The sequence below is a fragment of the Stegodyphus dumicola genome, chromosome 9 (genome assembly GCF_044657685.1).
Source record: "Stegodyphus dumicola isolate Sdum_Otavi_A_Nest chromosome 9, ASM4465768v1".
Classification (NCBI taxonomy): Eukaryota; Metazoa; Arthropoda; class Arachnida; order Araneae; family Eresidae; genus Stegodyphus; species Stegodyphus dumicola.
This window is the reverse complement of record NC_140776.1, coordinates 55712623-55784711: the sequence shown is the minus strand read 5'-3', so window position 1 is coordinate 55784711 and position 72089 is coordinate 55712623. Positions and strand designations below refer to the sequence as shown.

Sequence of the window (72089 nt, the reverse complement as noted above, 5' to 3'; positions counted from 1 at the left end):
TAATGATAGTTAGCACATATCATTATTAAAAGTTAAAACGTTTAAGTTATTTCTCTAATTTTTCCTCAATTATGAGTCACTTGCTGGTTAAGCATTCGCAGGTCATGGACAAAGCCATTGGTAATTTCACAGTTTCATCAATAAGAATGTTGCTCAGGATATATTACGACATTGGGCTCACAAAAAAAGAGTAAAACGATATCAATATTCAAGTGTTTATCCAGGATTAAAATCCGCGCCTACAATTATAGAACCTGTTTTCATGAAGCACTACATAGAACGGGCGACAAGTATTGCATCATATAGTATTCTTTAAAATTACTGCATCCTGTGTTATTATTTAAATAGATATTATAAATAAAATGTATAAAATGTCTTATAAATACCTGCTAAATATTATTTAGATCTTCGAGAAAGCACTCTTGTACATAAATATAAACAAAAGTATAAAAAACAAAAACAAAAAAATTAATTTACTTAGCTGCACTTTTAAAACACTTTAATTATCCTAATTTTAAGCACATTTTCTTTATCGGTTAATGAAAATTCTATAAATTCGATTTTAAAATTTGATATTTTTTGTACCTTATTATAATTTTTAAAAAAATTGTATACTTCTCCTATTCTGAAATCTTAATGTCTTTGTTCTGATTATTTTCTTTTGGATAGCGGCTCACTTTTCATTATTAGGCCAAAGGACGTTAGGCTACTAATTTCGTTTTGGCATTTTGCGTTGATTCGCTTTTTTAATTTTGGTTTTAGTTTCATCTTTTGATATATATACAAATATATACTGAATAATTGTCTCTATAAGGACATACTAATGTGCACAATCAAACTAGGGACAATAATATAATAGCAACAACTATGTTATTAATATAGAGATGTTGCGAGCAGTTTAGTGTCTTAACTTTATGTTTACAATCCCAAATTGCATATTTTATTAATTAGTGTTAAGCAAATTTCCAATTCGGCAATAAAAAAGCAGGCATAAAAGTTATAATTAGTGATACTTTATGTAATTTTAGAATTACCAACAGTACCTTTTATTGATTATAAACATGATCGTAAGAAATTTTAGTAGAATAGAATGCACCCTAAAGTGTTGTTAACCGTGTTAATTAATAGTCACATCTATGTTAGTGTTGTTTAATGCAAAATTTTGCAGAACATTTATAAGAAAGTTGATAGTCTAATATTTTAAATTGTCATTTTTATATTATACTGTGACTTGTCAACTTAATTGCAGAGAAGATGTAATTTTTCAAAACTAGTTAATAATACCATCTGTTAAATGTCATACTTTTGTGTAGAATAATTTAATCTCGGTACGTTTAACAGCGTATTAGAAATAGATTCCTTAAAATGATCCTCTTATTAACTAAAAATATTCAGAATACTATTATCATTATCTAAAATTATTCAGCAAATTATTATTATTAATTATAGCCAAAAATAAATAAAATGCCAAATTTAATCCTTATAAAACTTTATCTTCATACATTCTCAAAATATTTATCTGCGGCTACTCAGAAAAATTATTCAGAATATAAAGGAAGGAAATTTTCAGTTTTTAATAAACATTTAGTGAAATTTTGGTTTATTTGAATTTATTACATTGATTTTTCAGTTAATATTATAAAGAAAGAATATGGGAAAGTAACTAAATATAATTTAAAAAAATCTGAAAGCTTTTATATTTAACATTACGCCCAAAGGGACTGTTTTTAAAGTTTTGTGTGTTACCTTTATTTCCCGTATTTGCCGGCGATAAGACACACCGGCCTATAAGACGCACCCCCCTTTTTTATGCACATTTTTGAAAGATAAAACTTTTATTACTGATCATTATAATGAATTTACAGTATTTTAAACAGAAAGTAATACAAATACAAAGTAATACTTTCTGCAAATACGCAATCTATCTGGGAAATAACACCTTTCAATCTCCTTCGTCAACACCCAGACACTCATCTCCAGAGCTAAATGAACACTTGAAACCTCTTCTAAATCAGCATCTGAGTTCTCATACAACAAACTGGCCACTGTACCATCCAGTGCATTAATAATGCCACACTTCTTAAATGATTTAACTACTGTCTCTGTTTCACAGCATCCCATAAAGCTTTGACCCAGTCACAAACGACCTATCATACGCAATAAGTAACGACGTATAAGACGCACCCCGTTTTTCAGACCTATTTCCAAAGAAAAAAAAGTGCGTCTTATACGCCGGGAAATAAGGTATTAAATACCAGAATCTTTGCAATTAAAACACAAAATTCAATTAAACAGCAATATCACAAAATATTTAAAAATTTACTTAGAATTTCTGATATAGAGTCTCGGGGGGTGGAGATAAAAATTATATTTTTTTTTTTTTTTTCGTACAGAGTTACCATTGCTCGCTTTCAAATCGTTGAGTTTGTTAATCAAAAATTACTTAAAGTTTTATAAAATATTAAATATATAACAAAACAAATTCCAAAATTGGGCTTTGAGATGTCCGTATTCAAGTAGAGGCCTACGTTATTCAAAATTCGATGTCTCTAGGTACGGTTGTTTTCTTACAGTGCGAGACATATACATGCATTCATGCAGATTCTTCATTATTTAATTTATCTAAATATAAAGCAGGGCTCTAATATTTGCTGGCAACAATTTGAAAAATAGAATTCCGTTTTATAGTGGACGACTCAAAATGCCAAAACGAAATTAATAGCCCAGCTGGTCAATTTGCCCTTTTGGGCTAAGAAAGTAAATCACAATTAAAATTGCCGATTTATCTTATGAATGCAGTATATTTAAGTAGGAATTATAAATGATGCTCTTTGATTAGTTTCATTAACAAGTCTTTCAAGAAAATTAAATTTTTTGGATAAATTTTTGGAAAGGAATTCAGGCGCGCATATTCATTTCAATGGACAAAAATGTTTTGTGTGTGTGTCAATTAAGGAAATAAACTTTAGGGAGAGATCTGGATGCAAAAACAGATGCTTTATTCTGAATATAACACAAATAAATCAAAAGATCAACATTTTATCTTAAACAATTGATATTATTTAAATAACTGTCGATACTGACTATTTTTTTACTATGCAGTAGAAAAACATCGAAGGTTTATTCCCCCCCCCTTCCAGTTTGAATAGGAGACACTGCCTCAATATTTAAATATTTTCCCAATAATATCCTATCATATTACTACATATTTTCCAAAATACTTCAAACTTTATGTGTATTCTTTTAATTTAGAGCAACAATTTCACCATTAACAATTAAAAAAATTAATAATTAAACTTTTCTTATGTAAAAAATTAACTGTTCCTTATGAAGATTTTAAAAAAAATTATATTCTAGTCTTTACCTACTGCAGTTATTTTTATGACTAAAATTTATCTATTGCAGTGATTAAATTTTTTTCTTTCACAAAATAGCTAAAAGTGTTTTAGTAACCTTGAATTAGACCTCCTATTTTCACAACATTTTCAGCTTAATTAGGGCTCAGGGAAATTTTATTTTAATGATGAGCATGTACAAATTTTCTTTTCTTTTTCATATTTTAAATCCGAATTCACTTATAATACTGAGTAAAAATTGAACACTCAATGATTACGTGAAAGCGCCACACTAGCATAGAAGTATACAGCTATTGCAGAATAATCATTTTCATAGGAAAGAAATCGCTAACGACCTAATTGCTTAGTTAGTGTAAAAGCAACACAAAACTATTGTTTTGGGAAAGAAATTCTTCGTTGAAGTAAATTATCCTGAAGAACTTTAGAAAATCGTTTTGCTTTGGCTTTGGATATTGGAACATTAAGGGGAAAATATGCATAGTTCAACGATTTAAAGTTTGTCGCAGAGCAAGTACAGGAAATAAATCATCTGTACATTTCGAAACAACGTATTAAAAATAACATTATGAATACTCTATAATGCGAGTTAATAAACAATTCTCGAAACATTGATTAGTTTTATATGTTATAGACCAGAGGTGGTACCATGAGAGGCCACATTTTAGGCAGTGATAAAAGGAGGCCGCATAAGTTGATACACCTATAAATGCGACTTTTGTGACATTATTATAGTTTTTGTATAGTTTCATCATGTTATTGCATTATATAGAAATAATGGAAAAAACATCAAGTCATTTACTAAAATAAAAATTTAGAATACAAAATAGTTTTGTATTCACATAATACTAAATAACTTATCATAACGTTAATCTTTAATAATTTTGTAATAAACAACTACATATATTTAAATATTGTTTCAAATAAAAATAATAAAGTAGAAGTATTTTTCAATAAAATTTTTTACCTTACAATGAAAAACAATGGAAAAGTTAATATTAAGTTATAAAAAACCAACATAGCGACAGTATGTAAAATAATGTTAAACTCTGATGGGAAATTTAATTTAGTGGGATATTTGCATTTGTTTCTTGCCTGAAATTAATTGAATACATGGATCAAGCTTCGTAACGCGCAGCCTTACTAGATCCTCTAAATGAGCATCTGTAATTTGCTTACATAGTTTTAATGTTTGTTATAAGAAAAAAAGTTGACTCGCAGCCGTAAGTACTTCTAAGTCAGGAAAGTGAACAGCGAGCATGCTCTCGTAGGCATGGATATTCAACATCCTTTTCCCAGATTTCTGTGGGATTTTTTTAGCGCCAAAAAGAGATTTGAGGGTACTATCTTCCCGCAACTCAAATAACTCCATTTGTAGTTCCGTAGGAGTTTGGATATACTTACTAAATGTAGTTCAAATGACAGTTTCATAGCAGAAGTGTTCTCGTCAAAATCTGAAAAACTTTCAGTATTATATTCTTCTGTTAAAAATTCCAAGACACCTACATATTCATCGAATAGTTTATTTTTACATTTTTGCTAGTTCCAGGAAGTGTTCTACAAATAAATCCGAGCAAGAAAGCAATGTTTTGAAAAATGTTAATTTTTTTAAAAAAAGCTTGGATCTTTTCCCACATTTCGTATATATGCTTCGTTTTACCTTTCAGGCAAACATTTAATTTTTTTTTGTCATAATATCAGATAAAAATGCAATGTTTTTGCAAATTTCTTCTATCTTATAGATCATATAAGTTTCCACATTCTTGATAAAAGTTTGAAATCTTTCGTCGTAAAGTCAAAACTTTTATCAAAAACGTGGCCTGCTGGTAGCCAGCGAACCTTGCCAGTAGTATGGTAGAACAATACTGTAAGTTTCCTTGCCTAAATTTAGCATCTACCGAAATTCACGATGAAGCACTGCATTTACGCGAATATAGTTGACAATCAAAATACACTCATAGACAAAAGGAAAAAATAAAGACGCACCAAGAAGGAGTTATCCGAATGGGACGAAAATCGGTAGAAGTGATGTACATGTACAGAAAAACAAATTGGCCAAGGTAATGTTCGGCAAGCACTAAGGCAAGCAGTAGAAACATGTGTAGTGTGGGGGCGGGCATTATCTTGCTGAAATGTAAGCCCAGGGTGGCGTGACATGAAGGGCAACACAACGGGCCTTAGAACTTCGTCGACGTACAGCTGTGCTGTAAGGTTGCGACGGATGGCAACCAAAGCTATGAAATGAAATGGCACCCCAGACCATCACTCCTGGTTGTCGGCCTGTCTGCTGGAAGACAGTCAGGTTGGTGTCCCACAGCTGTCCGGGACGTCTCCAGGCTCGCCTTGGCTAGTCATCGGGGATCAGTTCAAAGCGGTACTCATCACTGAAGACTATTCTACTCCAGTCAGTGACATTCCAATGCGAATGAGCCCGACACCACTGCAAACGAGCTTGACGTTGTACAGAGGTCAATGGTAGTCGGCGCAAAGGGCGCCGTGACCTCAGCCCCCTTTCTGTGAGCCGTCTATGAACAGTCCTTGCGGTCACTGAAGCATTAGTTGCACGTACAATGAATGATAAATCTGGGGCTGTGAGTGCCGCTCTGACGATTGCTCGGTCTTCACGTTCTGTCGTTTCTCTAGGCCTACCGCTTCCTTCTTCACGCTGTGTGTGGCCTATGCGGCCTGAAAATGCCTATGCGGTGAAGGTGAGCGGCAAGGCAATCATGTCCTGTAGAGAGACGAAAAGCCGCAACTGCATTGCGTCTTGGACTATCGGGAATAAGAGAAGAACTTTTCAGTCTCCAACCTTTTTAGGCTTTACGAGTCTTAAGATCTTGTAAGATATTAGACTCAAATAAATGTTTTAAAAAGAGTTTAATCTTCGAATAAGAAATGACTCTAGGATATTGTAGGAAAATAGCTTTCTTTTTTCTTTCTTTTTTTTTTTTTTTTTTTTTTTTTTTTGGCAAGGATGTCCGTTTGTTCATTTCCCCAACGGCCACAATGGCCAAGTACCCACTGGAGAACGATTTGTTTCCACTATAAAATATTATAATAACCATCAAGATTTCAAGTTATCCTGGTTCAAGAAACATTAATTCAAATCACACATAACACCAAGGTAAATGAACATTACGAATCAGGTTTCAAAACTTCCAAGTTTATTCACGTCTAACACACATTCAACTGGCACTGCCGGATCCAAGAGTTGGGTTGAGTTGAGTGTGTGTGTGTGCGGCAAAGCCTAGCTATCTGCCTAAGGGGAGGGATGCCTTTGTGTAGGACTTTCTAAGGGAAACTGGCTCGTATACACTCCAGATCCAAGAACAATAAAAATATTTTATGATATATAACAGTATTACCGGGAATATACTCTTGTTTGTTATTCCGACATAGGTTATAAAACTCCTATTTTCTAAATACAGGTTATAATAAAATTAACAATTTTGAGTATATAATTTGATTTCAGAGATATTCTAAACTGATAAACCATTTATACTCTTCTATCTTTCCCTAATTTAAATATATACATTTAAAACTAAAATTTTAAATAAGTTAAAAAAACTGCGAATTTTTTCAACAATATAGCAACTTCGTACCTTGGACAAATTGTCCGTAGTATTTTTTTTTTTTGATTAATTTATATCTCTCATTCTACTTAAACTATACAAACAAAAATATTTACACAAACTTACAGCAATATATTTACATCTTTGTTTTAAGCACTCAGTTGGATCAATTCCCAGTCTTTCTCGATTTGTTGTTGTTTCCAAGTACATTACGTACGTTGTATCTCAGTAAAAAATTTACTGATAGTGAGCGGAAGTATTCCACCACTGAAAAAGAGTGTGCCGCAATTCTGTATGGAATAAACAAATTGAAAGTGTATATAGATGGGCAGACTAAATTTTCCATTCAAACGGACCATAATCCCCTAGTATGGCTAAAAAATAATGCAGGTAGAAATGGTCGATTGTTACGCTGGGCCTTAGCCTTACAATCTTATAATTTTACGATACATCATAAAAAGGGAAGTGACAACTTAAATGTAGACTGCTTAAGTAGAAACTCTGTACATGCTAGTTAAATAGACTAGTTATAATTCCTTTTAAATTGTCTTGTTATTTGGTTATATATATATTGTATTCTTTTTTTTTCTTTTTTTAATTTCATACTGCATAGTAAATTGTTAGCTTTATTCTTAAAGACAAAAATTTTTGTTTTGGTTTTTCATATATTGTATGTGTATCTTTAAATGTGTTCTTTTTATGATGGCCTGGTTATGAGAGTGGAGAACCTTTGTAATTGTGTGGTTTAAAATTAACTGGTAAAATGTTGAACAATCTATTGAAACCATAAACTGTGAACTGTGAAGGTTTACTTCTCCTGTGTCCGGAGAAACAAAAACTGGAGGCGGAAGTAGCGAACGCCTGCCTGAACTTGTATTTTATCCCGTAGGAACTTTAAAAAAAAGTTTTGTTTCCTCTGTGTCCGAGGAAAACAAAATCTGGAGGCGGAAGGAGTTAGTCTGTAAAGAACGCTCCTGAACTCTCGAGAAAAACCTATGATGCTCTCGACTAGAGAGAACTTCGTTAGCGATCTCCTCACACTACGAGGACTGTAATTCATTTTAACACCTATTTTAAAGAACTGTGAATGGCAACGACTTAACTGTGTAATACGCATGCGGAAAGAGAAGAGACTTTCTGGTCAGACGCCTGTCAGAAAAAGAGAGAGTGCTGGGAAGCTCCGCCGGCGAGCTGAGGTGTGGAGACTAAATTTGTCCAGTGATGACGAGTGCTATCTTCGTTAACGTCTCTGATCGTGTCACCAACTCGGATATGTACTCAAGTTTTTCTAAATGTATTAATTAAATGTTGTGTCTGTGGTATGTGCTGTAATTAAAGTGATGCATCACCAATACCAGTTTTGATTTCGTTCCCACTGAAGGATCCACGACGTCACAGATTGTTTGCTAAAATCTAGATTTTTGATGAATTTAAGAGCACTTACATTATCAATATAAAGAACTGGAAGTTGTTGATTTTAGCTTTCAGTAATCTCGTTAAAAGCTGATTTCATCATTTTATATGGTAAATCAGTGTGGCTAATAATGCAAGAAGTAATAGTCCTCCAAGTAAGATAATAAAATTTCTCAGTAACAAATATAACAATAATTTAAGGTTATATTATTAGGCTATCTCTGCTTTCGACAGGCTGCATATTTAACCTCGGCTGCACCTGACTATTGGAGCATAGCACTCGAGCCAAACTCCCCAACTAAACTCAACATCTATTCCCTTACCATCAGTTTACAAAAAAGAATACATTCAAGAATCATTTAAATTTACATGAAGAGAAACACAAATACAAATTGAATATTGCAGTGATCTTTAAACTGTGTTCTGTGGAACCCCGGGGTTCCATGATCACAACTCCAGAGTTCTGCTAGTCATTATTTTAAAATATATTTTTTAAGATTGGGGTGGGGTTCTCCGAAGGATAACTTATGCTTTTAACAGCTCTGTTGGTCGATAAAGTTTGAAGACCACTGGAATATTTCATCAAACTACAAAGCATCAAAATTATTCACAATCACTTGATACACAAAAACAAATTAAATTTTTAAGATTCTAAAAACGAAATTCTATGAAACTATTCAAATATCAATACTCAAAAATATTCAAGCACAATTACAAGTATCATTACTTACAGACATAAAATTAACAGTTTTTGTACCTTATATTAAACTTACGTTATCAAAGAATTAAATTTCCAAATTATAAACAAATTTTACTGAGCGTTCTATATTTCCTTAATATTTTTGCCGATTTATGCTTTTTAGAAGTTTCAATAAAAAGAAAATCATTTTTCCAGAAAATTTAGAACTGTACCTAGGACAAGAATTTTCTTGTTCTGGATATCCGGAACAATTTTAATTGAAATAATAATAATAATAACCGTTAAAGAAAGTTTTTAATTTTTCAGCGCACCTATCGTATTTCAACCAGATAAAATAATCTGTTGACATTCTTCAAAATACTAGGTAAATAATTAGTTTGAACACTGAAACGATTAAAGTATCCTTTTATAGCATTAAATACAAATAACACTTACAAGGTCACACTTTCATATTATGCATAATACTCACGATAATTAAGGATAAGCCTACTTAGTGTTTTTTTGGGTAATTTGTAAATATGAAATATATTTATGAATTTAATTATTAATAATGCAATAAGATACTTAAATTTTTTAACTCATGTTTGACAGGTAGTTATTACGAGAGATTCATTTTCCGAATTCTAATGCGAAAAACCTAACATATTTTAAAATATTTAAATTACCATTTATATATTGTTATGAAATGCCCAGCTGAAGTAAGATAGCTTTCCCGCAAATCGGGTTTACGTTGCCAGAAAATGGGATAGGAAGCCGGGATTGTCATATTTGGCGCGAAATCACCCATTGCGCGATATTTCACTACAAAATTAGCGATATACCATAGACGAATGGAGAACATTCCAGAATGAATTCTTACTGATTTGATCCAGAATGTTCTGTTATACATGTTACATATTACAATAATATTAACATGGTACATGTTGCACACATTAAACAGTACAGATTACAATTACTGAGAAACTTAATAGTACTTAATTTCGTTATGTTCAGACTTGCAGAATTGCATTTACCTATTACCATATTCTGACTTGCATGACTATTATATGTTCTATACCCTATTCAAACTTGCTTGATGCATATACATTCATATTGCATGGTACATATTCTCACACGTTACATACTATATATTGCATTTACTCAGAAATTGTTTTTACTTATGTTTAAGGTACGTTGCATACGCAAGGTTTAATATTTTAATATTAATTAAACATAATTATGCATTCATTATTGTTTACAGACTTGCATGGTACATAGTACACACATTACATAATATTGATTACATTTACTAAGAAATTAATTAATAGTTTATGATATTAATTAATACTTGCATGGTGCATATTACTTGCTTATTATAGTACAGTTTACATTTATTGAGTGATTGATGAATACTTGTCTTTAAAGTATTTAATACGTTCAGACTTGCAAATCCAGGCTTGTATGATACATAAACATTCATATTGCATGATATATATTTTTACACATTACATACTATATATTGCGTTTACCTGGAAATTGAATATAACTTATGTTTAAGGTACGTTGCATCCGTTGAGTTCATATTTACGTAATCATACTTAATTAGGTACTTAGGTTAACATTATGCATTCATTATTATTTACAGACTTGCGTGATAGATAGTACATACATTACATAAGACTGATTATATTTACTAAGAAGTTCATTAATAGTTAATAATATTAATTGATACTTGCATGGTACATATAACACACATTTCATAGTACATTAAACATTTAGTGAGAGATTGCATAGTGCTTAAGTTTAAGTGCTGAGAGTGTTAGCATGGTACATATTACACACAATTACTGAGACATGGTACATATTACACATAATTACTGAGACATGGTACATATTACACACATTTACAGATTACAATTACTTAGTGTATTAGCATGGTACATCATATAATAATATTAGCATGGTACATATTACTACAATATTAGCATGGTACATATTACACACATTAAATAGTACAGTTTACAATTACTGAAGGATACATTAAGCAGTTTCTTACAATTCTGTGCCAAGTTTTACATAGTGCATATTACAAACCTGCATTTCACATACTACACACATTATTATATAATGCAGGTTATATTAATTTGCATGTAATATACATGCAGAAAAGGTCACTATGTTGAAATATTGTAACATTACTAATTGCACAAGGAAAGGTAATCTGCAGATTGGGTTGCAGTCTGTATATAAATAGTCTGATGTGAAAAATAGGCACAGTACATGCACAAATTTGTGATTCCTATGTAGTAGTCACTATGCTGCTTGACACCATAAGTTACATTAAGCAGTTTGACACAATTCTGTGCCAAGTGTCATTAGCTTTGACATGACGGCAGTGATTTGGCGTATTGTTGGCTTATGCTTAACGAGGAACTTGCAGAAGGCCTGCCTATCCGTTATAGGAATGGCAATATGGTGGTCCTCTGTAAGGGGACATGCAGTGATGTAATGGTCTGCTGTGCCCTCTTCGCCACAGATGCATTCGTCAGTGTTGGTGATAGCGTGTCGATGATAGTACTGTGGGAAGGGGCCATGACCGGATATGTAACGTACCAAGAGGGGACTGGCGATAAGTCTTTGTAAATCTACTTTTGGCTTGAAGTAAAAAGTTCTTCTGCCGGTTAAGCTGTTCGTCCACTCCTGCTGCCATTTATTGCAAACAATTTGCCGTAAGGTCTTTTTTAGATATGAGGTAGGCCATGGGATCTGTACTGTAGTAATGTTGTTCCCAGTGGCGGCGTCTTTTGCCAGGCCGTCTGCAAGTTCATTGCCATAAATACCTGTGTGCGCTTTAATCCATTTTATGACGTAATGATTGTGAGCATTTTCACGTAGACGTTTTTGAATGCCTGCTATTTGCGGGGAGGTATGTTCTGAATTGGCAATTGCTTGCATAGAAGACAGGCTATCTGTATGTATTAAGGCTTTGGAGATTTTATTATTCGTTAGACAGCGTATGGCCTTGTGAATGGCGAGTGCTTCACTCTGGAAAACGCTGTTTTCAGTGCTGAGCTGCATCTGCCATTGGTGAAGGGGTTGTTGTTGTTCACTGAGCACGACAAAGGCGCTGCCTACCTTTTCGTCAATACGAGAACCATCTGTGTAGATGGAGATGTAGCCGGATTGTGCCACATATGCTGGTTTCTTCGTGAGGTGAATTCCAATACCCTTGATTGCTGGGTGTATATGAAGTTGTGAGGTCTTATTCTCAAACTGTTCTTGAGAGAAGGTAACGTAATCATAAGTAAGTGAAAGTCTTAACTGATGAACCTGTTGTGTCACCGCTTCTTCTTCTATGCGTAGATGAAGTGGTAGCACTCCTGCCAAGATGTTTAGTGCATCAGTAGATGTTGTCCTGAAGGCTCTTGCAATTGAGAGTAGGAAGGGCCTCTGTAGCCGATCCTTAAGGGACATATCTAGTGATCTGAGGTACCCAATATCGACAGTGGCCTATGTGATTAAGAAGTGGAAGGTGAGCGGTGATTGTCGGAATGTGCCCCGAATCGGCAGACCAACGAAACTGGGGGATAGAGAACGACGAGTGCTGTTCAGAGAAATTCGGAAGCACCGCACCCAACCGATAGCCCTCATCCGCGAGGAGTTTCAACAGGCATCCGGGAGTATCGTTTCAATGAATACCATCCCTAAGGAAGCACATCTGCTTGGTTTTCATGGTCGTGCTGCTGCCCATAAGCCTTTGATCACAAAGTCCAACCGCGCTGCTCGGTTAATGTGGTGCAAAGCACATCGAAATTGGACCGTAGATCAGTGCAAACGGGTTCTTTGGAGTGACGAATCAAGGTTCACCCTTTACCGTTCGGATGGCAGAGTCTGGGTTTGGCGTCTACCTGGAGAACATCTCCTGCCAGAATGCATTGTGCCAACAGTCAAGTTCGGCAAAGGTGGAATTATGGTGTGGGGGTGTTTCTCCTGGTATTGGCTGGACCCTTGGTCCCCATTCATGCTAAGCTCAACTCCGATGCCTACTGCACTATTTTGGATGAAAATGTGCTTCCTACGTCGTGGCAGTTTTACGGGTTGGACCCCTGTTACTTTCAGGACCACAATGTCAGTTGTCATCTTTCGACGTTAACCAAGGCTTGGTATGGTGCCAATGGAGTTCATCGAATGAACTGGCCTGCCCAGAGTCCATACCTGAACCCTATCGAGAACCTCTGGGACGAGTTGCATCGCCGAATTCAGGGGTGCACTACCTGTGCAAAATCGGTGAAGAACTTCTATGTCTTCTCCAAGCCGACTGGAAGAAAATACCACTAGCTGTCATACAAAGACTTGTGGAAAGTATGCCCTGGAGGGTCCACTCTGCAATTACCTCTCGTGCAGGCTCTACCAACTATTGATTTTGAAGTTAGTTTATCTTTTCTATTACAGGTGTCCAAATACTTATTGGTAGTCAGTGTAGCAGTGTATCGCGAGTTAGTGCATCGCGAGAGTGCATCGACGAATGTCTCGTCAGTGTATTATCAGTGCATCATTGACTGTGTCATTAAGTTTTATATCATTGAGTGTGTCGTTGACTGTACTCAGCTCCAAGAGGAATCTACAAGTCGGGAGCTGTACTTTAGTGTTTTGCCGTGAAGCTGTCCTGAAAGCCTGAAAACTGTATTGCTGACTGTTTCAGCGTATTTATCGCAGTTTTTCTACGGATGTAAACGTGATTTTGAAATTTCCTGGGTAACAATGGCTAAATAATTTATGTTTTAATTCTTCATCAAGTGCTGTAGCCAATCGCTCCAAATCCACTATTTGGGAAAGCCCATAGAAACGCAACAATATTTTATCATATTTAAATATATTTATTTATATTTAATACATATATATATAAATTTAAAATTTATGGTTTAAATGTATTTATTTGAATTTAAATATTTATTTAGATATGTTATCATGCCATTTATATCTATAGTTTATTTAAATAATTTCTCCATTATCTTCTGAGGTCTTCCTGAGATTTAATTCATGGATTGCCCATTTTTTGTATTAAATTGTATCTTGCGACAGATGTTTACGAAAGACAGACAATGATAATTTATGTCATCCTGATTTTGGAGAAAAAATTTAATGTTTACAAAACATTCGTGAACACATAATACTCAGACTGACACATGAATTTCAGATGCCAATTTCATCCGATATGCTCCAACAGATGTCACAGACGACAATAAGCAAAATATTATGTATATAAAAGGAACAGTCCCAGACGTTTTGACCATGATTGTCTTTTGAACACCAAGTAGCATTTAAAGTAATTTATAATTTATATAACGTAAATTTTGTGCATCAGCATTGCTAGCTTCAGTAAATGACTGGATAACTTAAGTATTTGTTTCTTATATATTTTTAACTTCTAATGAAGTTTCGAATTTCTTGAAAATATGTAATATATGCTTTTGATATATTCTGTTTATTTGCGCTTCTTTGTAGACCAGTTTGTTATGATTATTAAAACATTTTATGTAAGAATTAAGTTGCACACAATGAGTAACCATGTAATATAGGTTTCTATTTATGCGCTGAATATCAATAAAGAGATTTTAACTTTTATACCAGATTAATCAATAGAGAAATTTCGTTATCTCCTACTTACCGTACTGTTTTCATATGCTTTTTATTTATCTAACGTACTTATCTTACTGAACATTACAGTCCAACCTAGTTATAGGCGCAGCCAGAAGTTTTGCCCCATTCTCAGTACCCACTTTCCCCCCCCAAAAAAATCCGTAAAACATCAAAACGACTTACAAGAAAGAAAAAGTAAAAGATGTATATTTATTTTCTAAATCAAAGTTTAGTTCTACCATTCTAAATGGATATTTTACTTGTTTCTTGTGCAGCAAAATCACCGCTGATATTTTGGTAGTTTAATTCATTAACTCAACTTATGTTCTGTAGATAGGATTCCAATAAGGTTTTTTTAAAGGCAATCTATCTATTTTTAAGTCTTTTTTCAGTCAATTTGTATTTAAAAATTTATATTTCTAAAAACGAATTTACTGAAGTACCTAGTAACACTCACAGCAAACAGTAACATTCACAGTAATTATAAGGAAACTTTGCAGTAATTATTTAAAATGGTATTCTGGAGACTGTATTTTAGAATAAACTGCAACAATTCGAAATGGCCATCCTTCTACCTCTCTGATTCTTCTTCTCAAACAGCAACAGAAATAAAAGTCTGAAATATATTTGTAGTGTCTAGGTGGGTTTACTTCTATCTAGATACAGGACTAGCAGGAAACTACACAGAAGAAGGATTCAAACCCTTCAATAAACTCCTTAAAATTTACACTGCGTCAACTCGACACTCACAAACTTCGCCTCTACTTGGGCGGTAACTGAAAAGCAGGTAATTGAAAATCATAATTGAAAATCAAACGTTGAAATGTTTAACAAGTGCTAAACTAAGCTATGGGGCTCAGCGAGATCCCGAACTTCAACCCCTTTCTAGAACTAGTGGCAGCAGATAATTGTAATTAAGCCACTCGAACCAGCAATCAGCAAACGTACCTACGGCAGAGACGGCAGCTATAGCCCAACTCCCTAACTTCCCTTCTAAAACCTCGGGATTTAAACTTTCCTCCTCAAAATAGAATTTGTATTCTTCCACGCGCGCTACCAAATTTAGCTATTCTGGCACTGACAATTAGGGGAATGAAGGCTTAAAGGGAAGTCTGAACTAAAATTTAAATTATTAGTTAAAATAAATATAAATACCTACATATTTCTCTTGGTTAAGAATTCGTTTTCATTTATGTCATTGTGATCATAATTTAATTGATGTTCTTATTTTTCTTTGAAACGTTTCTATGAAATAAGAAAAGGGTGGACAAGAACATGAATCTGTTGAAATATTTCAATGATTTAAGTATTCTTTGCAATGTAAAAACAAATTTCTTCTCAATTCAGCTTTGTGTGCCAATATTCAGCATCTTGTGATAGATCACCCACCCCTACCATTGACCAAGTGGCTAAGATGGCTGAATATAAGTAGTTCGACCTGGAATCAAAGCCCAAAGAACAGCCTAGAAGCATTAGTATTTCCACTAATTACTGTGTATGCAACATGGATGGAAAATAGTTCTCAGTTTGTATAAACGCATCCCTTCTGTTTAGTGGCAGCTAATCAAATCATGACGAAAGACGACTGCCAAGTTTCATTTTGCAATAATAACATTAACGAATTTATACTACTTTTGCTTTAGGTAAATCACAAATAGTACGCATGCAACAGTCAATAATAATTAATGGATTCATATAAAGGGCAATTAATAATATAATATAATAACATAATACACTTAAAACTAAATATTTAAACTATTGTAGGTCAGCTTTTATAGTGACCGAACTCCATAACGACGACAACATCATATCGTGTTGCTAATGCAGAGGGATTAATAAATGCAAACTGACTACGAGAGGCCATCTAGTATCAGAGTTAATACCTCCCCTTAACCCCCTTAGGCAAAGATACAGTAAGAGTCAAATGCACTAGCGATATACCATAGTTTAACTGGTAATGTCTTTCCGTACTATCTATACCTTAAAAAATTATAAGAAAACCCAAAGGAAAGCTTGAGCTGCAAAGGAAGGCTGCTGGGAAAATGAGCATCTAAAGGATGTAAAGTTCACCTGTTAAGGTACATTGTGCAAGCCCACCGTACACCCTGCATCTAGCATGTATTAAAAATAATGATTTAAGATATAATGAGGTTACAATAAAGAAACTTTAAACACAATTTGAAATTCATAAGTTAAACTGAGAACGTTTGCTTTGATGTAACAAAAATAATAGATAAACATAATAAGAACTGGGGCACTATTTTACAATGGTACTTAATAAGTGATGCTAATAATACTCAGTAAGTGTCCAAGGGGTCAAATCGTTTAAGAATAACATCAAAAAACACTTTCAGTAAGAATCTGAAAGCTCAGGGGCTTGGGAATACAGAACATAATTTTGACAAAAAAACAACGTAATTGTAAAAAAGGTGGTTAAAATCGTATGCTGGAGCAGATTATTACAGTTTATAAAATTCCAAAGTGGAATCATTTTGTGCATATTCAGAGGATGTAAAAGTTCTTTAAATTTATGCAGCATGAAGAACTTCTACTTTACAAAGATCTAGACCGTAACAATAGTGAACTTAACCATAACGTTTCTCGCGAGAAGCCGCTAGCAAAATTTTACCACACGGGGCAAACCTATCCTGCCTCCTTCTAGGTACGCCACTGAGCCACCTTAATGTGTTCGTAAATTTTACATTAATTTGAACGTGATTAATATCGTGTACTACAAAACCATAAGCCTCAATAGCGTAGTAGGTAGTGCGTCAGTTTCATAATCACTAGAAAACATGTTTTGCAAAACAGTTTGAACATCACGTACGGTTTATTGAATATTAGATGGAAAAGTAGACAAAAGTAAAATTGCAGAGGTATTTGTTATTAATGTATATTTGGTGAAAGCAAACTGAGCTTCAATTCTTGAAGCACTGAGTTTAATTTAACGTTCGGTTGGCTGATAAATTACAGTACACGACAACATGAATTCCTTTCTTTTGATGGCGCTTGAAATAACAGGTAGATTTAAATGTTTCGTCGACATTTGTTGATCAGTTAACATAAATAGCTTCCTTTCGGTAAGTATGAAGTTTTTTACTACAAAATTTGTTATTCTTTACTTTATACGTTTCAGTCTAAAAAACACCATTTTGCATTCTTCTTTATATATCTTGTTTTCATGTATTTTACATATATATCTAGAGCATAATGCTAAGCTGGGAAATAACCAAGATTTAAAATTTGACTTGCAGTTTCCTCTAAATGTAAAGCATATTAGCAATATCACAAAACTCGTAACCTTTAAAACTCTCTAGTAAAATATTTTGTCTTCTCGTTACGATTATTTAACTAAATAGTGTAGTTTTTTTTTTATAAATTCCCAGGTGATAAGAAAGTAATGGCATAAAAATAAAATCTTATTTGAATCCTATATGGAATAATATACTGCAACCACAGAGATGAAATGGTAACACTAAGATGAAATCTTAAATATGTTATGCAAGATTCCTTATCTCATCGTTACAAGTGTTTCATCTAGATGCCATAGAAAGCACGGCAGAAATAAAATAGTTCTTAAGTTCTGCCAAAACAATTCCAGCATATCCTCAGAAATCAACTGGTCACATTTCAGCGCTTCAGAGATGACTATTGTGTCACCAATGGAGAGTCGCCAAAGGTGCTTATATCAAAATCTTATAATATCAATATAAAAAAAATTTACTTAAATAATTTTTTTACCATTTCACGTCAACAATGATTGCGCTGTGTCATTTCATACAGGAATAAATAAGATTTTTTTTCTACCAATACTTTTGTATCACCCCATAGAACGCAACTAAAAACAAGGCCATACTTAGTAATTCAGTTTAAATATTGTCCATTTCTCGGAGATAATAATTGGTAAATCAATATAATTTGCAATATTTTCTTATATAACTCAAATTATCTCTCTCTCAATAAAAATTACACAGTACGAATTTCTTCTAAAAGAGAAATTTTTACCATTTTTATTGCTTAGATAATTTAAAAATCAAATTATTCATGACTACTTTCAGATGTCAGCACTTTGGATACTCATATTGGCCAGCGCGTTTGTCGTCGCTGCTTTCGATGATGACAACACAGTGCCTCTCGATCCTAAGGACATGGAAGGTGAGTAAATTAAGAAAAAAAAGTTAGTTGAATATGTACCCTTTCTGCAAAAGTATATAAGGGGTCTTTATTTTCACAACCGTTGGTCGTAGACATGTACTACTTCAAATTATGTTTTCATAGAATTCGTTCCTGAATAAAGAAAAGGTTCATTTTAGGGCATTTTAAAATTGTAAATACTAAGTCATTAAAAATGAAAGAAACGTATAGTTATATTTAATAAGAGTTTAGAATCATGCAAAAAGTAATACACAATACGTTTGGAATCTGAACGACAAAAACCGCTGGAGGTATTTAATTTTAGATCTTGAGATTACATTCTGTAATCATATACAAATTAAGAAGTTTAATATTTAAATTATTAAGTAACTCAGAATATGAGGTTTGAAAAAAGGCATCTAACGTTGACACATCAATTAACGAGTATTGATAGGCTGACTAGAGAGAAACGTTTTAATTAATATATATTGTTTCGAGAATTTTCTAGCAGTCTCATTAAATTCGGCTTCTAGAGTTTAGAGTTCGGCTTCTATAGTTTAGAGTTGGGCTTCGGTATTGACGGATAAGCAATTCATAATATTATTTGCATAAATTTAAAGAGAAGAAGATTCCTAAACTATTTTTTTTTCTTTCTGAAGGATATAAGCTTACGATCCTACAGTAATAGAACTTTATACTAATAGTATTAATACATTTTCTGAATTTAAAAACTTATAAAGCACTTGTGTAAAATATCTTTCAGTGTATAATGTAACGATAATATAAACTTAAGAATGCTGCACATTAAAAAATAACAAATAATAATAGTAATATCACGGAATGAAATGAAAGTGAAGAAAATCAATCTCGAATTATTCTAACTTATTTTTTCTCATTAAAGATTTTTGATTTTATTTTATTGATCATTTTACGAAAGCTGACGGCAAAATCCCAAATTGTGAAATTAAATATCTTGATCAATTGTTATCTCACGGGAGACGAATATTCTCTTTTTTATTTTTATATTCAATCTAAACGTTTACTATAAAGGTCGGAGTGCTGTATAAAAGTTAGATTTTATAATTTTTACAAAACTGATTTTTTAATTTAAAAATGCCATTAACATGAGTCATCTGCTTTTGAAGTGTTTTTGGAATTGGAAGTTTATCTCTAAGACCAGTAGTTACTGTAATAAAGTCCATATAATACTTATATGCACGTGATGTAGTATATTTCGTGTTCTCAGAAACGTTTTTTATAGATATAGAAATTTCCATAGATATTCTCATGGATAGCATAATATTCTCTTTTTGATATGTTTAGACATTAACTGCTGCGAAACTAACCGACTTGTTCAAACCTTTAACTGCCATAATTATGAATAGCATTCGAAGCTGAACGATCTGATGCCCTTACTAAAATGGTAGCTTATTCTATAAATACTAAGCTAATAATTATTAAAAATAATCAGCTAATTTTTAAATGTAATTTTCGAAATAAATCATACCTTTTGTTTTCTGCCAGGCAAGATTTACTTATATCAGCAGCCATTTATCTAAAAATAATATATTACCTTTGTAAAAATAAATACAGTATTAATAACTTCCAAGTATTTTATCTCATTTTAACTAATTAATTAATTATATTAATAAATGAAGAAACCAGTATTAATCATTGTAATATGAACAAACTTGGGGCTTGTTTCAGTGTGCAAGTTTACTCATATTACGTTAGTTCTTGATATTTTTATTGATTTCTTTAGCATATGAATAGATACTGTTATTCGAAATGCGCATTTTAGATGCTAATTTTGAAGTTAGAAACGTCTGTAAGTTTTACCACTTGTCGTGATGCATTATATTAATGCGATATTTGTCATTCATGTGTTTTCAAAAATAACCTAGATCTGAAAAAGTTGTTTTCGTCAAGTGAAAAATCGTTTAAGTTACAGCAGTATATTGCTTGTCAGATGAAAAAATTAGGGCAATGTAAAAACAAATTTGCACTTTCTAAAACTTCTTACGTTTATGAGGTTTACTTTACATACATAGCGAATTATTTTATGTTTTGAATCCGTACTGTCACTTCTCTCCTTCCGTTTTCCAGCCAAAATAGTTCGCTTGCAAAGTAGTTCGCGTGTATTTAAGTGAGGATTCCATATCTTCTTCGGCTACTTTCCTCCGAGCAATAAGGATTCATAAGGCAACTATGTACTTCAAAGCAACTGGGTAGGCTAGTTAAATTAATCGCGGCAGGTGTGCACTATAGGAAATGCATGGCACTCCTCATGTTAGATGTAACGAAAACATCTACTTCGTCTGGCATAAAGGGTTGATCTACAAACTGATCAAGATGATCCTTAGTCAAGAAAATCTTCCTTAACGATTGAACTTTTTGTGTCAGTCAAGGAAATGTCTAGTCAGCCTTTAAAACAATCACTGCAGGAGTTACTCAGGGTTCTTGTCTTGCGCTCATTCTCTACCTGTTTTACATAATTGATTTTCTCAGAGATAAACTGGGTCATAACTCTACGTTAGCTTGCTATACCGACGATCGAGGTGGTAGCAGTGAAATATATCCAACTCATTAATGCCATCTCCAAACTCCAGGATTTAATTAAGGAATGGTGAAAAAAAATGGAGTTTCAATATAAGTAGCTAAATTCTAAGTTTCTACTGATAAAGAGGCGCAAGATTCGCAAAATAGCATCTAACAACCTCTACTTATTCGAGAAATTGTGAACTGTGCAAATAATGTAAGTTGTCTAGTATTATTCACCAGATTCTCATAAGTACTTATCATATAAAGTACGTCATAGGAAAAACCAGTGGTACCGCCAAGCCTACTTTTTCTGTACGCCTCGGAAATTACTCTGAATTGTCTCAACAAAACGAAGGATATACCTATGCATTATAAGGCCAATTCTATGCTATGCATCTGCAGCCTTGGCGTCGGCCTCAAAGGCAGACTTCAACAAACGTCAGGTAATACAGAAAAAGATTCTGAGAATAACTGTACCTGATTATAAACAAACTGATCTGTGGGGTTTGGAAATCGAGTTTACAGTGGACCACATTTCTATACTTATGAAGCGTTTCTTCAAAACTGGACTTCGCTCTAATGTTGCAAATTTTTCAGAAGTATATATTCAGTAGTGCTCTTTCTATACTTAAAGCTGTAAAATCATTCCAGAAGATAATTTAATCAGACCACTTGCTACTCACATGTTTAGAGATCACAACTTCGTAGCCTAGCTTTGACTAACTTGCAGTTTACTTGTTTGCTTGCGCGGCGTGACTTTTGTCTCTCATCGCTTTGGATTAAATTGGCAAACAGGCCAGTACAGGAGAAAATGGTCTCTTCACTTTACTCTCACTTTCTTAACCGTTCTTGGAGTTTCATATGCTAGCTCATCAAAGTCACATGCCCTCAGCAGCTTAATTTTCTTATCTAGCTTACTATGGCGCCTTCTGGGGTCACATAAGTAACTTCGTACTAAGATAGAAAGTGGTTCTGCCTCTTCAAGCCCACATTGCTAGTTTTGCTATTCTAAGATAGAGTTTCTGTCTTTCTCTGTTGCATTACACTTGCCGACAGTTTAAATTCACGCAGATGAAGTTCAAAGCCAACTTCGCGATGAATTACTCTGCGTAGCCTTCAGCTATTAGTATTAAATTAGATTTTTTATTTTTTAAATTTCTACTTTGAGTTTCTTGGCATAAATGCTGGCAGAGTTGTAAGCACCAGTACTGCCTTCTAATCATATTATTAAGTTTAAAATAAAGGGTCTTTTAACCTTTCCCAAATTCGCGTCATACTTACTTTTAAACTTAGCGATAAGTTGCTTAACGTCTGCCAAATGGTTTGGTGATAGCATAAAACAATAGTAAAAGATTTCAAACCTTACACGTTTATTTTTAAATAACGTGGAACTGAAAATTTTTAATATAAGACAATTTTGTAAACATTTTGCAACATTAGAGGATTTGTAAACAGTCACTTTGTAGAGACATTATGTTATTTCGAAGCAGGAGATATGAAAAATAAGCAATGTCCTCATTGGGACTCGAACCTTGCACCTCTCGAATACGAACCGAGCTTGTTGACCATTACACTACGAAGGCATACTAAGAAGGCGGGAGAAATACCTTATAATTTTAAGTGTGTTCTCGTATTTTTAAGTACAGACTGGTACTAAAGACAAGCCAAACTAGATTAAGGAATTATTTTAATAACTATGTTCCCCACCGCTCCTCTGGAGAGCCCCTACCGAATAAATCGGAACTTGGAAATTACATAAAGCATCTAAATCCTAAAAAGGCCCCAAGGCTCGATGTCATCGACAACTCTATCATACACATGATAAATAAAATAGCGTCTGGCTTTATTACCACTTTTGTCCAAGTCTGTTGGAAAGTGTGGCACTTCCCACTCAGTACTAAAACGGCAGAAGTTGTGTTGGTTCACAAGAAAGATAAGAATCCAGAGCTACCTATATCCTGTAGGATGTTTGCTTCCAGCTTTGGGAAAATTGTTGGAAAGAGTAGTACTGGGCAGACTCCAGTTCTTTCTAGCAAGTTCCAATAAGCTGTATCCTGCACAATTCGGCTTTCTTAGAGGGAAAACCACCGATCACGCAATCTCTCGGCTAATCTAAGTGGTTCGATACAACAGAGCCAACAATCTACACTCGCTAATCATTAGATTCGATATCCAAGGCGCCTTTGACTCTCTGTGGTGGCCAGATTTCATAAACACCCTGGTCACCATGGGCTGTCCTGGCACTTTGATTGATATAATTCGGAGCTAGCTACAAGATCGCACAGTCCAAGTCACCCTAGACTCTGGAGTCATTACAAGGAAGCTTTCTAAAAGATGTCCTCAAGGTTCATGTTTAGGACCTATTCTTTGGACTGTAGTTGCAATACTCGAAGAACTTAGCGGCGCACAAAGCTGCAACGTCATAGCTTACGCGGACGAAATTCTCCTTGTTGTAAAGGGAAAGTCGAAACTGGAGTCAACTGCCCAATATTTCATCGATTTATTCAGTAATTGGAGGAGGATTCATAAAATCGGAATTTCAGCTTCCAAAACGCAGGTCATCTTAATTGGTGCGGCAAGACCTCTCAAAAGAAAACCTGAAATTAAATTACAGGGGACCTCAATGAAAATAGTCGACCATATGAGGTATTTAGGCCTTGTAATTGATTCACGGCTCTCCTTGGTTCTCCATCTAAAATATACCAAAAACAAAGTAGTAATCCTGAATAACAACATGAAGAGAATGGCTGCAGCAAAATGGGATGTCTCCCCGAAATTGCTCAAAGTATGGTACAACACAGTAACAGTGCGGATTGCTCTCTACGGCTCAAGTATTTGGGCTTCTTAGCTCACTCAGCATGAACGAAGAGTACTTATTTCAATTCAGCGCCCTCATCTGCTGCTAATTAGCAAGTGATACCGTACCACACCCACCACAGCTCTGCAAGTGCTCACTGGCATTCCGCCTCTTGACTTGGTTGCAGAGCGGGAGTGTACACTCACCTGTGTTTTGCGCCTAGAGCAAGATAAGACTCTATGGAACAAAACATGTCTACATACTAATTATGAAGGGAAAACACACAAATATCTTTGCCACCCTTCAAGTAATAATCTCGATTATAATATTAGCACAAAATTTTCAACAACATCTAATTGTGGAATCACGATACATACTGACGGCTCCAGGACGGAAACCGGAAGTGGCCTGTGTGTTATGAAAGATGGCGTCCCCATACACAAATGGCGACGAAGGCTGCATCAAAACAATTCAGTCTTCCAATCAGAGTTAACGGCCTTAAAATAGGTGATTAACCTCTCCAGCCGCTTTTATGCACTTGTACGAATTTTGAGCGATTCGAACTCAAGTCTGGAAGCCATTGGCGGTACCACGTGCAGGAACCCACTCGTTTTTGCAATACAAAAACAACTGCTTTAAATTTCGCCAGACTTAAGGCCCCAGTCGCGCCGCTGGAACACAGCGCACACTGGCATCATCGGTAACGAAATTGCAGACAAACTTGCTAAGGAAGCAGCAATGAGTATTTACCTACCAGAACATCCACAATTTTTCCCAAATTCCTAGTTCAAGAAGACTACATATGCAAAGGTAATTTCCAAATGGCAAACCAGATGGAATGAATCAAACACCGGAAGACGTACTCTTCGTTTCCTACCGCACGTTTCCACAGATGGACTTCGTTTTCACCAGCGTTAACTACCTTCCTCACTGGCCGCGGCCCATTCCCGGCGTATCTGCAGCGTTTTGGAATCTCTGAAAGCGATACATGCGAGTGTGGACAGCAAGGAAATCTTGACGACTACGCATTCTCCATCGAGTTTACAAAGAGATACCACTTGTCCAAGCCTTCAGAATCATACTGGAAAGAGTGGGCATTGCACTTAATAAGGCATAAAGGTGCACTCAGTAAATTAATCAATGTATTTCAGTACTGAAGTAAACGCTACTGTTAATATACACTTGTATGAGCATATATTCTGAATAGTTCATTCAGGTTTCATCCTGCAATTGTAATTTACTGTTGTAAAATTATTATTGTATTTTTGTAAAATTCTTTTTCATTATACCGTGTTTAGTAGTATTGGTAATGTTGATTACCTACAACCATCAGTACTTATATTCTGCTTATGTACTTTTTTATACTAGGCATACCAAATGTGTACATTGTTATACTATATATTGTTCATATACTATACAATTATGTTCAAACATGTCTGTATTTAGATACTTAAGTTCATACTTAAGTTTTCTGTTTTCTGTTATAACCTAAAGTGTTACTGAAGCTACTCATTTTATTTGTTAATAACTGCGGCAGGTATCCCCATGGAAAGGCCATAGATAATGCATGCAATATATGTACAGTAACCGTGTTATGTTATAGGAAGTCAGTATTCAGATACTTGGTTTAAGTCTTCTTATGTACTGTCTTATACTATGTATACCAAAAGGTGTATATAGTTACACTATATACTGGTCTTTCACTATGAAATTATGTTTAAACATGTCGGTACTTAGATATTCAGTGCAAGTCTTCTACTATCTGTTATAATCTAAAGTATTACTGAGGGCTATTCATATTAATTTGTTAATAACTGTGGCATTATCCCCATGGAAAGGCCATTGATAATGTGTATAACCTATCTGCAGTATCCACATTATGTGATAGCTATGCATAATAGCATAACGGTTTAGTAACGTCTGATCATTGTGCATTATTCTCAGGAATAATTGCACGGAAATATCCACAAAGGCACGATAGTATTTTCCTAGAACTTTGGACTCTGCATTTCTACTTTTGCTAAGACTATGGACTCATTTAGTGATTCAAACACGAAGGCATATTATTGTCTAAAGTAATCCCCCCCGAATAACCGTAGCATTCCTATGCAAGGTGAATAAGCAACAGTAACCTATCCTGTCCATGAAACTCTTCAGCGACAACCGAATAAATTTTACGTCTGATGGTCCTACCCTGAGATTCTTCCACCGAACAGGCATCATTTCGCATGGATTTCTAGGAGGGAAGCCTGCTCCGTGTCTTACAGTACAGACTGGTCGGTTAAACATCACTTAGCAATGATATTGAGATATTTTCTTTGTGTATTTTAAAAGCATTTTTTATTTTTAATGCTTTTCTAGTAAAATGTTTTTCTTTCTAAAGTGTATTACTAATATTATACGAAAGTGTTGTATGGACATGTAATCCAAATGAATTATTTTTAACATATAATTGTCTAATAATATTTTTAGCTATTCAAGACAAGCTAGCAAAAATGGACTTTCTAGAACAAGTTTTTACAGAAGTATTTGATCTCAAGAAGAGTGATGCAAGGTAAGCAATTTGAAGCTTCTGTGTTATTTCAGAAATCAGGCAGGATATCTAGTGAATACTTTCTGACAATATTCATGCAGAGTCGAAGAAAATGTTTTATTTAATTATCGTCACTTATCAGTACGTCGTGCCCTTATAGGGCTTTTACTTTGACAAACGTTAGTCACGAACATAAACTTCCAGCTACAAAAATGATATAAATGATTCAAATATCTACGCTGTGGCACTTTTAAACTTAAAAATTCGCTTTCATAAAAATTACTTAAACTGAATTTTATACAGTCCCCGATCCATGTGGTTGAGTACAGTAAAAGTTTATATTCATAATAAAAAAGGAACACAGAAAAGTTGGAAAGTTTATATTCATAATAAAAAAGACCACAAAACGTTTGATTCCCCCGTTCTGTATCTTTTGCAGTCTTTTGATCCTTGTGAAGGACAGAACTTCAATTTAGACAATCACACAGGAAATCTTTGTGTGATTGAAAGAATTTCATATTTCTGTGAAGAAATTTAAAATTATGGACCCATTTTTAGCAAAAGGTCCTAAAGGAGCCTAAAGAAAAGGCAAAAGAAATTAACAAAGAGGTTGAGGTCTTGAACTTCAGATTGCGTGACCTGTAGGTTGGAAAATTTTACGAAAGCAGCTTAAAGTCAATCCATGAAAACTACTATCCTTATAGCACATAAACAAACTTCATAAAGCAAAACAAACTTTCTGTCATTACAGACGCAGTCGTTTTATTTATTAAGTCACATGCCACATAATGATCGTCTATATCAGCTTAGAAAAGTTAGTTAATTCACGTGTTCTTGGCTACTGGAACTTTATGGGAGTGTCTAGCGACTATTCTCTGGTCTCCTTAACCCATTAACCGCCAAAACTACAAGGAATATTTCTTTTCTCATGAAAATAATAACAAATATTAAATTAAGCATTTATAACATAAATTTACATTGAAAATTAAAAAAATGCTCGTACCTGTGGAAAAAGCGAGTGTTGCGTTCGCGCAACGTCAGCGGAATAAGACTACGGATGTTTAGTGAGTACGATTGTACTCGTGTGACGTTTCTTTTGAGTGGAGCGCAGGATTACTTTTTAGCTGCATAACGTTTTATAAATCTACAAATCACTTCACTTGTAATTAATTTAATATTATAATATACATTGTATTTCTTTTAAAAATGCAGATTATTTCATTTGAAAGATTCAAACATGAAAAGCTTGATTACAATCATGATGTAAAGCTACATTACATACTTTGCATCTATAAACAGTCTGGCTATGGTACACTCTTTACAACAAAGTCTTTTGTTGTCAACGGACTTTACGAAAAATTGTCTCATCATCTCCATGCAATGGTTTTTGAATGCTGAATTTACTAGGTCTTCCTGTTGCTGATATATTTCTGGCTAATTCTACTCTCAATAGGAGTTTACAAAAGAAATAATGCATTCTCGCGTCTGAAATCTAAAACAGACTTTATATTTCCAGTAGTAAAAAGTGGTGATATTTAGTAAGTTTATATACGGTCTCACCTCATATAATTTATCAGTATTGTCAAATGCAAATTCTGCTTAATATTCCAGTACTGCAAACGTGATATCAATTCTCATACAACAGGAACAGAAATGTCCTGATCAAAAGATCCTTATCAAAAGACCAATACATTTTTTCTTGAGGTAAAGAATGATATCCTGTAAGCAATAATATTCCAAAAATTTTCTCATATAGGCTTCAGATGCAATAAATTCTAAGCATTTTTTTTTCCTGAGCGTATATATTTCTCTGTTCAACGACAAGAGAATAAATGTCTAAACCAAAAAGAAAATCGAAAATATGTGCACTAGTTTTACCTTGTGTTTTGTCTTTTATAATTTCTCTTCTATCTCTTTCTTCATGTTCTTCCTGAGACATAACTAACGGTTCCTTTTTTATCCACTTCAAGATTTCAGTCTTCTGCTTTTTAAACTTTTTAGTATGACTATAACTGCTTTTAGAAGGCTGAAACTTACTTTTTATGTGAATTTCAACTTCCCCAGCAGTATCATTTGGTAAAATATCATTATCATTATTTAAAACATTGCCATTCCTTTCTTCTTCGTCAGTAGCCTCTGCAATTTCTGGGGAACAACAACAATATCAGTTTCATTCTGGTCATTATTAACATTATCATCATCTGTTTCTTCATCAAAAAATCTTTGAAGAGCTTTTTCTAATGTAAGATACCTAGTTCTAGGCATTTTTAAACAACCAGAACATGAACCAGAACATCGAAAGTAATAAGTGAAAAAGGAGATTGACTACCCGTTTCCTGCTGAGGTTGCGTCAACGCAACACCTGTTTTCCCATTCTTCGCAACACAAATATAAACATCTGACTGATTTAATGTTCTGATAAACTGTGACCTTGACTAAAAATAGATCACTCATAGGGACGGCGATTCTTTCGTTAAATATTTTCAGCAAAAATACCCGGTCGAAAATTTTGCTTAAATTTTGCATAACTTATGAGATTTATTATTATAAACAAAATGATTATTGAAGGCAAATATTTTTTTACAGAAATAATCTTCATAATATTCCCTACACAAAATCATCTGCTGGTATAAAATATCTTAGGTAGTTATATTTATATACGCATTTATTTTGACCGTTGCGTCAACGCAACACCAGCGGCTAATGTGTTAAAGCTACAAAATAGAAGTCCAAAGAAGGATTAAAATACACTTTTATTGACTCAAAGAAACACTGACAGTCGGCCCCTTCTCGGGTTTACAGAAAATCCTCCACTTAGGCTTTATTTAAAGATAGAAATTAAGAAGCTAAGCTAATTCTAACTAACTAAGCTTTAACATTAGCTGTACAAAGCTAACTAACCAAGTTGGTCTGTAATTAAACCTCACTGGTGAATACTAACAGGGATGTAAAGCTTCGTTCAGACGTAGGCGTAAAGGGCATAAGTGGTTAAAGCCCAGCTCCGTTGCCAGCTCCCTTTTCCGCAGCAAATCTGCATAATACTATCATCTTAAAATATTTGGTGTTTATTATTCCAAAGCATATTTCTAAGTTTTGACAAAAATATATTTCTAAATATTGACATCAAGTTGTCCATGGCTTCAAACACTCGATCTTCATACTTATGAAAGTTAAACATCTAAAGTACTATCAGATTCTTGAGGCAACTTTTTCAAGTCAACCATTTCATACTCATCATCTAAGTTGAGCAAATATTCTGATTTAAATAAAAAAATCGTGTTTTCATACTTTCTATTCCCTTCAACATAGAGCTTCCAAACTGAGAGCTTAAAACAACTTCCAATGAGTCATTACTTTTCGCAACAATTTTTTAACCTGTCAAAGCAACGCTAACTTATCACCAAGCGTTTAGTCAATTTTTCCAAATTACTGTGATTCATTTTGTTTATTTTTAACGAGCTCTACGAAAAATATCAATGTAATGTTTTTCATATATAGTGCGATAATATGGTTTTATGCTTAATTACTCTGGCTCCAAGAAACCTTTTAATAAAGTACTACGTTGTTTCCAACCTACTTAACTTTTACACTTGTAAAATAAACATCTTCATTACTCTAAACCTATGCTCTTGACTGTACAGCCAATTAAACAGCTCTTGACTGTACAGCCAATTAAATAGCTCTTGACTGTACAGCCTTATGATAAATTCTTTATGTTGTCGTACAGGGATGACACGTGCCTACCCGTTGAAACTGAGTGCCATTTCTGGAGTGGGCCGAACTGCTGTGGTATAAGGACTCGATGTATTATCTTGGACACACAGCTACCTGCAACCAAAACTAAGAGCTCCGCTACTTGGGTATCTAAGTGCCGTGAATACAAACTAGGTGTATGGCTTGATGAGATCGGTAAATGGTTCCAGAGCTGGGGCAAGTAGATGAATCACGCAGTTGTGTGTCAACTTCAAAAGTTCTAATTTTTCTTTTTGTCACAAATAAATAAAATCTGGAATTCAAAAGCTTCTTCTCTATCATTCCACCTACAGCGAGGCAGTCGATCCGCTGAGGCAGTTAACATATCGGCCAGATAGCTCCACTAACTGAATTAACTTAATCCACATAACACACTTTGGTACATACTGTGCTCGAGACGAGTGCTGCGGGCGGTGCAAACAAATGCTGGGCGAAGACGATGGTGCAGTAATGGAAGAAGGGCGCATTGCGGATGAGGAGAGCAATTTTAATTACATATTTACAGAGTTATGGATAGGTGGTTACAAAAGGCATCCACAACGTGAACAATAAATGAGTACAGTGAAATATATGAGCAATTAACAACGTGACTGATAAAACAGTAAAATTAGTATCTAAAATAAGGCAAAATATTAAATAGCAATACTAAAAGTACTAAAAAGTAAAATACTAAAACGCAAAATAATACATAAAATAAAATAAAGCGAAACAGTGAAAATAATACATAAAATAAGACAAAATACATAATTTAAGGTTAACAATTCATGGTTTACGGTTCAAGGAGATACGTATAAACAGAAAAAGCTAACTTAAGATAAAATAAATTCATTACAAGTACAAAGCGTACGGGGGCTGTGCTGGTGACGAAGATGGTAGCTGAGAATTATTCCAGCCTGTCTGAGATTTTGCGTGCAATATTTACGCAAAAAGGAAGCTCCTTCCTTATTTAATCAAGCTTCTTCTCTATCTAAATTTTGCGTAATCTCCTAACTAAATCGTTTTTGGCGGAGAGCAGGGTGTTGGCTACTTTTACGCAAATTTTTACTGAATGCGGTACACAAGAACTAGAGTTATATAAATACAAATTTATGAATATATCCTAAATGGCAGACTTCTTAACTCCAAGTCAACATAAGCAATTCAATGAAACTCCACTAAATTCAAAATTCATGAAATGTGTAGTTAAATATAAAAATCTCTCATGCAAATATTTTCTGGCTACTTTGGTTGACAGATTTGGCGCATAATAGTTGTATCCCAAATTGTATCGCAAACTGGATGAAAAAATGTAGGAATTAGCAGATCTTTATGGCATTTAATTGCAACATTTTTATTATAATTAGCCTGCATTATTAAAACATTTTAAAAAGTATGTAAATATTGTTTTCAATCGCTATACAAATCTTTTTTGTCCGACAAATATGAATTATGCTAGAAATATAAGATACGAATCTCAAGTATATTTTCTGTAAGATAAGTCTATATAATCATAATAATGAAGAAGTTGTTTATAAAAAATTATTCCGTTTAGATAGAAACAAATAAATATCTTAAGATTAAAAAAAGGCAAAGAAAGAAATAGTAAAAAAAAATTCGTCTTATATGTAGAACAATGCTAACTTTTTAGGCAGACGTCAAAGTGAAATAATTGTCGAACAGAATGCTCTTGCCATTACATATTAATTATTAACTGATGTGTGAATACAATACCAGGAACAAATTATCGAATTTCATAAAATTTGAAGGCTACAAAGTGAAATGTGCACAAAAATATAAGAAACACGCCAATAGAAGATAGCTAGACTATCTTCTCCTTTCTTTTACAAATAATGGTGTGGTGTGATGTATTTAATTATGGCAAAGCACACTAGGGCTATCTGCCTAAGGGGAGGGATGCTTTCGTGGAGGACTTTCTAAGGGAAACTGGCTCGTATACACGTTACACATGGGGAAAACCACGAAAACACCCATGCAGCCAGCCTGTTCGCGGGATTCGAACCTCGGACCGAACTACCAGTGTTCAGCGACTTTACCGCTCGGCCTCTGGTGGGCTTTACAAATAATGTAAATTTGCTCATAAAGGAAAGATTTTTCATAAAACAAGGTCCCTAAATGTTTTCTCCTTAGTTAGTACTGCTAAATAAAGCTGAAGGGAATAAAAATTAACTATTATAATAGACTGTAAACTCGTAAACTTTTTTACTCCCTTCTACAACGTAAAGGACGTATTGTAATCGCGAAAACCTTCGGGTATCATATTTCAACGAAAACATTCGTTTCGACCGTGTCGAAGCCATTTGAACGATCTTTTCATGTGACACCTGTATGTAAGAACGGTTAGTGTGAAGGAGCGACACCAGTTCTGCCAATGGCGATGTGTTGGTGCTTCCCACACTTAGTCCTGTCCTGTATGTAAGGAACAGAATAAAAGACTCTGTTTCCCAAAAAAGATTGTAAAATGGATTTAAAATGAAATCAGCAGATACTTTTCTTGACATCTGCACATACGTACGTTTGTATCTTACATAACTCAAAATTGTTGAAATAAAAATGTTGAAATTTTGTATATGAACTGTTATACCATGTAGTTGTGCCCTTCCCTATATATACCTACTTTGTTACCCGATTTGGCGAGCTCAGTTTCTAATTCTTATATGTTGACAAGTTGTGCCTTTTTTGCTTAAAGCGTGATTGAATTATGTTGTTATTATTTTCCGGTTAAGGTCTTTATGCCTTTAGTTAATCTGTATGCAATAGTATCAGAATTAACAACATTTTAAAAGTTAATTATGGAATACTAAGCCTAAATTTGTTTCTTAGTAGAATAGTGAGTTAAGGCAGCTTTGCACAGCTTCAGTGTCTTTTTGCCGAGTGGGACCAAAAGTAAACTTTTCGTTTTGTGCACCGAAAAATCTGTCTTCCTGTCCGCTGTCCCAATTGCTTGTTTTTGGCCAAGAAATTTTAATTTTAATGGAAATTTTTTTTTTTTTAAGTGTACTTTGTGTTTCATGTTTTACACTTTTTAATGAAGGTATTTTTATATATTTTAGCCTTGCCGCGACGTGAGAACCGAACTGATTGAATAAAAAATATATCTCTAATGAAATTCGAAGAAATAAGTTTAAAGGAAATGGAGCCCGAAATGTGTATAATTTAATAGGCCGAACAAGGAAATCATGTGGTGTCCACATCAGATTTTATTTATTTAACTTCCTTTTCAAATTTAAAGATTCAGTGCATTTCAAGAGAAAAATTACATATCCTTGTAAGGAACTAGACATTTTTTCTATAAACTCTTGAGATCGTAGTGAGCACAAACAGCATGGCGTAGAGAACGCAAGCTCACTACCGAGCAAGATCATATGAGATTTTTCAAGACTTCCTGTTCTTTTAAAGAATTTAACAAGTTTACAATCTCTCTTTTCAAGAAGCAAGTTATTTTATTATGTTTAATTCACCTCACTAAATATATAATTTAATTGTGCATTTATATCAGTTAGCTTGAAGTCTGCAGCCCGATTAATTCATATTGCGAACACCTAATAGCCAGGGAGTGAAAACAGAGTTTTCAGAATTCGAGAATATTTTCGTTCAACACCCTGCGAACGTAATTTTTTTTTTTTTTTTTCCGGATAAAATTGTTCTGCAGAGTAAAATTCTGCTCAGTTTTTAAATTTAATGTTTAGGCGTTTTTCCCGTACATTTAAAGCCTTAAGGCATTTTCTCAGTACATTTAAACACAGACCAAGGCTGTCCGCGTAACGGCTATTAGATTGTAAGAATTATGTTAATTTTATTAACAGTTACATTTCAAGTTAAAATTCCTTTCCTGTCAAATTCTTAACTTCAACTTACTACTTCCGGCCAGAACGTAGTTTTGGAATCTTTCTGAATACTTAATGAGGAGGAGCGGTATTTAAACCGCGAAGTTACTTACAGAGTTAGAGAGAATCAGAGTTTATGATTTACGCGCGTCTGCCTTTTAACCACTCTCTCTCTCTCAAAGTTGTTATTACGCTCGGCCGTACTCAGGCCCTTGATAAGTTTCGTAGTCAAATAAAGTTAAGGGGCCAACTCGAGTAGAATCTTGATAGCTTCGGCTATATTTCTTTAGTTAATCTCAATTTTAGTTTAATTTTTAGTCTCTTAAGTTCAAGCCCAAGTGTCAGCTTTGATTGTACACTCCAAGACGGAGTTTTGTTAAATCTTATTGGAATAATAAAGAGTTAGTTACCCTTCCATCTTGTTGTTTCTTGTCACACGAACTTAAGCGATTATTCGCTAACTAAATCTTTAGATTTGTCACTTTCTACAGTAACTGAGAATTACACTAATGAAAGTCTTACAAGATAATAAAACAAACTCCACATTCCGAATTTGGGCTTCCAGGTGCTCATATTCGTGTCGAGGACTACACGTTATTCAAAACTGGTTGGCTCTAGGTACCGTTGCCTTTTCACAATGCCAGAAACATACATATGTTCATGCTGATTCTTCATTATTTAATTTCTTTAAGTATAGTACAGAGCGATAATATTTGATGGCAACAATCTGAAAAATGATGAAACGCTTTTAGTGATGCGACGCAAAATGCCGTTTCAAAGCTAACAGCACTTCTAGGCTAACGCTCCTTTGGGTTAAAATTTAAAAGCGCTTAAAGGTTTCAGATTTTAACGGTCGCAGAAAATAGTTTGTTAAAGATTTTTACGCTCACTGAGTTCGTAACCTAACAGTCTGCTCTTGTATTCACTTCTGCTAACCCACTTTTTATTTCCTTTTAGCTTTATTATTACGATTGTTTTCTTCGCACTTACGCTACATATAGTTCAACAGCAAAATCACAAAACTTTTAAAAGCTGCATAGCAGAGTATGTTTAGAATTTTCGATGCAGAATTAAGTTTTAGCATATATTTTAACTTTTTTTTTTCAGTTTTTCCTCAGCTGTATATAAATGTTCAGTTTTTTCAGTAATATTGTAAGGATCTTAAGTTTTACTAACGTTTATTTTATTTTAAAACTTTCTTATTTCCTACTTCCGGCCAGAAAAAAACACGTTAACTTTCAAAATCGTCTAGTCTACACGTTAACTTATTTATGCAGCTTGTACTTGCTAACGCCCAAGTATTTAAGTTGTGCCTTTTCGCCAAGAACAGAGTTGGATGGAAAGAAAGTGAGCCGCCTTGCCACTGTATTTCACGCGAGCTTCTTCAGTTGCTGTCTGCCTTTAAGGCCAGAGGTTTTATTCCTCTCGTAAGCTAAAGACGCATTGTTGTTTTCCGCAGTTTGCATACTACATACGTAGTAATTTAAAAGGACAGTATTAGGGTTAGTCATTTGTATAAAATATTCAAAGTTAGCTTATATTTAAATTTTAGTTATTCAGTAGTTTTTATATTTTTAAATTCCAGACAGCAAGTGATTGGTCTTTGTATCCCGGAGTGCGGGAGCACCTGTAATGTCGTGGAAAATAAAGGGTAATTTAACCCTTCTTATCCTGTCATCCTTGTTATACTCCGCAAGACATAGTTTGTAGTCAAATTCACTGTTGAATCAGGACACGTCCTGTTTGCCAAACATATTAAAAGAAATACAAGTCTTGATAAGATGACCAACATTTTTTTTTAATTTTGATTATGTACTTTTCTGCGTTGACTTTATTAAATATCACTTCTTCCCACTTACGCCACATACGATTCAATTAACAGCAAAATCACAAATTATTTAAAAACAACACATTTTTAGTAAGATGTTTTTATACATATGTTTACATTCGTTACATAATTTTTTTTAAAATTCGTTGTATAAATTCTTTAAAAACTAGCCTTTTTATTGGCCAGCCTCCTAAACTAATTATAATAAAAAGGAAAAGTGTGTAATGATTTTAATGAATACAGCTAGTGTCCTTTCATAAAAATACTGAATATTTTGGATAAACATCTCATGATTTTAATACGCGTTTATTTAAATCAATCTCATTAAAAAATATTCTCGAGAACTGCAGTCATTGTTTTTAAATAGCTTAGTTTTTTACTTAGTAACCTTCAAGATCATATTTGAAAGCTTGGCTTTATTGAACGGCCTCATACCTGGGAGCGGAAGATAAAAGTATTTTATATCCGACCAACGGCAACAGTTTGCTTTTATAAAGCCGAGTTTACTAATTTAAACTGAAATATAAATATTTCATTTTTCTGAATGGCAACATTCTAGAAATAAAAGCGTTTTATTTCGAACAGTGTTGCCACTTTTTCTTTCAAATCATTTTATTAAACAAAGGTTCCTTAAAGTTTTATAAAATATGAAATAAAGGATAAAACAAATTCGAAATTGAAAATTCGGGCTTTCAGGTGCTTATGTTCGGGTGGAGGACTACGTTATTCAAAATTTGATGGCTCTAGGTACCATCGTTTTTTCACATACGAAGAACACACATGCGTACATATATGCAGATATTATTTAATTTCTTTAAAACTAATGCAGAGTGATAATAATTTAGTGGCAACAATTCGAAAAGTGATACTTCGTTTATAGAGAACCAATGGAAAATCTCATTTTGAGACTAATATACTCTTTTTGACTAACACATACTAAAACAAATATAAATTAAAAATTTTTTTTTTTTTAAATTTATAAATCTAAAAGCTTTCAGATTTTATATTACGCCCAAAGGGGCGTTTTTTAACGTTTTTTGTGTTACCTTCATTTATTAAATATCTTGTTCTTCACACTTAAGCCATATGTTAAATATTTGCATAGTCGCCTGTACTAACGGCAACCGCCGGCAATAAAAGGAGGTGCTTTCCTTAGTGGCACCGCAGTTCCTTTTAGTTCGAGCCAGAATAGACCTGCCCGGGGAGAAGCCAGGGGATGAGAGATTCCGGTTTCCGCCCTGTTCCGGTTCCCGTCTTGTTGCGGATCCAGTCCTGTTCCGGTTCCCGTCTTGTTCCAATCCAGTTCCGGTCCTGATCCAGTCCTATTCCAGTTCCAGCCTGGCCGTTTAAGTCCAAAACACGTAGGAGCGGATGTTTGAATTCAGCGAAATGGAGATATACGCCGAAAGGGCTAGATGGATTCTGTCTTTTAAGGGAAAGTGTTCTTCACCGTGCCGGCATAGCTGTTACTTTAAAGCACTTTGAAGTTTTTCCACCCAAGATGTTAAGTTTTTGTTTGTGATGTTAAGTTTTCATCAGTGTTGAAGTTCCAGTTAAATAAACCTTTAAGTTTTAGACAAGGTTTTTGTGTTCTTCAGAAATTTTAGATTCGAAATCAGATACAACACATAGGATTATTATCGGAAAAATCAACATTTGGCGTCCGCGACAGGATATTGTCTGCAAGGTAAGCGACTTTTTTATTTTTGAATCATGGAAGCTTTAAAATTAGCAAGAACTCAATATAGAAGACTATTCAGTAAAGCTTGTAATGAATTTGACAATGAAGAAACTAAATTTAATCAGGAAGAAAAATTAATTAAAATAAAAGTTATTGCCGAGAAAGCTAAAGTTTTGTTTGATACTGAAATGAAAATACGAGAATTAATGTTTAAAGAAATTACAGATGAGACTTTACTTATTAAGGAAATAGATGAATCTGAATTATATTTTGATAGGTGGAGACTTCTGGAAAGTAAAGTAAAAGATCTTACTTCTGGAACCCCGAATGTAACTTTAATTGATCCGTCCTTTATTCAGAATAAAATGTTACATTATCCGAAGATTAAATTGCCTATCTTTGACGGCAACGTGAAGAAATGGCTAGGATTTTGGGGGCAATTCCAAAAGATTGATAAAGATCCTACATTAGATAATAATGATAAATTCGCTTATTTGGCACAGGCTATGGAGAAGAATTCTCCTGCAGAGGAAATAGTTAAAAGTTTTCCGCCAACTGGCGATAGTTACAAGAGCGCAATCGAAGCATTGCAGACGCGTTTTGGTAACAAAGAATTACTAACGGAGATTTATATTCGTGATTTGCTAACCCTTGTTATTCAAAAACAAGGTACACACTCTTTGCGGAAACTATACGATGAACTCGAATCTAATCTAAGAGCCTTGGAGATATTGGGAATAAATAGAGGCAAATATTGCGCGATATTATATCCATTGGTAGAATCAGCATTGCCGAATGAAGTCTTAAAAACGTGGGAGAGACTTAGGTTTTCGCGTAAAGGATCAGAAAGTTTAACCGGCAAAAACGCCCAGTTAAGAGAAAGGGAATCTGACCTTGAGCGCCTGTTATGTTTCTTGCGCGGTGAAGTTGAAAGTGAGGAAAGAATTTCTTTAGCAGCTAAATCTTTCAATGTTTTCGATCGATTGGCTCATGGTAATAAGAAAGGGAATTCGGGTTTAAAGATAAGAGAACCTCGCTTAAAACCTACGGCAGCTGAACTGTTTACTTCTTCTAATGAAGCTAGAAAAGGCTGCATATTTTGTTCCAGTATAAATCATGGTTCTGCGGAATGTTTTCAGGCGCGTAACTTATCGTTGTCAGAAAGAGAAGTTTTGGTCCAAAGGACACGCTCTTGTTATCTGTGTCTGAAATCTGGACATTCTGTCAGGAGGTGTAGATTAAAAACAGTTTGTTTTACATGCGGCAAAAGGCATCATATTTTCTATGTAAGGGCCATTCACAAATGAGTGAGACAAGGGCAACGGAACAGCCTCCAAATCAGGCTGAAACACTCGCCAACATTTCTTCAAGGTCTCCTAAAGTTTTGCTGCAAACAATAAGAGTAATAATTAAAGGGGATAAAAAATCTCGTTCGGCTCGAGCTATAATTGATACTGGTTCTCAAAGGTCATATATTCTGCAAAGCGCAGCTCAAGATATGGGTTACAGGTATACGGTAAAGGAATACCTTAGCCACGCATTATTTGGCGGTACAACGACCAGTTTGTGTGAACATAAAGTCTATAAAATTCATTTATCTAGTACGTCTGGCTCGTACAGTTGTAATTTTGATGCGTTAAGTCAGCCTGTTATTTGTAATAGTATACCTTCTATTGGACAAGGAATATGGCTTAAAGAGCTTCCTGACTGTGGAATAAGTTTAACAGATCGTTTAGAAGGACCTATAGAAATTTTAATAGGAGCCGATGTTGCTGGACGATTATTAACGGGGAATCGTAAACAAATTTCAAACGGTCTTGTAGCTATTGAAACAAAGTTAGGATGGACGGTTATGGGAAAAACCGGGGAGTTGAATAGTGAAGGTTCAACATTCTTAGTTACATCAATGTTGAATAAAGAGGCTTGTATTTCTGATTTATGGGCCCTCGACTCGCTTGGTATTACGGACCCATCCGAACAAAAGACTAAATTGGAATTGTATGAGGCTACCAGGCAACATTTTCTTGATACTGTAAAAATAGAAGATGACCGCTTTGTAGTGTCTTTGCCTTGGTTGGAAGGGCACCCTCCCCTGTCGGATAATTTTGAGTTATCGCTTAAAAGGTTGCACGGTACGATTAGGCAACTTGAAATAGATAATCTTCGCCAAGAGTATGAAAATATATTCCAAGAATGGCTCAAAGAGGGCATAATAGAGGAAGTACCCGTAAATGAATTAGATTTACCCCATCATTATTTGCCACATAGACACGTTGTTAAGGAACATAGTACTACGAAGTTACGGCCAGTATTTGACGCTTCGTCTAAAGTAAAGATTCTCCGAGTCTCAACGATTGTCTTGAAAAGGGATTAAACCTTATTTCATTTATTCCTACAATCTTAAATAGATTTCGCCAAGAAAAAATAGGGGTGATTTCTGATATTCGTAAGGCCTTTCTACAAATTGGCCTGAATTTTAGTGACAGAAACTTCCTCCGATTTCTTTGGATAAAGGGTGAAGATGGCTTGAAGCATTTTCGTCATTGTCGAGTCGTATTTGGTGTAACCAGTAGTCCATTTTTACTTGGAGCTGTTATTCAATATCACTTAAATTCAATTTTGGAGAAAATGATGCAGATGAAAAATATTCTTCCAACATTATTGTTAAATTAATGAATAGTTTCTATGTTGATAACTGTGTAACAAGTGTTGGAAGTGAAGATGAATTACAGTGCTTCATGAAAGTATCTTCAGATATTATGGCAGAACGAAAATTTGAATTACGGGGTTGGGAATATACCGACTGTAGTTTAGAAACAGAATCTATTGCGAATGTATTAGGTTTGTTATGGGAAAGACAAGGCGATACTCTTCAAATAAATGTTGCTAATTTACAAAATCTTTGTTTCGAGAAAGTTACGAAAAGAAGTATTTTGGCAATAGCCCATAAAGTATTTGATCCCATCGGTATAACATGTCCAGTCCTTATATTACCTAAGATGTTATTACAGCGTACATGGGAAACAAAAGTAAAATGGGACGAAGAAGTTAACACCGAAATTAAAAGTAAGTTTTTGAAATGGGTAAAGGACATTTCTCTTTTGAAAAACATTAAAATTCCAAGGTGGATACGATATCAGCCAAAACAGTGTTCAATCCATGTTTTTTGTGACGCCAGTCAAGCAGCGTATGCGGCAGTAGTTTTTATTCGTGTAGAAGAACCTGAATCAGTTAAAGTCCAGTTGCTTCAGGCTAGGTCTAGAGTTTCCCCTTGTGGTAAAAAGGAAACTACTATTGTAAGATTAGAATTGTTAGCAGCAACTATTGCATCTCGTCTTGCTGCAGACGTTCTAAAAGACTTTGAGGCCAGAAGTATATTTTTCTGGACAGATTCAACTACTGTCCTTGCATGGATAAAAAAGGAAGAACAATGGGGGACATTTGTGGAAAATAGAGTACAGGAAATAAGGCTTTTGACACGTGTGGAGGATTGGAGGCATATACCTGGTCACCTTAACCTTGCAGATCTTCCAAGTAGAGGGTGTTCAGTTCGCCAACTCTCCCGGTCAAAATGGTGGGAGGGTCCGAGCTGGCTTTTAAAATCCCAAGAAAAGTGGCCGAGTGCCGAATTTATAACTGATGAAGCGGAAATAGCCAGCGAGAAAAAAAAGGCAGTGGTTTCATCTCTAGTGTCTACTGAAAGGTTTAGTTTGAGTGAGCGATTTTCTAGCTATCCAAAAACAGTTAGAGTTGTTGGTTGAATTCAACGATTTTTCTTTAATTGCAGAAATAGGAAAAAAAGGAAAGGTGAACTCACTGTTGATGAAATTGATTTTGCAGAAAAGGTTGTTATTCGCTTGATTCAATCGGAATCGTTTCAGGGTATAGAAGACGCACGCTTACGAACTCTTAATTCATTTTATGATGCGGGAATTGTAAGAATTAAAACTGGTGCGTTTCGAAGAGATGACACGTTAGAGTTTAGAACACCTATAATATTACCAGGAGAACATCCATTAGTTAGGAATTTAATTATGGAAGAACATAAAAAGAAACGACATGCAGGTGTACAATATATACTGAATACCTTAAGGGAAAGGTTTTGGTTGTTATCTGGCAGAAGAACGGTGCGTTCTATTTTGAGTAAATGCATTACTTGCAAGAGATATTCTGCTGCACCTGTTGACCACATATCAGCCCCACCGCCAATAGAGCGAGTAAATGATTCAGCAGTATTTCAAGTAACGGGTATAGACCTTTGTGGTCCTTTATTGTTGAGAAACAAAGAAAAGGCATGGATTTGTGTTTTTACATGCGCCGTTTATAGAGCGGTCCATTTGGAGTTGCTGACTTCTCTATCTACAGAAGTGTTTCTTCAGGCTTTTCATCGGTTCGTGTCACGAAGAGGTAAACCCACAACTGTGTACAGTGATAATGGAACTAATTTTGTAGGAGCTTCAAATGCATTTAAATTAATGGATTTTGAACAAATTAATCGGCAGGCAGCCAATGAGCGGATAACATGGAAATTTATTCCCCCTGGTGCTCCATGGTGGGGTGGTTGGTGGGAACGTCTGATCGGAATGATGAAGCAAGTCCTTAAAAAAGTTCTTAAACATGCTTTTTTAAATTATGAAGAAATGTACACGATACTGTGTGACTGTGAAGCGATTCTTAATGACCGACCGTTGACAGTAATTCCTTCCGATCCTGAATTTAAAGCTTTAACTCCTGCCGACTTTTTAAAAGAAATTAGAACTAGTAGTTTGCGGGATATAAAATACGGTATTAAATCAAGTAATTTACAAAGAAGATTTCAGTATATTCAAACTGTACGAGAAGCATTTAAAAATAGATTTCGTAAAGAATATTTGGGAATTCTCAAGGTTTCGCATAAAAGAGCTGAAAGGAAAGTTACTATTAAATTAGATGATATTGTTTTGATCGGTAGTAGTGACAAAAGACTTTTTTGGCAACTTGGTCGTGTCATAGAACTACTTCCAGGACCTGATGGAATAAATCGACTTGCAAGAGTAAAGACCCGAAATGGAATCTTGCTTAGAGCAGTTCGAACTCTGTATCCTTTAGAGGTAGCGCAAAATGATGTACCCGTGAAGCTGCAGAATGGAAAACAAGATTCTTTGTCTGAACTTAAACTCAACATAGATGATAAATCTGTCAGGCCTGTAACACGATCTGGTAGAACTGTAACTCCGCCGGACAGACTGGCATATTAAGGCTCTTTGGTATTGTTTTACTTTGATGTGAAAGTTCCCTTTTTTTTTTTTTCCTTAGGTGGAAGGATGTTAAATATTTGCATAGTCGCCTGTAGTAACGGCAACCGCCGGCAATAAAAGGAGGTGCTTTCCTTAGTGGCACCGCAGTTCCTTTTAGTTCGAGCCAGAATAGACCTGCCCGGGGAGAAGCCAGGGGATGAGAGATTCCGGTTTCCGCCCTGTTCCGGTTCCCGTCTTGTTGCGGATCCAGTCCTGTTCCGGTTCCCGTCTTGTTCCAGTCCAGTTCCGGTCCTGATCCAGTCCTATTCCAGTTCCAGCCTGGCCGTTTAAGTCCAAAACACGTAGGAGCGGATGTCTGAATTCAGCGAAATGGAGATATACGCCGAAAGGGCTAGATGGATTCTGTCTTTTAAGGGAAAGTGTTCTTCACCGTGCCGGCATAGCTGTTACTTTAAAGCACTTTGAAGTTTTTCCACCCAAGATGTTAAGTTTTTGTTTGTGATGTTAAGTTTTCATCAGTGTTGAAGTTCCAGTTAAATAAACCTTTAAGTTTTAGACAAGGTTTTTGTGTTCTTCAGAAATTTTAGATTCGAAGTCAGATACAACACATAGGATTATTATCGGAAAAATCAACACCATATAAAATTCAGTTCATTAACAATATCACAAAATATTTAAAAACAGCACATCTTTAGAATTTCTGACAGACACTCTGGTATGCTCGGCTTAAAATCGTTGAGTTTGTTAATTAAAAATTCTTAAAGTTTTACAAAATATAAAATAGGTAATAAAACAAATTCGAAATTCAAAATTTGGGCTTCCAGGTGTCCATGTTCGGGTGGAGGATTACTTATTGAAAATTTGATGGCTCTGGTACCTTCGTTTTTCCACAATACGAGAAACACACACCTTCATGCAGATTCTTCATTATTTAATTTCTTCAAATATAATACAGAAAAATACTATTTGGTGGTTACATTTTGAAAAATGGCAACAATCAAAGTATTTGAGTAGTTCAACGCAAAATGCCGTTTCGTCACTAACAGCCCTTCTGGGCTAACGGTTCTTTGGGCTAATAAATAACATTATAAAAGTAAAAATAAATAAAAACAAAATATTCAGTAAATAAAATGTTGAGTAAAAAATAAAATGTCCTTTTTTTTTTCGCTCCTGTGAAGTGATAATTTAAAGTCAAAATTTTCATGAAAAGTAATTTCTATATCAAACGCTAAAATTTCAAGGAAAAAAAGCTATTTGATTAAGACACAATAACAAGCCGAATAAATACTAACTCACAAGTCAAACAATAACAATCAGCGTTATATCTACAAAGATTACAGGAAGATAGGTAGCTGCGGATGAGTTCTGTTGTGTGCAATACAAAGAGTCTCTAGTACATAAACATAACTAGTCCTATGAAAGTTTTGTAAATATAACGCTGATTTTTGTTGTTTGCCTTCTGAATTAGTAAAAGCTATTTGATTTGCTATATTTACATTTCAATAATTACAAAATTTTCCTACTCATTTTAAATATTCTTAAATGGCAAATGAGGGAATTAAATGAACGTAAAAATTAAGCAAAAACGACATCATGTTCAAGTCAGAAAAATTAAATATTTTCATACAAACCATGTTTCAAATTTTTATTTCTCTTATTTCTTTATTTCTTTATTAACTCTATAATTTTCCGTGTCTCTTTTTCCTCCCCTCCTCAAAAAGAGCTCAGATTTTTCATGCATTTTTAATGCACTTAAGTTGAGCTTTTATTTTAATATCATTAATCAAAATTTTTGGAGATTTTTGTTTCAAACTTAAACGGAAAAACCTTTCTGCCATTTAGCGGGACTTGACATATAAACTATTTTTTGAATATTTTACTTTGATTTGAGATTCTATGCTCTGATATGCGAAAATTATCATGCAAAAAAGACATGTTAATCATTTACGCATTAACCTTAACACATTTTCCATTCCTGAGAACATAATCAGACCTAATACACTTCACAACTCTGCATTTCTTTGCTAATGGATCATACACAGACGGTTTTTCACACTGCTTCCTTCCAGTATTTGCCGAATTAAGATCAAATATTCTCAAAAATTTCGGAAGTTTCATTGGTGCCCTTATGGGAATAAATGTAGAGCATTGCATGTCTTCAAAAGTTTGATAATTACAAATTGCACAGTGAACGTTCTTATACTCCATGTTTGTACCATTATTATCCACGAGGATTATCGCTGTGTAAGCTTTACATTTTTCTTTAACGGCATCATCATTCCACAATGGAGAGCAATCAGATATAACTCCTGGCCTGCACCATCGCAGCTGTGTTCGCAGAGTTTCTGGCACTTCAACGAACAAGGAAACTGGAGCATATCTGTCGTTTTCATTATCATCGGTAATGATCCACGATTGTAATGTTTGACTGTAACTGATTTCAGGAGACAAAATGGCAGAAAATGTCTCGGATTCGCTACCCATGAGCAAGTTCCAGAATAATAGTTGGTCAGAATCTTCATTTTCGTTGCATAAAGAGCAAAAATAATTTTTGTACGTGATCCCTGTTTGGAGATTTGTCACTGGAACAACCAGTAGCGGGTCGTTCGATTTTTCTCCATCATCCAAGCATAACTTCTCTGTCTCATTATTTCCTGCCCATTGTTGACTGCAGCGACCTACCATAAAGACAAAGTCTAGTTTTCCATAAACCTTACTGCAAAGTGGAGTGATATTCCTTGAAGAGTTTCCAGTACTGTTTAGAAACGGGGAATCTACACAGCATGTATCCCAAATTGCACAATTTTTGTCGCAATTGCAGTTATAGTTATCCAGTCTGTCATGATTTCGATTCATTTTACAGCTATCCAAGGGATAGCAAGAAACTCCAAGTTCTTGCAAATCTTTGTAAGAAACTCTTGTCTGTTCTCCAGACATTACTGCTATCGCAAGCAGGAGAAAATAAAGAGTAACTTTATTCCTTGTTCCTAATATCTTTAAATTTTCTCTTTGCATTTTTGTATACCTGTAAGTAAAAAGAAATATTTATATATTATAAAAATGCACTATAAAGCTTTAATGTGATTTAGATTACAATAGAAATTTTAAGATTAATTAGTATTATAATTCATGATTTTTCGGTGTATAGTTGTTATTAAGAAAAGAAAGTTAGGAGAAGAAATGTAATACTAAGCAGTAGAGGATAAAATTCAGTAGTTTTTATCAATCTTCATAAGTTGTTGACATTTCCAAGTTTCATATTTTTGATATCTCAGTATAAAAATCTAGACAGTTAACAAAACAGTGTCCTATGTTATGATGAAAACTTTTAAAACAAGTCTTCAAAGAGATACATTGGAATGGATTGTTCCAAAACGTTATCTTTATGTTCCAAAACGTTATCTTAAATTTAATTTTTGCAATGGGATGATGTTATCCTTGAACACTGTTGCGAAGAATAGACATCAGTAGTCAAATTGAGCGACAGGACCTTAATCTTTAAAGTTACTTATGTTTGCATTTCAAATGAACAGTAAGTAACTACCGTATATGTCCATTTTCAAAATAACTACGTCTATCATTATGATTTATTAAAAACGTAACAATATCTAGATTCCTGTTAAAGCCGAGTTCGAGATTCAAGCTCTATATTGGAAATATAACCAAACCCTTGACCTACAAAGAATACCGGTTTTTTATGCGTAGTTAAAGATTGGAACAGGCACAAAAATAATGAAATGCATACGCTGGATGGATGGATGTTCGAAAAGAAATACCGGGGTTTTAAAGTTTTTCGTCATGTGGTACGTATCCAACTGATAGGCGAGTTCTCACACTTTAATCAGCATGTTTGGGGTAACGAAAGCGATAATTATTTTAACCTTTAACTACTGTGACTCAAATTGTCGCATAACTACTGTGAGCGGTCTCTCAGACCGCTTCTGCTAAAAACAAAATAAGATATTGTTTTACTTTTCTTATTTGAATAAATGTTATTTAATTTCATATATTTAACTTTTCTCATTATAAAGCAATTTTTATACTTAAATCAGTTCATTAGAACAAAATATATACTATAATAATAATTCCTTCGCTTACGTATCTGGATGGAAGAAGTAAATTTTAAAATTCAACATTTTTATTTTACATTAAAATTTGCAATAAGAATGCTTTAATAAGAATATAGAAAATTACTTTTTATTTTAAAAATTATAATTCGAGCTGCATTTTATACATACTTTTCTACTGCATTGTAGACACGTTGGTTCTTTGTATTCTATATATTTGTAAGCTGTTTTCCTTTTTTTTTTTTTTTTTTTTTTTTTTTTTTGCTTGGTGGACAAATATAGCACGTTCTTTTTTTATCTAATTTATCGTCTTCAATCGCAATGTTTCCTTTAGCATCATTTATTCCGGAAACTCTTCTTATTGTAAGTTTCAGTTCTTTAGGTAAAAATGATGAAGCTATCCTCCGTTTTATATGAGACTGCACCAACTGAATCGCTAATGAAATCTTTTCGTTTCATTTTCGGAGCCAATGGGATAAGATTGAAATAATACGAATGCATTTATTGCACATATTTCCAAGTTTCTGAAGAATATTGCTATAGGCCATCGTCGGGTTCTACGAGCAGTTGTATAGATTGAACGAAGAATAATATTGTAACTACGAGTTCGAACACCCTTGTTGGGCCCTTGAATAAATAATTGAATTTATTTTCTCCAATAAAAAAATCTCTTGCGAAGGAGAACATGGATTTTCATTTTCATCGGCAGATATTTCTGAATTTGTGTCGTGGTCGCTCTCAATAATTTCATCATGGGAACTTTCATCAGAGAACTCTAAATTAGACCAATTTCGAACTATTTATTAAAATTGGTCTTGGGTAAGATATATAGAACGTTTCCTGCACGCATTTGAATCAATTTCAAGAATATTTATAAAAAAGTGAAATATGTAACAACAACGAAAAGTGAACTCGGCCGAAATTTGAATCGTATCTGCTGTGATCGGTCCCACAGACCGCTGAGGGGGGAAATTAAAAAAAAAATAAAAGATATATAGCTAGCCAAACACAACTTGGTATGTGACCTTGGACAACTGTTTTAGGAAGGTACTAAGAATGGCAATACCCATTAATTATTCTAAGAGGTGGAAGCATTTAATGGAAAATGTCGCGCGGTCTGACAGACCGCTCACAGTAGTTAAAGGTTAATCCAGAGTTGAAGCTCGTGTAGGTCAGTAAGTAACGAAGACCCATGCCCTAGCATCCTTCACGAATCCGCAAAGGAAAGAAATTCGCACGAGTCCAAAACTGAGGGAGCTTGGAGATCACGATTAATAAGCTCTATCATTCGGTATATGGCCATCAATCTCGCGGTTAAGGACTACAGCATTCAACAAGTTTTATGTAGATCTGTCGCAATGATGGGAAGCTCTAGCTTGTTGCCAAACAAAGTTCTTCAGCTCAACAAGTAGGTGAGAAAGCAACTGTATTTGCACCATATTCTGGCAAGAAGGACTCTCAATGAAACAAATGGTTAGCAAACTTCCCGTCTGAATATTGCTCAGAGAACGTTAGCTTTCTGGAAGTCTAGTTTGCATTGTTCATGTATATGGAGACTTTTACACCCCCATGAAGTGAAAGAATAAGACACGAACATTCTGCTTGTGAACTTGTTCGTGAGATAATTTGTGAATTCATCACTAAACACAGTTTGATCATTAACTTTCTTCCTGCTGCAACATATTAATTGTGAAATTGAGGCTCTTATTAGTTCGTTGGCAAGACTTTTAGCCTATGACAGTTGTATATAGTATGGACGTACATGTAATTTTTTCCATAATGCAATACACTCCATCACCAATGGCACTGTTACTTCGTGGATGGCGTTTCGAATAGGTAATTTCGAACTACGCAGGAAAGTTTGCATGGCGCTTTCCACATTCCTTGCAGATACTGGTGATTACTCGGTAGTCATTGCTGCATCCAGACATCCATTGATTTCAAATTGCGTATATTATCTACGAATGCTATTGTCACTTTAAGGTTCACCTTTAAACTTTCTACGAAACACTCAAGTTTACAATTAATGCACTGAAAAACATAGAAATAGTTATGCTCTTGAGCAAAAATATTTATTACTGGTACTGTCGAGCGAGAAGGCAGAGAAACAATCGATAAATACACAACAGAAATGTTCGGTTTAGCTTTTTGCTAACCGTGCTAACGGTGAATAAATGTTTTATACCATATCTATGGGAAATTATAACGAGTTGTAACTTTGATATCACCTTTTGTACACTTAGCATAATATACTTAGTACTAATGTAATAGCATACACTTAGCACTAATGTAAATTTATGAAAGTAAGTGCAGCGGCCGAATTCAGTAAAATTTACTGAAAACCGGAAACTTGAATAACTGGTGTTTTCAATGCAAGGAAATTTATGTGAATGTGTAATTTCATAATTTCACTTAACAAAAGTGTAAAAATCTGACCTATGCAATTTATTCCAGACATAAATTTTACCCGACATGGTATGAAAGGCTAGTGTTTTACGATACATTTCTGAGAAAGACACCTACATGTGATCAAATTGGCTACATAATATATCAAAATCTCAGGCTAAGCATTAAACTTTTATCTCTCGAACATGATGGATAAGAAAGGCAATGCATTTGGCTTAAAAGTGTACGTATAACGAAGCCAATCCTAAAAGACTTTATAGCGTGTGTAGGCGGACATTGCTGTAAAATAGTCTACAAGGAAGGTGAACTTTTCTCAAAATCCTTAGCCTCCGCAAGGAAGTCTTACGCTTTTGAGCAATTAAAGAGCAGGTACTTGAACTGGTCTTTCAACTGCAGGTTCTGATTATAGATGCACAATATTAAAATCATTCATTTCCCAACTTCAAAACACTCTCCACGTTGAACGCATGAGACAAAAGCGCAATTTGGCAGTGACGATGATTGGTCAGTATTATGCCACTGAATGGTCACCTCACCTATAATGCAGTTTACTTCGCTTGAGCTATTTGGAATAATTTTACAGACAATCCATAAAATATTTTACTTATGATGAATCTTGCAGCTTCAAAAAATTATTATGGGTAAGTCGGTCAATTCATCTGTTTCTTTTGAACAAATAATGTTGCACAATTCAAAATGTGCTACTCAGCAACTTATTTTATATATGAGGCAAATGACATTGATGTCGCACTAATTCAGGACCGCATTTTTATAGGGGTGTTCTTCCTAGCTTTCCAAAAAATATAAAGTTTACAATGATTCTAAAGCAGAAGTTGTCAAGTCTGCTTTTATTATTAACCAGAATCTTTCTCCTTTTTTGAACTTAAATCACACAATTTATAATACTGTTGTTTTAGATATAAAAATTAATGCATCTGACCTGACTTGTTCCATTTATTTTGAGCCCAAAACTAATATTGATTAGAATTATTAAAAAATTTCACGTATTTTAACATATTAAAAAACCATGCTATTTTTATGTGGTACAGATTCTAATAGCAAATCTGCAATTTGGCATAGTCCTATTACTGCTGCTAGAGGAACGAAATATGGCATTTTATTAGTGTGAGTCATTTGTTTCTAATTAACGAAAATCACGGACATACTTTCTGTTCCACGCATGGCTCGAGTTGTATTGACCTTACGCTTTTTAGTTTGGAATTGCTGCCATACGTTTAAGGTTGGGATACCTCTGAGGAAGGTTCTCCTTTTGACCATAAAATGATTATATTTGTTTTACGTCGTCTGATTACATCTTCTAATTTGTGTGCTTTTAATTAAAAAAGAGTAAATTGGTATTTATTTACAGAACTTTGTAAGAGAGAACTGTATGACTTAAATATCCTTCTTAATAGTTGCTCTGATTGTATTGCATTAGAAAATGTTCTAAATAGACATTTTACCGTTATTTTTAATTGTGCTTCATTTTCAATTCCGATGAAGAATGGTATCCCTTAGTAGTCTAGAGAAATTGATTATTATAGAAAGCATGTAAATGCTGCTAGGCATAGGTTCCAGAGAAAAAGAAACAGTGTTCTTAAAGATATATATAAAATTAAGTATTTTGCTTTGCAACATAATTATAAGGCTAAACTAGCTAATACCAATCTTGACTCGTTGAAAACTTTTCTCTCTACTATTAGTTAGTCAATGTTTTAACTATCTGTGTCCACAATGAAATATAGTATATAAGTATGGGGTCAAGACAAATTTTGCGAAAAGGCTTGAGATTTAGGGAATTAACCTCCAGATGGCAGTGTGATTTCGAGTTTGAGTGATACAACTGTTTTTTTTTAATGGCAAAGAATTTTCCAAGCGATAAATGCGCGTGATGAGAAAAATGTTCATAAAAGTATGCGGACCGAGTCTTAGGGATTTTTAATTTCATTTATGAACTGTCAGTTCCGTACTTCAGAAGTTAACAGTGTTATTAAAAAACTCAAGAAAAACGAATCACCTGGACTACATTTTCTCTCCAATAAAATTGTACAGCACTTTCATAAAATTTCGCTTACGCAATTTCAGTTTGCGTGTTACCTTTAAAGAATAAATTACATAATGTACATAATGATAGTTAGCACATATCATTATTAAAAGTTAAAACGTTTAAGTTATTTCTCTAATTTTTCCTCAATTATGAGTCACTTGCTGGTTAAGCATTCGCAGGTCATGGACAAAGCCATTGGTAATTTCACAGTTTCATCAATAAGAATGTTGCTCAGGATATATTACGACATTGGGCTCACAAAAAAAGAGTAAAACGATATCAATATTCAAGTGTTTATCCAGGATTAAAATCCGCGCCTACAATTATAGAACCTGTTTTCATGAAGCACTACATAGAACGGGCGACAAGTATTGCATCATATAGTATTCTTTAAAATTACTGCATCCTGTGTTATTATTTAAATAGATATTATAAATAAAATGTATAAAATGTCTTATAAATACCTGCTAAATATTATTTAGATCTTCGAGAAAGCACTCTTGTACATAAATATAAACAAAAGTATAAAAAACAAAAACAAAAAAATTAATTTACTTAGCTGCACTTTTAAAACACTTTAATTATCCTAATTTTAAGCACATTTTCTTTATCGGTTAATGAAAATTCTATAAATTCGATTTTAAAATTTGATATTTTTTGTACCTTATTATAATTTTTAAAAAAATTGTATACTTCTCCTATTCTGAAATCTTAATGTCTTTGTTCTGATTATTTTCTTTTGGATAGCGGCTCACTTTTCATTATTAGGCCAAAGGACGTTAGGCTACTAATTTCGTTTTGGCATTTTGCGTTGATTCGCTTTTTTAATTTTGGTTTTAGTTTCATCTTTTGATATATATACAAATATATACTGAATAATTGTCTCTATAAGGACATACTAATGTGCACAATCAAACTAGGGACAATAATATAATAGCAACAACTATGTTATTAATATAGAGATGTTGCGAGCAGTTTAGTGTCTTAACTTTATGTTTACAATCCCAAATTGCATATTTTATTAATTAGTGTTAAGCAAATTTCCAATTCGGCAATAAAAAAGCAGGCATAAAAGTTATAATTAGTGATACTTTATGTAATTTTAGAATTACCAACAGTACCTTTTATTGATTATAAACATGATCGTAAGAAATTTTAGTAGAATAGAATGCACCCTAAAGTGTTGTTAACCGTGTTAATTAATAGTCACATCTATGTTAGTGTTGTTTAATGCAAAATTTTGCAGAACATTTATAAGAAAGTTGATAGTCTAATATTTTAAATTGTCATTTTTATATTATACTGTGACTTGTCAACTTAATTGCAGAGAAGATGTAATTTTTCAAAACTAGTTAATAATACCATCTGTTAAATGTCATACTTTTGTGTAGAATAATTTAATCTCGGTACGTTTAACAGCGTATTAGAAATAGATTCCTTAAAATGATCCTCTTATTAACTAAAAATATTCAGAATACTATTATCATTATCTAAAATTATTCAGCAAATTATTATTATTAATTATAGCCAAAAATAAATAAAATGCCAAATTTAATCCTTATAAAACTTTATCTTCATACATTCTCAAAATATTTATCTGCGGCTACTCAGAAAAATTATTCAGAATATAAAGGAAGGAAATTTTCAGTTTTTAATAAACATTTAGTGAAATTTTGGTTTATTTGAATTTATTACATTGATTTTTCAGTTAATATTATAAAGAAAGAATATGGGAAAGTAACTAAATATAATTTAAAAAAATCTGAAAGCTTTTATATTTAACATTACGCCCAAAGGGACTGTTTTTAAAGTTTTGTGTGTTACCTTTATTTCCCGTATTTGCCGGCGATAAGACACACCGGCCTATAAGACGCACCCCCCTTTTTTATGCACATTTTTGAAAGATAAAACTTTTATTACTGATCATTATAATGAATTTACAGTATTTTAAACAGAAAGTAATACAAATACAAAGTAATACTTTCTGCAAATACGCAATCTATCTGGGAAATAACACCTTTCAATCTCCTTCGTCAACACCCAGACACTCATCTCCAGAGCTAAATGAACACTTGAAACCTCTTCTAAATCAGCATCTGAGTTCTCATACAACAAACTGGCCACTGTACCATCCAGTGCATTAATAATGCCACACTTCTTAAATGATTTAACTACTGTCTCTGTTTCACAGCATCCCATAAAGCTTTGACCCAGTCACAAACGACCTATCATACGCAATAAGTAACGACGTATAAGACGCACCCCGTTTTTCAGACCTATTTCCAAAGAAAAAAAAGTGCGTCTTATACGCCGGGAAATAAGGTATTAAATACCAGAATCTTTGCAATTAAAACACAAAATTCAATTAAACAGCAATATCACAAAATATTTAAAAATTTACTTAGAATTTCTGATATAGAGTCTCGGGGGGTGGAGATAAAAATTATATTTTTTTTTTTTTTTTTCGTACAGAGTTACCATTGCTCGCTTTCAAATCGTTGAGTTTGTTAATCAAAAATTACTTAAAGTTTTATAAAATATTAAATATATAACAAAACAAATTCCAAAATTGGGCTTTGAGATGTCCGTATTCAAGTAGAGGCCTACGTTATTCAAAATTCGATGTCTCTAGGTACGGTTGTTTTCTTACAGTGCGAGACATATACATGCATTCATGCAGATTCTTCATTATTTAATTTATCTAAATATAAAGCAGGGCTCTAATATTTGCTGGCAACAATTTGAAAAATAGAGTTCCGTTTTATAGTGGACGACTCAAAATGCCAAAACGAAATTAATAGCCCAGCTGGTCAATTTTCCCTTTTGGGCTAAGAAAGTAAATCACAATTAAAATTGCCGATTTATCTTATGAATGCAGTATATTTAAGTAAGAGTAGGAATTATAAATGATGCTCTTTGATTAGTTTCATTAACAAGTCTTTCAAGAAAATTAAATTTTTTGGATAAATTTTTGGAAAGGAATTCAGGCGCGCATATTCATTTCAATGGACAAAAATGTTTTGTGTGTGTGTCAATTAAGGAAATAAACTTTAGGGAGAGATCTGGATGCAAAAACAGATGCTTTATTCTGAATATAACACAAATAAATCAAAAGATCAACATTTTATCTTAAACAATTGATATTATTTAAATAACTGTCGATACTGACTATTTTTTTACTATGCAGTAGAAAAACATCGAAGGTTTATCCCCCCCCCAGTTTGAATGGGAGACACTGCCTCAATATTTAAATATTTTTCCAATAATATCCTATCATATTACTACATATTTTCCAAAATACTTCAAACTTTATGTGTATTCTTTTAATTTAGAGCAACAATTTCACCATTAACAATTAAAAAAATTAATAATTAAACTTTTCTTATGTAAAAAATTAACTGTTCCTTATGAAGATTTTAAAAAAAATTATATTCTAGTCTTTACCTACTGCAGTTATTTTTATGACTAAAATTTATCTATTGCAGTGATTAAATTTTTTTCCTTCACAAAATAGCTAAAAGTGTTTTAGTAACCTTGAATTAGACCTCCTATTTTAACAACATTTTCAGCTTAATTAGGGCTCAGGGAAATTTTATTTTAATGATGAGCATGTACAAATTTTCTTTTCTTTTTCATATTTTAAATCCGAATTCACTTATAATACTGAGTAAAAATTGAACACTCAATGATTACGTGAAAGCGCCACACTAGCATAGAAGTATACAGCTATTGCAGAATAATCATTTTCATAGGAAAGAAATCGCTAACGACCTAATTGCTTAGTTAGTGTAAAAGCAACACAAAACTATTGTTTTGGGAAAGAAATTCTTCGTTGAAGTAAATTATCCTGAAGAACTTTAGAAAATCGTTTTGCTTTGGCTTTGGATATTGGAACATTAAGGGGAAAATATGCATAGTTCAACGATTTAAAGTTTGTCGCAGAGCAAGTACAGGAAATAAATCATCTGTACATTTCGAAACAACGTATTAAAAATAACATTATGAATACTCTATAATGCGAGTTAATAAACAATTCTCGAAACATTGATTAGTTTTATATGTTATAGACCAGAGGTGGTACCATGAGAGGCCACATTTTAGGCAGTGATAAAAGGAGGCCGCATAAGTTGATACACCTATAAATGCGACTTTTGTGACATTATTATAGTTTTTGTATAGTTTCATCATGTTATTGCATTATATAGAAATAATGGAAAAAACATCAAGTCATTTACTAAAATAAAAATTTAGAATACAAAATAGTTTTGTATTCACATAATACTAAATAACTTATCATAACGTTAATCTTTAATAATTTTGTAATAAACAACTACATATATTTAAATATTGTTTCAAATAAAAATAATAAAGTAGAAGTATTTTTCAATAAAATTTTTTACCTTACAATGAAAAACAATGGAAAAGTTAATATTAAGTTATAAAAAACCAACATAGCGACAGTATGTAAAATAATGTTAAACTCTGATGGGAAATTTAATTTAGTGGGATATTTGCATTTGTTTCTTGCCTGAAAGTAATTGAATACATGGATCAAGCTTTACTAGACGCGCAGCCTTACTAGATCCTCTAAATGAGCATCTGTAATTTGCTTACATAGTTTTAATCTTTGTTATAAGAAAAAAAGTTGACTCGCAGCCGTAAGTACTTCTAAGTCAGGAAAGTGAACAGCGAGCATGCTCTCGTAGGCATGGATATTCAACATCCTTTTCCCAGATTTCTGTGGGATTTTTTTAGCGCCAAAAACAGATTTGAGGGTATTATCTTCCCGCAACTCAAATAACTCCTTTTGTAGTTCCGTAGGAGTTTGGATATACTTACTAAATGTAGTTCAAATGACAGTTTCATAGCAGAAGTGTTCTCGTCAAAATCTGAAAAACTTTCAGGATTATATTCTTCTGTTAAAAATTCCAAGACACCTACATATTCATCGAATAGTTTATTTTTACATTTTTGCTAGTTCCAGGAAGTGTTCTACAAATAAATCCGAGCAAGAAAGCAATGTTTTGAAAAATGTTAATTCTTTTAAAAAAAGCTTGGATCTTTTCCCACATTTCGTATATATGCTTCGTTTTACCTTTCAGGCAAACATTTAATTTTTTTTTTTGTCATAATATCAGATAAAAGTGCAATGTTTTTGCAAATTTCTTCTATCTTATAGATCATATAAGTTTCCACATTCTTGATAAAAGTTTGAAATCTTTCGTCGTAAAGTCAAAACTTTTATCAAAAACGTGGCCTGCTGGTAGCCAGCGAACCTTGCCAGTAGTATGGTAGAACAATACTGTAAGTTTCCTTGCCTAAATTTAGCATCTACCGAAATTCACGATGAAGCACTGCATTTACGCAAATATAGTTGACAATCAAAATACACTCATAGACAAAAGGAAAAAATAAAGACGCACCAAGAAGGAGTTATCCGAATGGGACGAAAATCGGTAGAAGTGATGTACATGTACAGAAAAACAAATTGGCCAAGGTAATGTTCGGCAAGCACTAAGGCAAGCAGTAGAAACATGTGTAGTGTGGGGGCGGGCATTATCTTGCTGAAATGTAAGCCCAGGGTGGCGTGACATGAAGGGCAACACAACGGGCCTTAGAACTTCGTCGACGTACAGCTGTGCTGTAAGGTTGCGACGGATGGCAACCAAAGCTATGAAATGAAATGGCACCCCAGACCATCACTCCTGGTTGTCGGCCTGTCTGCTGGAAGAGAGTCAGGTTGGTGTCCCACAGCTGTCCGGGACGTCTCCAGGCTCGCCTTGGCTAGTCATCGGGGATCAGTTCAAAGCGGTACTCATCACTGAAGACTATTCTACTCCAGTCAGTGACATTCCAATGCGAATGAGCCCGACACCACTGCAAACGAGTTTGACGTTGTACAGAGGTCAATGGTAGTCGGCGCAAAGGGCGCCGTGACCTCAGCCCCCTTTCTGTGAGCCGTCTATGAACAGTCCTTGCGGTCACTGAAGCATTAGTTGCACGTACAATGAATGATAAATCTGGGGCTGTGAGTGCCGCTCTGACGATTGCTCGGTCTTCACGTTCTGTCGTTTCTCTAGGCCTACCGCTTCCTTCTTCACGCTGTGTGTGGCCATGGTTCACCCATTCCTGCCAACATCGTCTAATAGTGGCATCGCTCCTGCTCAAATGTCGAGCCATTCACCGATAAGACCAACCGGCTTCTTTGAGCCCAACTACACGACCCCTCGCAAATTCTGACATCTGCGCATATCGTCCGCGCACCTGTATGCGAGGCATAGTTACTGTCTACCAGAGTACACGGAATGAAATTCGTAAAGAATTCATGACCTGGAATCGTAATTTCTCCTCTTAAATATCCTGCCAAATGCGCAGATCAGATGCGCTGTAGCGACAACCGTTCATTCACTAGCAGCCAAAATTTAAATTTTGCATTTTCCGTCAAAACATGTAGGCATATCAATTTGTGTCCAGTTTTCTTTATATCTTCTCGGTAAATCGTGATGCGTCGTTTTTTTTTTTTTTTTTTTGTTTGTTTGTTTGTTTGTTTTTGTTTGTTTGTTGGTTTGTTTGTCTAAAAGTTTAGTTTAAAAGTTTAGTTCTATCCAGATTGTCTTACAAAATGGTTATTTTTGCACAAAAAGTTTGCTGATATAAAATGCAGTGAAATGATATCAATTTTTTCAATTATTCCATTTTTTTATAGAGCAACAAATCATTTTTTTAACTGTCATGGAAGGGGCGCCATCGGTGCAGACACTGACTAAATTACTGGCATTTAACCCTTTGAGGGGCGGTATATAAAATAATTTAAACTGTGGTAAAATTTTGCATGAACTATAACTTATGGACCCTAAGGACATAAAATTGAGACTTAAAAAAAATGTCGAGCGAAATCCTGAATTTTGAGAGCCGGTATATATTTTATACCGGCGCCCCTCTAGGACATTTTTTCCAGGTAGCTGCCAACTGTTAATCTTTGTTTCTAAAATTAATTTTGCCTACTTTTGATGTGCGTCTGTAGTGATGAGTGCTTGAATATAGTTATGTAAGTCTAAAGACAATTTTTTTTTTTTTAATTTCGGCAGAAATTTAAAATTTTAAAAATAAAATTTATGTTTTCATGCAATTTGATGATGCAACCCAGCTGAACATACTTATGTAAAATATGGGTAAAAAGCTTTTCAACTTGATTTAAATTCAATATTATTTTATAAAAAAATTTAGCAAATATAACACTGCATGTGTAAATCGTGTCATGCTGTAACTGAACTAGTATAATATTACAAGCAGATGTAACTCAGCCGAAAATTTAAAAAAATTGAAAAATGAAGCACTACGACCGACTCAGCTGAGAAAGTATGTTGCATTTTTGAAGTTGTATTTTATGCTTTCGATAATATGTGAACAAAACCATGCTTCATACAGTATACGAAGAATCCCCCCCCTCCACGCACACACACTTTAGATCATTGAGGACCGTAAGGTCCTTTTTTATTTTTTGTATAGTTTGTAATATATCTTTTTTTTTTTTTTTTTTTTTTTTTCAGGAAGAAACGCCGTTAAACAATTTTATTATTTGATACACCTCAAAGCTCTTATTCTGATTTTCAATCCCTTTGGCTTTATAGAGGCTCCTTTTCAACTTTTGGATACATTTTAGTTTGCATCTAAAAAGGGCCTCAGAAATATTTTTCCTCCTTTCACTAACTGTGAAAATTTATTTCGGAAACAACCTATTTGTATCAACCAGAGCGCAAATTTCTCTTGTGTTCTCTAGTCTTTCATCTGAAATTAACAAAGAATTAAAAAGAATTTCCCTAAAGAATAAAAGCTTTCAAACCAGGAGTTTTTGTGATTACACTATGAGATGTACATTTCCATTTTAAGTGAGCTTTCCCTTTGTGTGATCTTATCACACCTCACAAAAGGAAGAAGACGTGACTCCCGAATGACAAATTAGTTGTCAATCACCTCTTTCATTTTCCTTGCATTCTAGGATTTTGGAAAACAAGAAGCAACGGGTGTCTTTTGGGGGCTAACATGCCACATTTAACCCCCACAATTGTGTAAAGTTTTGACCCCAGATGGCAATTTTGAAATCGATGAGTCTTTCTCTTGGAAAGGGATAAGTGCTGAAATAAAAATTTTAGCTACACACAGACGAATGAAACTCGAGCTGAGTACACAAAGAATAAATGAAACTAATATACTTGTATTCAGTCCTAGCGCAGAGTCAGTAAACTCCCCATTCCTCCATGAACATAATATTGAATCCCAAACGACTTATAAATTAATCATGAAAAATTATTACATCATAAACTGTTATAATAATAAAGAAATTCTGTCATGTCACAGAGTAGAAAAGGAGAAAACTGGTGCTGCCATCTATTGGCGTGTTACCCTCAGTGTGGGCGCCGGTATATAGTATTATATACCGGTTTTAAAATCGTATAAATAATCTTCTGTTAATTATCAATTCTGACAAAAATGAAGTAAATATATAAGATTCAGCATGTGTACGTCATATATTTGCAGATTTTGAATTTTTTCTTTCCCTCCAATAGAATTTATGAATCTTCCAACATGATACCTTGCAAAGAGGTATATTAATTTCATAACTGCAAAATATTGAGCATTCATAGGGTGATACTACCATTTAGAATTGAAAGAAAACACTAGACACTTACGATTGTAGCTTTTGGTGTAGAAAAATTAGCATTTTTATGGAGGTTAAAAAATTGACAAACAACCGGTATATATTATATACCGGTGCCCTTCAAAGGGTTAACTGTAATCCATGACATATTTCTCTGAAGTTTTCGAAAACATTGGCTCCACGAGTTCTTCCAGTTAGTGTACCCAACGCAAGAAATTCTTCGTAACACTGAAAATCTGTACTTACAGTACGAATAAAATATAAAACTTGCGTTTTATCAATGCTATCATCTAAAGCAATTGAAAAATAAACATCTTAATTTTGTATAATTGTACGAAGTTGCTCTGTTACATTTTCAGCTAATTCGCGTTGCTGATCTGTTACAGTTCTTCTTTGAAAGAGGCAATAGTTTGTATTTATCAACTTCTTTTTTATCTAACATATACTAATGCTTCAACAGTACATTCTTTGATTATTTCTGCGTCACTAAATGGTCTGCCTAATTTTTCCAAGTATATGTACGAGTTTGTAAGTAACAGCAACTGCAGCCGTACCCTTCTTTACTAAAGCATTAAAAGACGTCTGTTGATGATGCTTTTTATTTTTGAATTTTTGAACCGTAGCTTGTCCAGATTCACGTCCTAAATTGAAATATTTTTGTTCTTTATGAGTAAAATAAAATTTATTTGCATTCGCTATTTTCCTATTCAAAACTGTATTGCAGAATAAACGCACCCTTTTATCTTTCATAGAAGTAAAGAAATAATCTAATTCCCATTTACATTATATGTTCTGTTTTCTTCATTTAATTTTCTTCTTTTAAAATTTCACATGATGGAGAAAAAAAGAATATCAAATAGTATGTTTAAGAAAGCATATACTTACTAAAATACAATAAAATTTTGTATTAGTAAAACCTCAGAATAAGTAAAACAATAACTAGACTTTCACAATGACCGATAGCAATACCAGACGAGACTGTTACAAGCACGAACAGATAACTATAGAGAGCGCACAGAGCGCAAGAACTTGGACCCCTCTCCCGGGATCCTCTAGGAATCTGCCATACGGGGTTTGATATATCCAAAGTCCTGAGACCTCGTCCAAGGCGGCGCAGACACCCACAGTCCTTCCCCGGCTGTATACAAAGCATGAAACAAAGAGAAAATACTTTGAGAAAAATAAATACAAGAATTGCAACGTTAAGTACATCTTTGCCTCCGGGCACCACTCCATCGGCATCAGTTGGAACGCTTGATGTAAGACCCCGTTACTGGGACTATGACTTCAAGGACTTCAAGGACTTAGCCTGAAGGACTTCAAGGACTTAGCCGGCCAAAACTTCAAGGACTTAGCCTGAAGAAATCAACCTCTAGCTCCACGACAGCTGAAGGAACGGACACAACAGTACCAGTACGGTCCCTGCCAAGTCCTAATCTACCTCCATACAAACGGGGGGTTCTAGTCCTGTGAAGTCAAATTATACTTCCCCATGGTTGAGACTGCCTAAATACAGATCATAGCTAGTACTTCCCAAGAATTCTTCTGAGTCAACCGCGGAGGGAGGGGAACAAATAACTACAAATCACAAACTCCGCAACATACAGGGGAATGCTGATGGGTGCGGGGCAAAGGGAGAAAAATAGGTACTGTCTGTCCTTCAGAACAGCACCGTCATGGTGTCTGGTGGGTGGCGGTGGTTGCTGTAGCAACGCGGTAACTGTATTTCAAGCATGGAGGTAGGAAGTAAGATGGAGTAGCCCTAAACAGGTTTCTCCCGTACCTTGCTTTGAAGCACCGGCGATCCCTACGTGGTGACCAAAACATTGGATGATTTACCATTAAGTTCAATGGGTTTTGACGCGATCGAATGTAAATATTTTGTAATTACGTCGTAAATATGCATATGAAAACAACATATTTTTAAACAACATTTCATTCTGAATGGAATTAAATGCTATACATTTCGCAGAACAGTTATCTTAGAATGGTTTAATTTGAATGAAATATTTTCACACGTTTTCGTTAATTACATTAGAAAAAAAAATTTAAGGTAATTCGATTTTATTCGGTTAAGTTACAAAAATTAAGATCAAAGTTTATTGTATTATTAATATTAAAATTATGCATTATTTCTTTTCTATTTATAGAGCTTCTTCCTAAAATACTTTCTTAAATATGACACGATTTTTTGGCTTCTGAGGCATCTTTTAAATAGAAAAATATAAGTCAATTTATAATTAATGCTCTATTCGGTTCATTTTAAATTAGAGAATTATTAGAAATTAGCGAAATACTTTAAATAGTACTTAACTTTCTCTGAACATTTCTGAAAGGGAATAAAATAAGGATTTTTTTCAAGTATTATTTAAAACTTGTAACTGAGTTATTATAAAATGTAAAGAGAATAATTCTTTTAATTATACTTATCAGATTTTTTTTTACCATTAAGTTCAACAATACATATTCCAAAACTCTTTATTACGTTCTTAAGTGCGCATCTCATAGCATTTGCTTTACAATACCTTTTAACAGATTGCTTTCCGGTACGAACAATTCTTGCTTAAATAGTTTTATAACGTATTTCAATTTATGTTTACAATTCAATATTAAGGTTATTATATATTTAGATAACATTTATAATCATTATAAATTAGATACATTTAATAATTAGATTTCTTCACAGTGCTTTCACAGTTGCTTATAAGTGAATAAATTCTTCATTTCAAATACATTTATAAATAATTTAATGAATATTTAAGTATTTTGTCAAAGGCAGATACATGCTTTTTGCAAGCACAGGCATAAATACCCGTACATATTTCCTATTTATCATTTCCGGCATGTGTAAATCTTTAATTTCTGTGCATTCACTATATTTTTCGTGTAAAGTAATTTACACTAATTTAGCATACACCCGAAAGTTTTACATAAAAAATATATATGAATATAATTTGAATGAAAATTATAAGTATTATTTTTAATACCCACTCAAAGGTCAGTTTTTCTTCAAAATTCCTCCACGATGGCATCTCTCTCTTTAGGCAGATAGGCCTTGCATGCGTTACTCTATTTAATAAAAATTTAATCTGACCTATGTGCCTAATTAAAAACATTTTAACATACATAATTTTATATTTTCATTTAGCCATCAAGTTTCAAACTTTTCAAATCTTCTAGAAGTTTATTGTATTATTAATATTAAAATTATGCATTATTTCTTTTCTATTTATAGAGCTTCTTCCTAAAATACTTTCTTAAATATGACATGACTTTTTAGCTTCTTTTAAATCGAAAAATGTAAGTCAATTTATAATTAATGCTCTATTCGATTCATTTTAAATTAGAGAATTATTAGGAATTAGCGAAATACTTTAAATAAGTATTTCGCTAATTCCTAATAATTAAACAGGTATTAAATAGTATTTGACTTTCTCTGAACATTTCTGAAAGGGAATAAAATAAGTTTTTTTTTTTTTTTTTTTTTTTTTTTTAAGTATCATTTAAAACTTGTAACTGAGTTATTATAAAATGTAAAGGGAATAATTCTTTTAATTATACTTATCAGATTTTTTTTTTTACCCTTCATTTCAACAATACATATTCCAAAACTCTTTATTACGTTCTTAAGTGCGCATCTCATAGCATTTGCTTTACAATACCTTTTAACAGATTGCTTTCCAATACGAACAATTCTTGCTTAAATAGTTTTATAACGTGTTTGTCAACAGGATTTCAATTTATGTTTACAATTCAATATTAAAGTTATTATATATTTAGATAACATTTATAATCATTATAAATTAGATACATTTAATCATTAGATTTCTTCACAGTACTTTCACAGTTGTTTATAAATGAATAAATTCTTCATTTCAAATACATTTATAAATAATTTAATGAATATTTATGTACTTTGTTAAAGGTAGATACATGCTTTTTGCAAGTACATGCATAAATACCCATACATATTGTAAGCCCAAAGGGATTATTTTTCAGATAATTAAAATTTCAATGATGAGTTTAAAATGAGCAACAGTAAAGTCTCTCCTCTAAAAAATTTTAGAAGGTACGTGTTACAGTTATATATGGATGCGAAAAAAAAAATTATTTTATTTAAAAATTTTGGCGTTTGGAACATAAAATAAAAGTAGCGAATACTCTATCAAGGGTATCGAAAGACGTATACAATTTTAAAGGTACCGTAAGGTATTTTTCATTCTTTTAAGCATAACATTTTTGTTAAAATTTATATTTTTGTAGTTCAACAGCTTAGAATTTGATAAAACAAATTCATAATCAAAATCGATGTTGTTAGTTATCGAAAAATAACCAAGATGTGATTTTTGCGTAAATGTCACTAAACTATACAAATTGCTATTATCTATCACACTATGAATGTTTCTTTCATATGAAAGTGTCCCTTTTTCGATTTGTATGGAACTGTCGTGTGTCGAAATACTATCAGAATACTATCAAGCGAGCTTCTGAATGTAAACAAAGAACACCACATCTAGTGACCGAAGCTTCGAAGCAGTGCTTCTTTTTTAGTGCCGGTTGGCCACTCCTTCCTTTCTTACCTCCATGATTTCAAGCAGGGAGGAGCCATGACCAAAAATACTATGGTTGGATATTGGCAAACCTGAAAAGTGCGCCAGAATGGCAACAATTTCAGACTGTGAAAGACTGCTAGAACTGCAGCATTCTAATTCATGTTATGCTCAAAAGATGGCAGCACGTTATTTAATCGTATTAATTTTCAAATTTTCCTAATCTATATAATTAAATATTAATTAGTGCAAAAGCCGCATGGAAACTTCACAGAGGCCGCATGCTGCCTCAAGTCTGCACGTTTCCCACCTCTGTTATAGATGATAATTAAGGTTGACTATTAAACATTTAGTCATTCAAAATCCTTGGGAATTTTCTTGAGCTTGAAGGGGTCTAAAATAAAACTTTTAATATTCTTTTCAGTAAATTACGTAAAAAAATTCCTTAAGAAAACAAAAAAAAAAATGAAGTTTCTGAGTGAATTGGAGATTCTAGATCGTAGTTCAGGAACGGCGGAAATTTTCTCCAAGAAGGAAATTTCCATGTTTCGATTAGGAAGGGTGTATGGATTCGACCCTAACTGGTAAACTCAAATAGTAACAAAATACTCCCTCAAAAGATCCGTTACGCAGAGTCAAGACAAAAGTAAAAGACATAGCCATCACGTAAATGCGAATAAACTAATGAAAATTAGTTGATGAGGGCAATCTTCCAAGAGAGGGATGCCTTCGCGGAGAATTTTCTAGATAATAAATTAGCTCGTAATCTTTTTCCGTATAAGGAAGACGATAAAAACGACTGTGGATTCAGACCGTTTGCCTGGATGAAACCAGCAGAAATTTTACTTCGTTAATACTTATCGAATGTAATAATACAGGGTGTTTATCCCGGACGCATTTTAATGTTTAATAACTCAGAAAATAATGAAGATATAAACAAACTTATGGCATTTATTGATGGGATAACTTCTATATTTTCCTTTTCGGGTTTGAATAACTTTACTTTTGTAAATATCGTCTGCGCGTGTGGTTAATTTCAGATAATTTCATTTTCCAGTCTAAATATCTCTACTTTTCTAAATATCGTCTGCTTATTAATTGCATTTTTATCTCTTTTGTTTTTGGCAACTATTGCAATGTTATGGACTTTTTCCTTTGGGGATTTGTAAAGGATAACGTTTACAGGAGGAGAGTGTCGAACATTGATGACCTAAAAGCCAGAATTACAACCGCAATAGCCTCTGTGGATGCCGACATGCTTGCCGGTACCTGGCGTGAAATTGAATATCGACTTGATATTCTCCGTGCGACGAAGAGGGCACACGTGGAAGTTCATTGACAAGGGTCATGAAACTTTTTGAGTCGATCTAACCATTTATGTTATTAATTTTAATCTATCTTTTATTTTATGAGATATTAAACAACAAAATGCGTACGGGACTTTATAAACACCCTGTATTATATATTAATAAATACATAAATCATATATAATTATTAAATATGATTAAAAAAAGAATTTTAAGCCCATATCACATGTCGTTTGTTTCACATGAACAACTGTTTCGGACAATTTTTCTGCCTGTTTTACTAATGAAAGAAAGACGTGCGACTTTCTCCTTCCATTCGAAAAAAGTTGCAATTTGTTCGTTTTCAACCAATCAACTATCAGCGCCGAACGCTGTTAGCTTGTTTGTAATGGAGAACCAGTTATCCCTGTGTTAACCCTAAAGCGAGCTGTGGTGATTGGCTGTTGGACAAAGTAGAAAAATTGTTCCAAACAGTTGTTCTTTCGAAACAAACCGACATGTGATAGCAGCCTTAAAGAATTAAAGAATTAAGATGAAGAATTAAAGTCTTAAAGAATTAAAGACGTTTTTTCGTGTCTGATTTTTAAAGATTACGAAAAAGTCTTACGGAAAAAACCTTATGGTTTTAAAGAACCGATTTTTAAGGTGGGTGATGGCCATCTTCGATCTATTGAGCAGATCGCGTCTTCTCCTCCACATATTTTAATAGTGGGACATACTTTAAGAGACTTAAAAGTGCGAAAGTATGTAGGGGAAATCTAAAGAATTATAGGTATTGCTCCCATGTTCCTTTGTGGTATAGAAATCAGCACACCCAGCTAGCAACTGAAAAGTCCTGGAGTCGATTTCCGTGAAAGATTAATTCACAGTCCCTGCTCACAGATGATTCTATAGCAGAATATTCAATTCCTGGGCTTTTGCAGTTTTTAAGATATGGTTTTTCAATCTGTATCGTATAACTTGCAAAAATATAATGAAAATATTAGAGCAAATGAGGTTCAATTATAAAATTAGAATTAATTGAAGATTTTAGCGAATGTGACTGTTTACTTAAATAAGACTATACGTGAGTCTTCAGTGTGGAAAAAAATAATAAATACACTTGTTTTTAAGTGCAAACAGAATTAAGTAGAAATGAAGGCCCTCTTTCATTAAGAGTAAAAATTTAATTTACAGTGTCTAAACAATAAGTCATGTAAACATTTAAAATCTGCAATAGCGATTGTCATTTTATTGAAAGACTTTCAGACTAGACCTCAGTATTTAAAAACGTACACAGGGAACAAGAGGAATGAGAGAGGGAGAAAAACTTCAAATTCCGTTTTAGATAAATCACATTTATTCAGAAGGATAAATCGTACGATTTTTATTTTAATTTAGCAATTGTTATGATTTGAAACGCAATAACTTCTACTTCCCGTAGTTCTCACCAGATTGCTAATTAACTGTAGAGTATTTAAACCGAGGGTTTGAGTGTTTTAGTGCTTCTGCCAGCCTCGCTTGCAGTTGATGGCTTTTCGCTAGCTCTGCCAAAGTTTACTCTGGCTTTAGCCAATTTGCTAGCCGACGTTAAAAGCGCGCCCCTTATTATTTGAGCCAGCTTAAGTAGATTGCTTTGTATAGTCACCGACTATGTTACTTAAATTTGAATTTCAGCTTATGTTATTTTAAATACTCGTAAGTGATGGAGTTTCGTTTTGTATCAAAAGTGGTGCCTTCTATGAAATTTGAGGAGCTAATAAAAAGGTTATTTTAACTTTTGTAACGTTTTATCAGTTTACTTCAGACTAGCGCGATAATTCACTTGTCAGTCTAGTAGCATCTGAAAGACATTGATTTAAACTTCTTTACAAGCAGAACTTAAAAAATTACTAGAGGTATCTTTAAATTCATAGAGCTATTGATATTCCGATAAAATTACTGAGTCATTACCTAATTGTTAAAACTTATCTTTCAGGAAATCGTATTTTCATAGAAGTAAAATAATATTTCTCATTTATTTCACATGAAAATAAAATGGTAAGCTTTAATGTGATATGTAATAGACTTTATATAATATAAAATGTAATATACTGAAGTACTCAAGAGAAGAAAGGAGTCTGTTAAATAAAGGACAGAGTTCTTACACAATTAAGCTATCAAGAATAAATTTTTAATTTTCCTTCACATAACATTAAGTGCAAATTTTTATAATTAGGAAAGCTGAAAAAATAGACCGTGTAAAATTATTTTTACTGTTTCTTCAGATAGTGTCATTTTGTAGTGGATATTATTAGTTACTTGTTTGAGTACAATATGGCTGATACAAATCAGCTATCACTGAGTACTTTAAGAATACGTGTAGCTCATATGACCTGTTAAACTGAAAATTGCATTGCAATGTAAGAAACACTATAGCAATTCAGCCACACGTTTTAGAATAAAAAAGTAAGACAAATTAAATAACCTTGATTTCTCTTTTCAAGGTTGCTCTGATATCGAAGAAAAACGTAATTATTCTACTATCGCTATTTGAATTATTTACGTACTGTTGCTATTAAGATTAAAATTAAAAGAAATTTTTAAATAATTTTATTAATTACAAACGCAAATCTTATGCAAGTAGTTTCCAAAGCTCTTAATTTAACTGTGCTATAAAATTCTCAGCCTAAAATTGCATCAATTAAATGCACGAAAATTAATCTACGTCACAGTTCTCAAATTGTGGTATATGTGCCACTGGTGGTACATATATTTTTTCAAACGTATCTTGTCGATGCTGGGCCCTATTATGACTCGGGTGTCTTCTTTACTTTGTACAACTATATTATTTGCTTAATATATATATTATTACTCACTGTTTACCGCAATATATATATATATATATATATATATATATATATACTCGTAGTATATTTATTTATATTTTATTATAATGTAAAAGTTTCATTTACGGATATAATTAAATCATATAAAGAGTTTTATTCTTTGATTATATACACTCCATTTTGAATGCACTGACTTTTGATGGCGAAATGCTTTTATGGTGGTACATATATTTTGTTTCATATTTATGTGGTACAAAATTTGAAAAGTTTGAGAGCCCCTGGTCTACGGGATAAAAAGATTATTAAAATTTGAATAATGATCCTATCCAATACATATATTTTTTATTTAAAAGTACTTAAAATTTAAATCTAATACTGACAAACTTTCTAAACAAGAAATGTGTTTGTAAATTTCCTTTTATTTTCAGTGGTTCATCGTAATTTCAAGAATAAACTTCAATTTGAGTTGAAACTTAGAACTTAAAAGATATAAAAATAATTAAATCTTATCATTCATACATTTTAATGCTTCTTAGTCGAATGAAAACATGTTACGAATATTTTAACAAATACACTCATCTAAAAGAATAAACACCGATCTTAAACATGTGTTTGACATTTAGTTGTCTATTTGACTGTGTTTGACATTTAGTTGTCTATTTGACAGTGTTTCCCATTATTATAATTCTTTTTTTTTTCCTTTGTTAAGGATTAGGTTGTTTATACTTGTTAATAATACGAGTCGCGTTATAGTTAAATTAAATTGCATTGTTAAGGTGCGCTAATGTGTGTGCTCTTTTAGCTACAAAAGTCATTTCTTTATCAAAAATAATATTGATATCTGAAGTTTACTTACATTGCGGAAGAAAATGGCAGTTCCAGTGGGAAAGCACCTCGAGCTTCGTCTTGCCAAGATGACAAGACAGGTTGAGATCCAAAACCGGCTTTCGACGGCTGAATTATTTCAATACCGCTTCCTCTCTCCCTCCCCAAGCATTCATTATTGAAACTACGCATTGCATCAGTTTCTAATAGTAAGCATGAAAGATCCTTAGGTTAAAAAAAAAATGTTCACTAAACTTGGGTGCACGAATAGTGCTTGCATGTTTCGCACTTATCCAGAATTCAAATGCATCATCGTCTGAAAGTGTAGTTCAAGGAATTAAGCTAGTTCAATATTGAAATCTTATTAATGGAGTTCGAAATGTCTCATGAAGAAGTAATTTTCTGATATTTTCCCCCATTTTAAGTCTTTTAGTAAAGTATAATCCCTAAGATTATTATTTTATCGCTGGATATTTGAGCATTTGTTTAATATTTTATGAAGAGTTTATTCTTTTCAAGCTGACTTATATATGATTTCATCATATCTCTAGGAAACACGCCAGCAGAGAGGTATGGCCTTTTGCATCACATTCGTTGATTACGAATAAATGTATTTTAATAGCAAGTGATAATAATAAATCATCCAAGCAGTGAAAAAAGTCTTTTCTTCTCGAGTAAAAAGAAAGTTCATGAGAACATTACATGTCTGTTAAAAGTAATTTTTGTCTTAATTTTCAAAATAATACAAATATTAGATTCTTTATAAAGAATTTTTATTACATATCCTGTAGAGCGATTAGGTTTTTATTAAATCAAAAAACATGAAACATGTGCAATGCCTTTGCCGGGACTCGAACCCGTACCTCTCGAATACGCGCCGAATGTACGACCATTACACCATGAAGGCATGCGCAAAGGAGGAAGAAAATACATTATCATCCATACATGCATCTAGCTTTCAAATATAATAAAGAGTCAGCAACGTAAAGTACTACATTTAAAATCATATAGGAATAAATATTAAGTACATTAATATATTAAGTAGTAAATATAACAATATGTAATTATTTTGAAACGTTTTCAAACTTTCTTTGCTTTTATTTGGAATACAATGAACATAAAAGTGAAAGAATTATTAAATTGCTTCATTGATTTGTAATTAAAATATTCTAACTGAAAAATTGCTTGATTTTCTTATTCTAATTATTTTCTTGTTAAATATTCTAATTGTAATTGCTTTTATTCTGTAATTCTGAGAAATTTTGTGATCAGAATCAATATTTAAAACGAATGAATATTTAAAAAGTTAAAATGAGTATGAATCTATATCAAGTATATTAAAGTATGAATGAATATTTAAAAAATTAAAATCTAATGAAGGCCCTGTACGTTAACACATAATTTAATAAAGATAACTTCTGATTTTTAACCCTCAATTGAAACTCCTGACGAATTTTAGTAAGATATACCTGTAAAAAGCCTTACAATTAGGAAATAAATATTAAGATTACTGATCTAAGTGAATTCTAAATACATTTTTAATTAAAAATAAATGGTCTAAGCAGGAATATTTTCCATTTAATTAGGAGAAATCATACAATGCACTAGAAAAACTTTTTATCTATATTATATTTGCAATTAGCATCATTTATATTTTCAGTTATGTATCTCATTAAATTTAAATTTTAAATAATTTTTCCGCCTTTATTTTGATTAAAAATAGAGGTACCTGTGTATTAGCAGTTACATGCGAATACAATACAAGTAATACTGCTCATGACTCTGCTCCTGCGGACGGTTGAGGCAACTGTAGTTCCAAACTCTTCTTGAGACATCCAGTTTTATTTTCCTTTCTTTGTTTTCCCTACCACAAAATTGAAGCAGTTTAAAAAGAATTAATTTAAACACATAAACATACAATTATTAATGAATGAAATGTAAAGGGGAAGGCAGATTACAGGGTAGATTGTTGCTGCCTCTTTTTTTATTCCGATGTCACTTTGAATTAGGAAAAGCGTATATCTATACTGTGCAATTTTTCGATAATCTTTTCCCTGCAGAAGAATTTTGACACAACGGTTGTTTGCCTTGTGTTAATTTTGTGTTTTGGGTGAAAGCAAGATACCATTTTTTATTTCTTCTTCTAGAAAGATGTTCTTATTTTATTTTTATTTCTTCTTCTCTCGTCCAGGGTCGTTTATTTTACTGGCTGAGATTTGTGCGTCGATAGTCCCGGTTTTGGGGTATAAAATATACGGATTCGCTTCCTGACATCCGAAGGGACAGTCTGTATTGTCCTGAAGGGTAGCTGGCTTCGCCCTCCGAGTAGAAGGGCAACTAGTCCCTCTTAGATTATTAATTCCACACCCTGATTGGTGCGCTGAGCTCTGCGAGTCCAAGACTTCCGCCTGTTGAATCTGAAAATTATGGGTTTTT

General features: G+C 33.6%; 1 protein-coding gene across 1 annotated transcript; it reads right to left on the bottom strand.

Moving 5' to 3' along the window:
* Positions 1 to 43899: 43899 nt before the first annotated feature.
* Positions 43900 to 69845, bottom strand: LOC146995349 (uncharacterized). The gene is made up of 2 exons (XM_085823100.1): positions 69685 to 69845; positions 43900 to 46010 (listed from the first exon to the last, which is right to left on the bottom strand). Exons 1-2 carry the CDS (start codon positions 69843 to 69845, stop codon positions 44930 to 44932), a joined length of 1242 nt encoding a protein of 413 aa, XP_085679226.1. The 3' UTR covers positions 43900 to 44929.
* Between the last annotated feature and the right edge of the window lie 2244 nt (positions 69846 to 72089).

Coding starts and splice junctions, on each gene's coding strand:
- LOC146995349 (XM_085823100.1), bottom strand. CDS start 69,845: ATGCGTAGTTTCAATAATGAATGCTTGGGGAGGGAGAGAGGAAGCGGT. Junction 46,011..69,684: donor CTGCCATTTTCTTCCGCAAT/GTAAGTAAACTT, acceptor TTTTACTTACAG/GTATACAAAAATGCAAAGAG.